Here is a 71786-nt window from a genome sequence, read left to right on the forward strand (position 1 = left end):
GAACGGCAGTGGCCACGATATACGGCTCACCCAATCAAACAAAACCACCAGCGAGCGCTCTCATCGGCACGAAGCAAACATACCTCTCAAGAAGAAAAATCGATGATCAACCCATCGCAAATTCACGACACATCCACACGGAACGAACCGAAGTAAGAACTTACATTGACGAGTAAGAACCGAAAATGCTACTACCAATGCCAAATCTAAAATTTGAACCCTGGTGGGTTGGTCCCACCACAAGAAACTTATATGTTTTGGTACCATTTCGTAATCTCTGGCACACTTTTTTTTGCCATGACCCCATTTTCCTGGATTGATGTGTGCATATGCGTGACTAAATATTTATAATTTATCATGAGATCCTTAAATTTATGACTATTTAGAATATAAACATGTGACATGGCCTCAATGATTGATGTCTAGAAATTTTGGCATTAAGTTATCTTTAAAGGGCAATTCCAAGCAAACCCATGTCTTCGTGTCATCCTACATTTTGGGGGTTTTGAGAGCAAAACCCACTCCAATCCTCACCTAAATGTTCTATAAACCTCCATTCTGACCTCATTTTGCTTTGATTCCAAATACAGAGGCAAATAGGGGATCCCCATCCCTCTCCATATACCCTGTTGATCACTCCCCGTCGCCGTTGACCATATGATTTTGGTAGCTTATCACCTTCTGTGGCCTTGAGCTTTTCTTCATGGTTGGAGTTGCTCGGTGTGGAAACTAAGTACTAGCACGCAAAGGTGAATGAAAAACACTAACGAGATTCAGAGATAGTCTTGAAAAAGAATGATGGTCCACATTTTTCTTAGATATATGTTCCACCATTTATGTACGTAAAATAAAAAGGTTCATGCTTTTCAAATAAAACGTTCTCACGGCTCCTGAAAAGTATTGGAAGATAAATTTGTTTTTGCTATCACATAAAATAATAATATTGTTTACAAATACTATAGGAAAGTTCTAGAAAACCATAAAAGACATTTAAGATTGACAAGTGGAGAGGGCTGTATTATATTAATAATAGGGAAACATAATAACATAAAAAATTAGGAAAATATAAAAAGGAAATAGAGAAAAAGGGGAAGTAGAAAAAAAACTTTGAAACAAGATAAAGAAAGAAAAAAGAGGATAGAATGGGCCCGTTCTATACAGTAGCCCACCAGAAAGGGCCCCAAACCCAACGCCCATTAACCTGTCTCTCATCCCCCGATCCCCATCTTTCTCCACGGACCACGGTCATGGCGGCGGCGGCGCAGCCACACCCAGCAGATTAGTCGTCTCCCTTAACTACTTGGCGCAGCAATCCAGAACAATGGAAATGCTTGGCTCCACGGACGCCTCCGCGGAGTTGAAGCGTCCACGCGATGCAGAAGACGGCGGGGACGGTGGCGCTGGCGCGGGCGATGACCGGCTGAGCGCGCTGCCGGACGACCTCCTCCGCGCCATCCTGTCGCGCCTCAAGGCCCAGCAGACGGGGCGGACGTGCGTGCTGTCCACGCGGTGGAGGGACCTCTGGCGCGCCGTGCCGTGCCTCGACATCGACCGTAGATATACCCGCCGCGGTTTTGACGACTTCACAGCCAACCTCCTACGCGGCCATAACTTCACGATCCTGGAAGAGCTCCGGCTGCACGGGGCCACCGTTGTCGTCGGCGACCGTTGGCTCCGCCGCGACATAGGTCAAGATGCATGGCCCCGCCGGCTCAGAAAGTTGCATCTTTCCCGCCTGCAGTTGGAACTGAATGACCTTGCCAGCCATATCAGCTCCGGCTGCCCTGCTCTCGAGGATCTGAAACTCAACATGTGCTGCCACTCGCTCACCAGCAATGCTAAGATCATCTCCTCCTCCCTCAAGAAATTGACCATCGTCGATGGCGAGCACACCGTGGAAGATCTCGAGGTTTTCAAGTTGATTATAGAGGCCCCTGCTCTTGTTTCTCTTCGCCTGACCGGCGAGCAGTTTGAGCACATTCTTGACACCACTCAGCCACATACCATGCCGTCTCTTCTCGATGCGTCCATTCATGTGCCCTGGATTTACCAGAGCGCCGAAGAACAACTCAACATTCTTCTCACGGTGTCTAATGTGACAACCTTGCGCTTGGCGCATTTTCCGGTCACGGTATATCTTCTTCTTGATTGATACCACTTCTATTTATTATTCAGTTTGCATTTTTCTATATCTCAAGAGCCATTAAAATGAATGCCTGTATGGTTGATTTTGTTCTCAGTTGCTGTTCTTTGGGAGTCATGAGGATCTTCCTGTATTCAAGTTTGAGAACCTGATCACAAGCTTTTCTCTAGACGGGTGCCATATCAACGCGACTTCCTTGGGCTGCGCCAATACCTGCACAACTCGCCTAACCTGCAGAAGCTCACTCTGCACCATTGCAAGGTCCGCTACTTCTTTCATCAACAACTAATTACCATAACCCGAAACTTTCCGTAATATATTGGTATTCCATTCCTCTGCGCTGCTCAACAGGTCTCGGATTTCCAATCTACAAAGGAGGTGGTGAAACGCCGTCAATCATATTCTAAGGACCTGGCGCATTTCAAGTGCAACAACCTCAGGCTTACTGAAATCATACACCGAGATGGTGATGCTTCTGTCGATCCGTTGGTCAAGTTTTTCAGGGGCATGCGAAGGAATCGGCCAAACAACAAGATCAAACTCATTTCGCTCAAGAGGAAGAAAAACATAACCAGACTCACTATGGCCGATTAGAAGAACCGCATGGCAATACACTATGATGTCTATCATTTGCTGATTTCAGTAAACCAGGTTGCACATGTGTCATCATTTTTACCTTTTCAATAAATTCATCATGAGTCCCTGGGCTTGATTATGTCAGATGGTTGAGATCGTTTGGATTTCAGCAACTAGTACCTTTTGTACTAGGGTAGTGGAAGTGTCATGATCCCCTCGTCTATATATATGGATTTCTTTTTCATTTGGGATGACATTTTCTCATCTTTTGCTGATCGTGTATGTCACCGATACCTCTGAGATTATCCCCCGGTGAGATTGTTCTCCATGTACACAGTTAGAACCTTTCATATCTTGACTCAATTATCCACTTGTCTCCAACTACTCCCTCCGTTCCGAATTACTTGTCTTAGATTTGTCTAGATACGGAGGTATCTAGCACTAAAATGAGTCTAGATACATCCGTATCTAGACAAATCCAAGACAAGTAATTCGGAACGGAGGGAGTATATTCATAAGCACCAATGGATTTAACAAGAGACAATCTGTTATTGCTCAATGACTACAATGCCAAGCTTCATCTCAGGCACATTCAACATCATCTACAATGCCACAAACCTACTGACATGGAAATGCCTGTTGGCACAGCCCCAGACGTGCCGAGCCCCATCGTCTACAACACTCAAAGAAAACACCTTCAAGAGGGGATCATTACTCAACCGTCAATGTCATCAGATCCAACCAGGAAGATCAAACTTGTGAGAGACAACAAGGCCACAAAGGAAGCAATACTCAGTGCCAAAAAGGAATGGACAAGAGAGTAAATGACCAAATCATGATTCATTTCTTCAGTTCTCAAATTAACCATGATACATACAGTATATATGTTACCCCAATTCTCTTCATGTTTCTCTTCTACTTTGGATGCGTCAGATATGCCTACCTAGGAAGCAATCACACATGTATACATGCATATGAACAGTCACACCCAAACACAAAAAGAGTCTTCTTACAGCATCAGCACACTCGGCCGCTCAGGGCTAACTCACTTTGGAGCTGCACTAGTGTGGATGCTGGGCCAGCAGGAGCACTTGCCAAGCCTCACATGTCTCCTCACATCTAGACGAAGTAAAACGTACAAGACGACCCGGTAGCCGATCGCCATCAGGAACAAAACAAGGAGATTCATCCACTTTGCACCTGTCGATGATGATATGCCATACGAGCCTCGGACAGCCTGCACACCGGGTATCGTCATTGTAGCCCCAACTGCAAATGATGTATCGACATACTCGTTCTCGACCAAGCCCTGCAGCAGCATTGCTCGTGAGCACGCCTGACCCAGTTGAAGCAAGATGGGCATAGAGTTTATGTAGGTTACATACGATGGCCATATATAACTTACCTGGACGGCGTATGTATGGAATGAAATGTAGGACAGCGGATAGTTCCACACGGCCACTGGTATTGCGTCTCGGATCCGAAAATACCCAGCCACCAGCATCATGACAACCTGAAGTAGCCATGGTTATTTAATGGTTGTACATTCGATATTTGTGCCCACTTGAAAGAAGACCAAGATGGAAACTCACATATAAGCAAATCAGGGTTAAGGTGCACTTGTAAGTTTCAAGCCAGATGTAGGCAACAATCATCATAAGTGCCTCGTTAGCCAACAGGCACGTAAAGATGGTGATTATAAAGTACATAAGGAAGCTGAACTCATTCCTGAGGCCTATCAGGAAGTAGAAAACCAACGACGACGAAATGGACACCAGAAATAGGAAGGGGATGCTGGATAGGAAGTGGCCCAGCAGGAAAACCAATGTCCCAGAATGCCGATTTGAATCCTCATGGGAATATATCTGCATAGACGGAATTAAATGTTAGTACCTAATATTGCTATGATTTTACAAAGTCTACGGTGAATAAGAAGACATCATTCAGCAATAAATCACAATTTTAGAAATAAAATTTATTAGGAAGGATGTGGCCATAATGTTGCGATTCTGCTTGGAAGATTAAAAACAAACTGACTTTGATCTCATCAATATGAGCAGGTACTCCACAAACACTCAAAAGGACGAGAAATGAAACAAACACAAATATCGCAGAAATCCTAACCTGTCAAAACAAAGTGAACATTGAGCCTCAAATCACAAAAACAGTAAATTTAATCAAGAAATAAAAATATCCAGTAAATCGGAACATAATGCTGCAGTGACACTAACCACTACAGATGACAATGAATGACCAATGTCGATAAATATGGTGCCAATTGAGAGGGCAAGCAGCATATACAAGACAAGCCTGCTCCAGAAGTACTTCCAGTCTCTTGACATAATTAGCAATGATCTCCAAGTGAGAATCCCAATTCTCGCTGCATCACTGGCTTTGCCTTTGCTTTTCAAGTAAGGACCTTCCTGCATCACACCATGTAGACAATAGTTTATTCACTATCATGGTTCATGGATATTGCAGTGTCCTATTTCTCAATCTAACATGGTTGATTGTAGAATTCCTACTCAGGAATATAAGTATCAATTATGTGTTTGTGGAAGGGGTGACATAGATGGCATTTTCATTATTCTAGGGTGTGGAGCATTAGTACCTTCTCAATCAATTTGCAATCATCAATTCAACAGAGGCAGCTTCAGCCGATGATTTGTATGTTGCTTCTAGTGTCCGGATTGCCACAGCAGTGTCCATGCTCACTCATGAGAAATCCCCTTGATCATCCTGTTAATAACTACAAAGCTTTTTATCTCTCACAACAAAGGAACATTTTGCCATCAAATTGAGTAAAATGACTAAAGATAATATCAGAAATTATGTCAGAGTAAAAATCAAAAGATACCTGCAGATTTTTGCACATGGCTATGATTCTGTCGAAGTCTGTATTGATTGCTCTCAGGAAGTGGTCAGATGGACTTTGCATGATTGAACATGGAAACTCAGCATTTGAGAAGTGCTGTAACAGAACAAGACCAAGTAAGAAAACTCCAGAAGGTAATGGCACTGGTGCCCCGGCTGTACTCCACCCGCCTCTTGGAGTAGGGCATGTGCGTCACCATCCAGCGGGCGCACTGTGCCATCCAGGAGCACCTTCCCTTCGATGGCGTTAATGACCTCGGCCATGAGCCTGCATCTCTTATATCAATCCCCAATTACATCTCTAAAATTTACCTCTTGTCGTTGTTGAGGCGATCGAGTAGGGCGAGAGAGATGAATGAGAGGAAGAAGATAGTGTGTTTTTGCGCCGGGCGGACTCCCCAGCTTTTCCGTAGTTCTATTGATCTGATTATTGTGTTTACAAGCAAACTATCTAACTAACCCGGCCAGCCCGCTGCGATCCGGAGTTGTCGCGCCATCCCACGACCTCCACAACGCTAGCGTGCCACGCTGACCGGGAAAACCAGAACAGAAAATGAAACGGGGCGATCGTGCAAGACTCGGCCCGCTCTCCCTACTCCTACGTGCATGCTGCATGTGGACATCACATCAACAGCTATGCATTGCTTATTCTAATCAAAGCAAACTAGAAGACACACACACTCTCACGTGTGATGGAGCTTAGGTCAACATTTCTCCCCCTTAATCTCCATTCGCCTTGCTGATCTCCCTGATGCCCAGCCTCTGCCGCATTTCAACATGTCTCACATGACCCAAAGCTTTTGTCAGTATGTCAGCAAGTTGATCATTAGTACCAACATGATCAAGCTCCAACTGTTTCTCTTCCACACACTCCCGTATGAAGTGATACTTCACATCTATGTGCTTGCTCCTGTCATGGTGAGTAGGATTCTTTGCCAAAGCAATTGCTGACCTATTATCAACCAGAAGTTTGAACTTCATTGGTACCTCACGCTTCATTTCAGTAAGCAATCTGCTCAACCAGAGGCCTTGACAAGTTGTGGCTCCAGCTGCCACATATTCCGCCTCACACGAGCTCATTGCTACCACCTTCTGTTTCTGCGAGGTCCATGAAACAGGGTTCCCACCGAAGAAGAACACCTGACCAGAAGTGCTTTTCCTGTCGCTAACATCACCGGCGTGGTCGCTATCACTGTATCCGACCAGCCCATCAGTTCCTCCTCGTGTATAGCAGCACCCGTAGCTGAGTGTACCTTGCACGTACTGTAGGATCTGTTTCACTGCCGTCCAGTGAGTCATCGTCGGTTTCTCCATGAATCTGCTCACCAAGCCCACTGAATAAGTGATGTCAGGTCTCGTGTGAGTCAAGTACCTCAAGCTTCCAATGACACTGCGGTAGAGAGAGGGATCAAACGGCTTGGCTTCATCTTCTTTTTTCAGCTTGAGTCTGCATTCCATTGGTGTGTGACAAGTGTTGCACTCTGCTATCCCAGCTAGTTCAAGGATCTTCTCTGCATAGCTACGCTGGCTCAATGTAATTGAGCCTTCTGTTTGAGCTACTTCTATCCCCAGGTAGTAACTAAGGAGACCAAGATCACTCATCTTAAAGAGCTGCTGCATTTGATTCTTGAACTGAATAATGTCATCTCTGCTGGTGCCAGTGATTATCAGATCATCGACATACACTCCCACAAGTAGGTATGAGTGTGCATCCCCTCTCCTATAAACAGCATGCTCTAGAGGGCCTCTAGTGAACCCAAGTGTATTCAGTGTCTCGTCGAGCTTTGCATACCATGCCCTCGGAGCTTGACGCAGACCATATAGTGCTTTATTCAGCTTCAACACTTGACTTTCCCTTCCAGCAATGACATAGCCTGGTGGCTGTCCCACATACACTTCCTCAGAGAGTTCACCATTCAGAAAGGCTGATTTCACATCCATATGGTGCACCTCCCAGCCTGAGTGCGCAGCGAGAGCAAGGAAGATGCGTACGGTCTCCATTCTTGCAACAGGAGCGAATACCTCCTCGAAGTCAATGCCTTCTCTCTGCGCGTAGCCCTTTGCCACTAAACGTGCCTTGTGCTTGATCACATTGCCGTCAGGATCACGCTTCACTTTATAGACCCACTTGAGCCCAATCGCCTTGCGCCCACGAGGAAGAGTGGTGAGCTCCCAAGTGCAGCTCTCGGTAATGGAATCCATTTCAGCATCCATGGCACCCTTCCAGACAGCATCAGACAGTGCTTCGTTGACGTTCGCCGGCTCCTCAGCGCTGAGCAGACAGAGCAGCATCGCCTCACGCACTGCCTCGCCCTCTGTCTCGTCAAGGACACAGGAGATGCGCCGGTACCGAATATTTCCGGTGTCTACATCACGGAGGTTCTCGTCATGACTTGGTGGCGTGGCCCAGTGAATCTCCCATCCTGCAAATGGCGTCTCCGTCTCGCTTTGAGGTGAGCTGAGCACGCTCGACTCGGGTGAGGAGCCGCTCACGCTCGCCTTTGATGCGGGCTGTGTGGGGGATGCCGATGACGATGCAGGTGCCGGGGTCTTGGGGCTGGCATGCGGCGAGTGCATCGGTGTTGCCATGCCGCTGTCCAGCTCATGCACACCATGTGCCGTGGTGTAAACCACACTGAAGGTTGCCGGTGCAGCCATGTCCGCGCCCGTGCTCTGGACGCTCCACGTCCACGGCCTGTTTTCCTCAAAGACCACGTCTCGCGTGATCTGCACCTTCTTCGTCGCAGGATTGTACACTCTGTAGGCCTTGGACCCCTCCTCGTATGCAACAAAGACCATCGGCGTCGAACGATCGCTCAACTTGTTGATGCCAGGCCCGACTCTCTTGACATGAACCGTGCACCCAAACGTACGCAAATGATGCACGCTGGGTTTACGGCCGTGCCACGCCTCGTATGGGGTGACACCATCCAGGCTGCATGTGAGGGCGCGGTTCAGAATGTAGACGGCTGTCTTGACTGCTTCTGCCCAGAAGAACGACGGCATGCTCATGCTCTTCAACATGCACCTAGCCATCTCCACCACGGTTTGATTTCGCCGTTCCACTACCCCATTTTGCTGAGGTGAGTAGGGGGCCGTGGTGTAGTGCTTGACTCCGACCTCTTCGCAGTACGCCTTGAATTCACCGGAGTTGAACTCCCCCCGCGATCCGAGCGGAAGGCGCGTAACTTGCATCGGCCGTCTGCTTCTGCCAAAGCCTTGACCCTTTTGAAGCATTGAAATGCCTTGTCCTTGGTCTTCAGGAGCTCTACCCACATGTAGCGACTGAAATCATCAACTACCCGCAAAGGTCCGTGTGCACAAGCTCTAGCGCGCGCTCTGCGCGGTATGCAGTTGCCTGGGGAAATGAGGCTCGGTGCTGCTTCCCAAGTGCACATCCATCACACTATTCCTCCACACGATTGATGACGGGCATGCCACGCGCCATCTGCTTCGTTGACATGGTGTGGAGTGCACGAAAGTGCAGGTGTCCCATGCGTGCGTGCCACCTCCAGGTTGCATCATCTCCTTGGGCCATCAGACAGGCGGGAGCGTCGATGATGAGACGCCCTGTGTAGAGTCGGCTGCCGGACCGCCTGACCGCCTGAGGCATAGGGGATGACACTCATCTCTTCTATATCTTCTGCCGTGGTCGGGCATTGAGCCGAGCTCAATTTCATACCTTGCAAAACAGGCAAGAACCCTTTCTTGGACTGATCCATTTTGAACTTCTTCAAAATTTTATCAAGGTACGTGCTTTGTGAAAGACCTATGAGGCGTCTCGATCTATCCCTATAGATCTTGATGCCTAATATATAAGCAGCTTCTCCAAGGTCCTTCATTGAAAAACTCTTATTCAAGTAGGCCTTGATGCTGTCCAAGAGTTCTATATCATTTCCCATCAAAAGTATGTCATCTACATATAGTATGAGGAATGCTACAGAGCTCCCACTCACTTTCTTGTAAACGCAGGCTTCTCCATAAGTCTGCGTAAACCCAAACGCTTTGATCATCTCATCAAAGCGAATGTTCCAACTCCGAGATGCTTGCACCAGCCCATAAATCGAGCGTTGGAGCTTGCACACCTTGTCAGCATTCTTAGGATCGACAAAACCTTCCGGCTGCATCATATACATTTCTTCCTTAAGGAAACCATTAAGGAATGCCGTTTTGACGTCCATTTGCCATATTTCATAATCATAGAATGCGGCAATTGCTAACATGATTCGGACGGACTTTAGCTTCGCTACCGGTGAGAAAGTCTCATCGTAGTCAACCCCTTGAACTTGTTGATAACCCTTAGCGACAAGCCGAGCTTTATAGATGGTCACATTACCATCCGCGTCTGTCTTCTTCTTAAAGATCCATTTATTTTCTATGGCTCGCCGTTCAACGGGCAAGTCAGTCAAAGTCCATACTTCGTTTTCATACATGGATCCTATCTCGGATTTCATGGCTTCTAGCCATTTGTCGGAATCCGGGCCCGCCATCGCTTCTTCATAGTTCGAAGGTTCACCGTTGTCTAACAACATGATTTCCAAGACAGGGTTGCCGTACCACTCTGGTGCGGAACGTGTCCTTGTGGACCTTCGAATCTCAGTAGGAGCTTGATCTGAAGTATCTTGATCATCATCAATAACTTCCTCTCTAGTCGGTGCAGGCACCTCAGGAACATTTTCTTGAGTTGCGCCATTTGCTGCTTCAAGAGGTAATACCTCATCAAGTTCTACTTTCCTCCCACTTACTTCTTTCGAGAGAAACTCTTTCTCCAGAAAGATTCCGTTCTTGGCAACAAAGATCTTGCCTTCGGATCTTAGGTAGAAGGTATACCCAATAGTTTCTTTAGGGTATCCTATGAAGACGCATTTTTCCGACTTGGGTTCGAGCTTCTCAGGTTGAAGTTTCTTGACATAAGCATCGCATCCCCAAACTTTTAAAAACGACAGCTTAGGTTTCTTCCCAAACCATAATTCATACGGTGTCGTCTCAACGGATTTCGACGGAGCCCTATTTAAAGTGAATGCGGCAGTCTCTAAAGCATAGCCCCAAAAAGATAGCGGTAAATCAGTAAGAGACATCATAGACCGCACCATATCCAATAGAGTGCGATTACGACGTTCGGACACACCGTTACGCTGAGGTGTTCCAGGCGGCGTGAGTTGTGAAACTATTCCACATTTTCTTAAGTGTGTGCCAAATTCATGACTCAAGTATTCTCCTCCACGATCTGATCGTAGAAATTTGATTTTCCCGTCACGTTGATTCTCAACCTCACTCTGAAATTCCTTGAACTTTTCAAAGGTTTCAGACTTGTGTTTCATTAAGTAGACATACCCATATCTACTCAAGTCATCAGTGAGGGTGAGAACATAACGATAGCCACCGCGAGCCTCAACACTCATTGGACCGCACACATCAGTATGTATGATTTCCAATAAGTTGGTTGCTCGCTCCATTGTTCCTGAGAACGGAGTCTTGGTCATCTTACCCATGAGGCATGGTTCGCACGTGTCAAATGATTCATAATCAAGAGACTCTAAAAGTCCATCTGCATGGAGCTTCTTCATGCGTTTGACACCTATGTGACCAAGGCGGCAGTGCCACAAGTATGTGGGACTATCATTATCAACCTTACATCTTTTGGTACTCACATTATGAACATGTGTAGTATTACGTTCGAGATTCATTAAGAATAAACCATTGACTATCGGAGCATGACCATAAAACATATCTCTCATATAAATAGAACAACCATTATTCTCGGATTTAAATGAGTAGCCATCTCGTATTAAACGAGATCCTGATACAATGTTCATGCTCAAACATGGCACTAAATAACAATTATTGAGGTTTATAACTAATCCCGTAGGTAAATGTAGAGGTAGCGTGCCGACGGCGATCACATCGACCTTGGAACCATTCTTGACGCGCATCGTCACCTCGTCCTTCGCCAGTCTCCGTTTATTCCGCAGCTCCTGCTGTGAGTTACAAATATGAGCAATGGCACCGGTATCAAATACCCAGGAGTTACTACGAGCACTGGTAAGGTACACATCAATTACATGTATATCAAATATACCTTTGGTGTTGCCGGCCTTCTTGTCCGCTAAGTATTTGGGGCAGTTCCGCTTCCAGTGACCCTTCCCTTTGCAATAAAAGCACTCTGTCTCAGGCTTGGGTCCATTCTTTGACTTCTTCCCGACAGCTTGCTTGCCGGGCGCAGCAACTTCCTTGCCGTCCTTCTTGAAGTTCTTTTTACCCTTGCCCTTCTTGAACTTAGTGGTTTTATTCATCATCAACACTTGATGTTCCTTCTTGACTTCTACCTCTGCTGATTTCAGCATAGCAAATACTTCAGGAATGGTCTTTACCATCCCCTGCATATTGAAGTTCATCACAAAGCTCTTGTAGCTTGGTGGAAGCGACTGGAGGATTCTGTCAATGACCGCGTCATCCGGGAGATTAACTCCCAGCTGAGTCAAGCGGTTATGTAACCCAGACATAGTGAGTATGTGCTCACTGGCAGAACTATTTTCCTCCATCTTACAGCTGAAGAACTTATCGGAGACTTCATATCTCTCGATCCGGGCATGAGCTTGAAAAACCATTTTCAGCTCTTCGAACATCTCATATGCTCCATGTCTCTCAAAACGCTTTTGGAGCCCCGGCTCTAAGCTGTAAAGCATGCCGCACTGAACGAGGGAGTAGTCATCAGTACGTGTCTGCCAAGCGTTCACAGCGTCTTGGTTCTGTGGGACGGGTGGATCACCTAGCGGTGCTTGTAGGACATAATCTTTCTTGGCAGCTATGAGGATGATCCTCAGGTTCCGGACCCAGTCCGTATAGTTGCTGCCATCGTCTTTCAGCTTGGTTTTCTCTAGGAACGCGTTGAAATTGAATACAACGTTGGCCATTTGATCTACAAGACATATTGTAAAGATTTTAGACTAAGTTCATGATAATTAAGTTCATCTAATCAAATTATTAATGAACTCCCACTCAGATTAGACATCCCTCTAGTCATCTGAGTATTACATGATCCGAGTTAACTAGACCGTGTCCGATCATCACGTGAGACGGACTAGTCAACGTCGGTGAACATCTTCATGTTGATCGTATCTTCTATACGACTCATGCTCGACCTTTCGGTCTTCTGTGTTCCGAGGCCATGTCTGTACATGCTAGGCTCGTCAAGTTAACCCTAAGTGTTTTGCATGTGTAAAACTGTCTTACACCCGTTGTATGTGAACGTAAGGATCTATCACACCCGATCATCACGGCGTGCTTCGAAACGACGAACTGTAGCAACGGTGCACAGTTAGGGGAGAACACTTCTTGAAATTGTTGTAAGGGATCATCTTATTTACTACCGTCGTTCTAAGTAAACAAGATGCAAAACATGATAAACATCACATGCAATCAAATAATAATAGTGACATGATATGGCCAATATCACATAGCTTCTTTGATCTCCATCTTGGGGCTCCATGATCATCCTGTCACCGTCATACTCATCGACATGTAAGTTGTGATTCCTTGTACAATAGCATGAACATCTCATACATCACATATAGATCATTCATCATTCATCACAACTTTGGCCATATCATATCACAAAGCACTTGATGCAAAAACAAGTTAGACGTCCTCTAATTGTTGTTGCAAGTTTTACGTGGCTGAAGTAGGGTTCTAACAAGAACGTTTTCTTACCTACGTGAAAGCCACAACGTGATTTGTCAACTTCTATTTACCCTTCATAAGGACCCTGTTCATCGAATCTGCTCCAACTAAAGTAGGAGAGACAGACACCCGCCAGCCACCTTATGCAACTTGTGCATGTTAGTCGGTGGAACCGGTCTCACGTATGCATACGTGTAAGGTTGGTCCGGGCCGCTTCATCCCACAATACCGTTGAAGCAAGATAAGACTAGTAGCGGCAAGAAAATTGACAACATCTACGCCCACAACAAATTGTGTTCTACTCGCGCAAGAGAACTACGCATAGACCTAGCTCATGATGCCACTTTTGGGGAACGTAGCAGAAAACAAAAATTTTCCTACTCGTTTCACCAAGATCCATCTAGGAGTTCATCTAGCAACGAGTGATTAGATGCATCTACATACCTTTGTAGATCGCGAGCGGAAGCGTTCGAAGAACGGGGTTCATGTAGTCGAACACGACATGATTCAAATCACCGGAGATCCTCGCACCGAACGGACGGTACCTCCGCGTTCAACACACGTACGGAACGGATGACGTCTCCTCCTTTCTTGATCCAGCAAGGGGGGAGGAGAGGTTGATGAAGATCCAGCAGCACGACGGCGTGTTGGTGGATGCAGGGCGTCACAGTAGCAGGGCTTCGCCGTGTACTACGAGGGAGAGATGTAACAGGGGAGAGGGAAGCACCAAAGGCTGAGGTATGAAGTCCTCCCTCTCCTCAACTATATATAGGAGGGCCAAGGGGGGGGGGGGATGTGCCAGCCTAGGAGATCCAATCTCCTAGGTGCGGCAGCCAAGGGGAGGTTTCCCTCCCCCCCAAGGCACCTAGAGGTGCCTTCCACCATTGGGACTCTTCCCTTAAGTGGAACCCTAGGCGCATGGGCTTTTGGGGCTGGTGCCCTTGGCCCATCTAGGCCAAGGCGCACCCCATACAGCCCATGTGGCCCCCCGGGACAGGTGGCCCCACCCGGTGGGCCCCCGGGACCCCTCCGGTGGTCCCGGTACAATACCGATAACCCCGAAACTTGTCCCGATGGCCGAAACAGCACTTCCTATATATAATTCTTTACCTCCGGACCATTCCGGAACTCCTCGTGACGTCCGGGATCTCATCCGGGACTCCGAACAACATTCGGGTTACTGCATATACATATCTTCACAACCCTAGCGTCACCGAACCTTAAGTGTGTAGACCCTACGGGTTCGGGAGACATGCAGACATGACCGGGATGACTCTCCGGTCAATAACTAACAGCGGGATCTGGATACCCATGTTGGCTCCCACATGCTCCACGATGATCTCATCGGATGAACCACGATGTCGAGGATTAAACAACCCCGTATACAATTCCCTTTGTCAATCGGTATGTTACTTGCCCGAGACTCGATCGTCGGTATCCCAATACCTTGTTCAGTCTCGTTACCGGCAAGTCACTTTACTCGTACCGTAATGCATGATCCCGTGATCAACCATTTGGTCACCTTAAGCTCATAATGATGATGCATTACCGAGTGGGCCCAGTGATACCTCTCCGTTATATGGAGTGACAAATCCCAGTCTCGATCCGTGTCAACCCAATAGACACTTTCGGAAATACCTGTAGTGCACCTTTATAGTCACCCAGTTACGTTGTGACGTTTGATACACCCAAAGTACTCTTACGGTATCCGGGAGTTACACGATCTCATGGTCAAAGGAAAAGATACTTGACATTGGAAAAGCTCTAGCAAACGAACTACACGATCTTGTGCTATGCTTAGGATTAGGTCTTGTCCATCACATCATTCTCCTAATGATGTGATCCCGTTATCAATGACATCCAATGTCCATAGCCAGGAAACCATGACTATCTGTTGATCAACGAGCTAGTCAACTAGAGGCTTACTAGGGACTTATTATGGTCTATGTATTCACACGTGTATTACGATTTCCGGATAATACAGTTATAGCATGAATAAAGACAATTATCATGAACAAAGAAATATAATAATAATACTTTTATTATTGCCTCTAGGGCATATTTCCAACATGTTAGTCATAATCAATTCAGATATGCAAGTTGCACAAATGCACAATAACGGTAATGTGCTGGTCCTGGACTAGAATGGACTAGAGACGTGATCCTATCCTAGAACACTCATGGGGCCACGGCACTACGCACCTAGCATCAACAGATTATATGCAGTAGCCTTGAACAAGAAGATATAAACCAAGATTGCAAAGTCAGTTAAGACAGTGCCTAGGAATAAACTCCAAATATAATGTAAAAAGTTGTGAAAAAATTAAGGACAATGCCTTGAACAACAAGATATAAATGAAGATCACAAAGTGAAATACACTAAAGTTTCTCTATGCAACTTCACTTAAAAATACATTTATTTATATTTTTTCTCAAGCTGTGTATTGACATAAGCTTTACAACGCATGAAGAATAACTCAAATGGGAGTTCATATGAATGGTCAAATAATTTCTACTATCATATGAAAAATTGCAATGAATCGTGTTCTGAAATTAGGGCAAAATTTCTAAGTTACAAGACAATGCTATGAAGGCCTTCCAGGGCTCTTGGCATACACAGGGAGAACTTTTTGGATGTGCACGATCATTGCGATCATTTTGAGTATTCGTGGAGCCGGAAAGTAGTCCATGTGACAAAGTTGTGCCTATTTTGGTGAACACTGCCCAAAGCCGATTCTGGTCCGAATGGTGAGACTAATTCTAATCTGGTGGGATCCGATTTTTTATGCCTTTATTTTGAATCAAAGCCAGAGGATCCAATTGGACCAAGCAAAGATGCAAGCAACCTCAAGTATGATTATGGTAGATGCAGTGCTGAGACGTTCTGGAATACGATAGATGGTGGTGGTCGGCAATGGATGGGATAATGATGCGGCGGCGACATGACTAAAGTGAATATAACTCGAAACTCTAAAGGACTAAGCCCTATGACTAGAAACTTGACATGGTGATGTAGAAGTAAACTCAAAGTTGAAATGCACTGAAAAGAGAGTTGTGATGGCTCTGGTTTGGATAGGATGATCTAACCTTATTTTTATTAATTTCGGCTTTTCATGGAATGTAGATATGAAAAATAGATGCAACATAGACTACTGAAAACCTAGAACTACTCTTTGAATAAACGGTCGGATTGGAGTGGTTCTCCGACACCGATCAAGGTTAAAATGCTAAACTAACGGGCTCATTACGAACTATCCCCTACTCTGAATTTCAGGTGGGTGGGGCCCGTCCCTCCCCCTTATATCAGTCACAGCATGCCAAGTCACAAGCACTCCGTAACATCCCTCCCCCCGTAATATCCCGTCGATGTAGCATTACTCCCGGTCAAGGAGTACCATGGTACTAAACTTCTATATTTTCTATAACTCGCTCTCGACATCTATCTCAAATAGTACTCCCACTTTCCCATAATGTAAGACGTTTTTTTGACACTTCTGGGGCAGAGGGAGTACAATTTTATATACCAAGTTTAAGAGCATAAGAATGCATCTAAATATTAAGGTTTAATATGTAATTCAATGTCAATTTGGATGACACACTTGCACTAAATTTAGAACATATATTCAATAAAAGTTACATTCGTAGTATTATTTTGAGACATGAACTCTCAATGTGTTATGTTTAAATTAAATGTATTCTTCTACATGAGGGAAAATAAAAGGAACAAAATTGCAAGCATGCAAAGATTCATTTGCTGAACTCCGATGCATTGCAATTGTTTCTATGTGCTTGTATCTATTTTCTTGATGTTTGGGGGGTCAATCTGGACAAAGCTTCATCTCGCATGGCATTTCTTTGTAGGGTTTCATTTATATGTTTTGTTATACATTCTTTTTTTTAGCACATTTACTTCTCCATGACCTTATTTTTCCGGATTGATGTGTGGGATTTTGTACGATCATCCATAGAATTATGGTTTTTGGATTATAAACATGGGACATGACTGCGGTGGTTGGTTTCTAGAAATTTTGTTATTAATCTATCCTTTAAGAGCAACCCAACACAGGTCCCGTCCTCGTTACATCCTTTTGTGAGTTTTGCGCGTAAAACACACTCCAATACTCACCTAGCCCACCTCCCTGTTCAACGGACCTCTATGCGACCCCACTTTTCTGTGATCCGCGTATGCAGGGGGGGGGGGGGGAATAGGGGCTCCCCATCCCTACCCAAACCCCAGTGATACTCCCCGCCACGGTCGACCATACGCTTTTGACCATCTATCACCATCTGTGGCCCCTTGAGTTTTTTTGTTGATGGGGAAAATAAGAAACTACCCCCTCACACAACACCCACAACTTGATATGGGGAAAATACGGTCGGAGTTGCTCCATGCAGAAAGTAACTACTAGTACAAAAGAAAAAACTACTAGTACACAAAATTTAATAGAAAACATCACATAGGTAATCTGAAATTGTGTTAAAAAATAATGGTGGTCCGCATTTTTTAGCTATAGTCTTTGAATACATCAAACAAAATGTTCATTCTTTCCAACTAAACTATGTTCATTCTTTCCAACTAAACTGTTCATACGACTCGTGAAAATGGTACAAATGTTTTGGTATCAAAGTTAGTGATAAAACCGTTGCCATATATTACTAGAACATTTTAGAAAATAACACAAATGGGTTATGAATTAGTGAAGCCTACATAAAACTACAAAAGACATTTACCGTGGACATGAACTAAGAAGGAAACAAAAGAAAAGAAGAGGTGGGAAAGAAAATAAAAATAAATAAAAAACTAATAAATAGAGAAAAAGGAGGAAAACCATTTGAGGGAAAAGATAGTAGTAATAAAGAAAGAAAAACAAGATAGAAAGGGCCCGTTCTATGCATATATAGAGTACAGTCCAAGGGCTTTCTCCCGGTCTTTCTCCTCACTTCCGAATCCCCCCGATCCCATCTTTCTCTGAAGCCATGGCGGCGGCGGCGCAGCTACACCCAGCAGCAGATTAGTTGTCTGCTGCGTACTGCGCGCGCCAATCTAGAACAACAGAAATGCTTGTCGCCACCGAGCAGAAGCGTCCATGCCACGCAGACGACGGCGGCGGCGGTGATGCGGGCGATGACCGCCTGAGCCGCTGAGCGCGCTGCCGGATGATCTCCTCCGCGCCATCCTCTCGCGCCCCAAGGCCCGGCAGGCGGTGTTGGGACAAACCCAGATAGCTCTTTTTCTCTCACTCACACAAAAGAAGGTGGAAGATGGAGCATACAATTTTTCCGGCGCACAAATGCCTCCGCCGCACGAACGGCGCCTCGGCCGCACGAACGACCTCACTTTACTGGGCACATACCCGGGCGTGGCAACACACCGCAGCCTATCCAGAGGAGCTCTTTCTCACAGCCGACCGGGCGCACACCACGGTCCCGGTAGAGACTACCTCATCTCTGGTCCTAGGCTCGGCTCATACCGGCGCACTTTGATCAGTACATGAGGAGGGTCTTTATACCCGCTGGCTCACACAGGCGCACACACACACGACTCAGCTACGGCCGCTCCACTCGACCAGCTTCTCCCGCACATGCAGGCCACGACTCGGCGGCCACGATCCGCACCGCACGGACGTGCCAAACGAACTGGCTAGCCCATGCACACGCACACATGCAAGGCATATCCACCAGGCTGGCGAGCAACTAACTCATGCATGCCGCTAACCACTAGTATAATCAAGATTACTACTAACAGGCGGTGCAGACGTGCGCGCTCGCCGCGCGGTGGCGGTACCTCTGGCGCGCCGTGCCGTGCCTCGACATCGACGAGCGGGAGTTTTATACCCGCTACAATCCTGAGTACTTCACGACCAACTTTCTGCGCGGCCATGAGTTCACGCTCTTGGAGGACTTCCGGCTGCACGGGTCCACCGTCACCATCGGGAATCATTGGCTCCGCCGCGACATAGGAGATACATGGCCTCGCGGGCTCAGAAGGTTGCGTCTTTCAAGCGTGGAATTGCAACTGACAGATCTCGCGAGCCACATCAGCAGCTCCCGCTGCCCTGCTCTGGAGGAGGTGCGACTGGAAAAATGCTGGTTCTTGCTCACCAGCAATATCAGGATCGCCTCCTCCTCGCTCAAGAAATTGGTCGTCCATGGCGAGTACATTATGAATGAATTTGAAGCTTTCAAGTTGGTTATAGACGCCCCTGCGCTTGTTTCTCTCCGCCTCGGTGAGGAGCTCCATCACATTGTTGACCCAACCGAACCACATATCGTTTCATCTGCGCTGGATCCAGGAGGACGTGAAGCACCAATTAGGCATTTTTGGCGCGCTGTCTAATGTCACAACCTTGCACTGGTCGAATTTTGCGGTCACGGTAATATCTTCTTCTTGAATCTTGATATATATATATACCCACTTTTATTTACTCAGTTTGCATCTCCTTAATTAATTTATCCGGGAGAATTCAAAGATAACAAAATGACTGTCTATCTATCTTATATCTATCTATCTGGGTTTCAGTTGTTGTTCAATGACAGTCATGAGAACCTTCCTCTGTTCAAGTTTAAGAACCTGAGAACCTTGTTCCTGGATGTGTGCCGTATCAGCGATGACTTCCTCGGCCTACAGCAATACCTGTGGAACTGACCTAACCTGCAGAAGCTCACCATGCGCCATTGCAGGGTGTGACTATGACTTATTTCACGAACTATATATTACCATAACTCAATACATTGTGTGATATTAATTCCACTCCTATGCACTGTAAAACAGGTCTTGGATTTCCAGCCTACAAAGGAGGTGATGGAACGCCACCAATCATATTCTAAGGACCTGGAGCATTTCAAGTGCAAGAAGCTTAGGCTTTGTGAAATCATATACCGAGACAGTGATGCTTCTGTCCATCTATTGGTCAAGTTTTTGGTGGGCATGTCGAGGAATCTGCCAAACAACAAGATCGAACTCACTTCGCTCAAAAAAAGGAAAAAGAAAAGCAAGGTCTAACTCACTGAAGTGTCGATTAGAAGAACTGTATGGCAAAACACTATGCTGTCTGTCATTCGCTGATTTCTGCCCAGGTTGCATGTCTAAGCGTATGTATCATCCGTCCGCTTTACCTTTTTATTAGTACCTCGGAATGTGCAAATATATATCGCACGAGCAATGTACTTTGGAATAAATATCTATTTTGAGTTGTGTCGAATCGAGGATTAATTAACTACTCCCTCCGTTCCTAAATACTTGTCTTTCTAGGCATTTCAACAAGTGACTATATACGGAGCAAAACGAGTGAATCTACACTCTAAAATATGTCTACATACATCCATATGTAGTAGTCATTTGAAATGTCTAGAAAGACAAATATTTAGGAACGGAGGGAGTATATGTTAAGTGAGGATTGACACATCAAAAATAAATTCAGGAATCCTTGGATTTGATTTATCGGATGGTTGGCTCGTTTGGAGTTCACCAACTCGTTTCTTCTATACTAGAGTGTAGATTGGTTACTTGGTTCAAGTGGAAGTGTCTTGTATACCATCGTCCATACGATTTTTTTTCATTTGGGATAACATTTTCTCATCTTTTCCTCGTAGTGTATGTCACTGATTTTCTGTCAATGAGACTATTGTCCACCTATACAGTTACAAGGTTAGAACCTTTCTTGACTCAAACATCCACTGTCTGTAGCTATATTCAGAAATTAGAACCGGGAATGGATTTAATGGCAAGCTCCATCTCTGGCCTGAATGACTACATTCAGCATCATCTACAATTCCACAGACCTACTGACATGGAAAATGCATGTTGGCACAGCCCCACACGCACCCGAGCCCCATCATCTACAGCACTCGGAAGGCAACACCTTTAAGAGGGGATTGCTACTCGACCGTCAATGTTGCCCGACCCAACCAGGAAGAGAAAACTTGTGAGAGACAACAAGGGGAAAGAAGCAATAATTTGTGCCGAAAAATGGACAGGGAAAGCACATAACCAAATCTTGATTTATTTCTCTAGTTCCCAAATTAACCATGATACATACAGTATATATGTTGCACATCTGTTTCTCCAATTCTCTTCTGCTTTCCATGCGTCAGAGATGCCTACCTATGAAGGAATCATACATGTATACACCAAAAAAAACGTCTTCCAATGGGTCAGGGACAACTCACTCTGGAGCTGCACTAGTGTGGATGCTGGGCCAGCAAGAATGCCTGCCAAGCCACACATGTCTCCTCACGTCTAGAGGAAGCAGAACGTACAAAACGACCTGGTAGCTGATCGCCATCAGGAGCAAAACAAGGAGGTTCATCCACTTGGCAGCTCTCGACGACCATATGTTGTACGAGCCCCTATGGCAATTGTTAGAACATATTTTAATGCTCATGGCAATCTACGAATTTCATCAGATGCACATGGAAACTTTGAATTTATTTTCTTACGGTCACATGGCAATTTCAAAACATTTCTTCTTATTCCAAACCATGAAAAATGACAACCATATTATTTTACAATTGTTTTCAACATTGCAAATTTACTTTAAGGGCCATGGAAAATTTAATTTACAGATGATGGCAAATCTACCTTACAGTTGCCATGTGACTTTGGCAAATTTAGTGTTACGGGCCGTGGCAATTTTATTTTACGGACCGCGTAATTTTTTTAAAGAAAAATTGCAACATGGCAAATTTACACTTATGTAACCTTGCAAATTTATTTTTTGAACCCTACAAAATCATTTTTGTATTTGCACCACAAAAATTTATTAAACAACCCATGGCAAATTATATATTTAGTCCATGGCAAGTTTATATATTGGTACCTAGAAAATTCATTTTTTTGCCCCATGGTTAATTATTTCTTGGAAAATTGCAGAATTGTTGAAACATGCCATTCTATTTTTTTTCTTGTGCACCATGAAAACATTGATTTTGAATATCCCTTGGATTGTTTTCATAAGAATTTTAATTTTTTTATTAGCCTATTTGCTTTCATGAGCATATTTGTGTTCATGGGAGTACTACAGGGAGAACTATATTTCGCCATGAATTTGCATTGTGACCAGGAGGAAAATTCTAAATTTTGCCATCTTTAGAAGATAAAATTTGTATTTAAAAAAAGACAATGTGTAAAATTTGCCATTAGACTATTAATGTTTCCCAAAAAAACATAAAAACAAGAAATTTGCCATCTAAAAACATGATATATTTTGAAAATGTTTAAAATTCCATGTGACATGTTTATAAATTCAATTTTTTTGACCAGTTGCATATATCATCTCGTCCATAACACTTGTTATACGTTTTGCCAACTGATAAGTTTTGGACAACGCTAACACCCACACGTGTGGTGGGAGCGAAACCCACACACACACCCTATAACACATGGATTGCGCCACATCACCATGCATGTATATGGGATTCTTTTTGGATTTTCAGTTTTTAAAATGTTTTATCTCTTAAATGAAAATTCCGATTGAAGATCCGTTTTCACCATTAAATCTCTCGCGACGAGATCTTCGAAACTAGATCTCATATCAATATATTTTGACGAATTTTTTTGGGTTAAAACTTACCATGTCTATTGCACATGAATTGCCATGGTGTTTACATTGAAGTTGCCATGATATGTTTCAGCTATTTTCTTCTACATTTTAAAGTAAATTTTGACATATTATAAAACGGGGAATTAAGAAACTATACTTGCCATGAACCATAAACTAAAATTGCCATGATACATGCACTTAAAATTGCCATGGTTCATACAAAAAATAATTTTCATAGGCAAAGTACTGGAATTGCCATCATCAAAATACTAAAATTGTCATGCTCTACAAACTAAAATTGCCACATAGCAACTTTAGTTTAACCACTATGACAACTACAGTGTAAACATCATGGCAACTTTCGGGCAAAAAAAAAATTCATCAAAACATATCAACATGGGGTCTAGTTTTGAAGATCTCGTCGAGACGGATTTAATGGTGAAACCGGATTTTTAATTAGATTTTTAATTAGGAGATAAAATATTTTTAAGCCGAAAACCAAAAAGATTTCTGCTGATGTCATCTGTTTTGATGTGGCAAAATGAGTGGTATTGGAGGCGTGTGGGTGATGTGCAAGATGCCACACGTGTGGGTGTTAGTTTTTTCAAAAAAAATTGTCCAGTTTCATACTACACTATGGAACGACAATTTTTATAGTAATTTACAGCATGACAAGTTATATATATTTTTGTTCAGCTAAAGCCGATTAGGGTATCTCTGGTCCGTCTTTCTCCTCACTCCCGAATCCCGATCGGCCGATCTAATCTTCCTCCGTTCATTGCGGCGGCGCAGCCACACGCAGCAGATTAGTCGTCTTCCCTACGTACTGTGCCCAGCAATCCAGAACATGCTTGGCTCCACGGACTCCTCCGCGGAGCCGAAGCGTCCGCACCATGCAGACGACGGCGGCGGCTGTGATGCGGGCGATGACCGGCTGAGCGCGCTGCCGGACGACCACCTCCGCGCCATCCTCTCCCGCCTCAAGGCCCAGCAGACGGTGCAGACGTGCGTGCTGTCCACGAGGTGGAGGCACCTCTGGCGCGCCGAGCCGTGCCTCGACATCGACCGTGGATTTAGGTATACACGCGACGGTGTTCATGACGACTTCCCGGTCAAGCTCCTGCGCGGCCATGAGTTTACGCTCCTGGAAGAGTTCCGGCTGCACGGAAACTCCCTTCCCGTCGGGAACCGCTGGCTCCGCCATTGTGGTCAAGATGCATGGCCCCGCCGGCTCAGAAAGTTGCATCTTTCTACCCTGGAGTTGGAACTGAACGATCTTGCGAGCCACATCAGTTCCCCTCGCTGCCCTGCTCTGGAGGAGGTGAAACTCAAAAACTGTACCTTCCTGCTCACCGGCATTGCTAAGATAATCTCCTCCTCCCTCAAGAAATTGGTCATTGTTGATAGCGATCACACGGTGTCTGAACTTGAAGTTTTCAAGTTGTTTATAGAGGCCCCTGCTCTTGTTTCTCTTCGCCTAGCCGACGACACGTCTGATCCCCTTGTTGATACGACCGAACCCCATACCATGCCGTCACTTGTCAATGCCTCGATCCTACTGCCATGGATGGACCGGATCGAACAGCTGAATGTTCTTCTCACGCTGTCTAATGTGACAACCTTGCACTTGTTGGATTTTGATGTCACGGTAATATCTTCTTCTTGATATCCTCACTTCGAATCTTCTATTTGTCCTATATCTATCTAGAGCCATTGAATTGAAAGATAAGAAATTGATTGTCTGCCTGTATGGTTTTCTCTTTCAGTTGCTCTTCTTTGTGAGTCTTGAGCATCTTCCCGTATTCAAGTTTGAGAACATGAGAAGCTTGTCCCTGGACCAGTGTCTTATCAGCGACGACTTCCTCGGGCTGCGCCAATACCTACACAACTCGCCTAACCTGCAGAAGCTCACTTTGCACCATTGCAAGGTGCTACTGCTACTTCTTTCATCAACTATTAATTATCATAGCTCAATACATTCTGTAGTATAATAGTAATGAATCCTTTGTGCTGTTCGACAGGTCTGCGATTTCCATCCTACAAAGGAGGTGATGGAACGCCACCAGTCATATTCCAAGGATCTGGTGCATTTCAGTTGCAACAACCTTAGGCTCAGTGAAATCATATACCAAGATGATGATGATTATGTGCACCTACTAGTCAAGTTTTTGGTGGGCATGTCGAGGAATCTGCCAAACAACAAGATCGAACTCACTCGCCTCCAGGAAAACACACAGGATCTAACTTATTTATTAGCAGAACCGTATGTCAATACATTGTGATATTTATTGTTTGATGATTTTTTCCCAGGTTGCATGTCTAAGCATATACTATATGTACCGTCAGCTTTATTCAACATTACTCGTTTACTAAGTCATTTAGGCCTTGGCAACTATGAGCTGTGCCATCTTTGTTGTTTGCCATTTATCATAATTACCATGCATTTGGCAATAAGTAGTAAGCAGGATCAGAAGAAGGGAAGGCAACCCCTGTCAGGTTTCAACGGAGTTTGGATATGCAGTTTCAGCTGGTGTTCTCCTCCTCTTTAGGTCAGATTTAAAAAAAATCTATTTATAAAAAATCCCTTAATATATGACCTAATTCGTAGTAAATTGCAATTATATGACACCGGTGTCCCTTAAGCCGGAGAGCTCTTTTCAGATTTATTTAGGCCGATGACGAGACGACCTGGCCGAAGAGCAATCTTCCGTGTGCTGCTGGCCGAAGAGTGTGCATGTGGCCCAGACGCTTGCCTCGCTGTAGCTGCACTTAAGCAAGCTGGCTGGCTTGCTGCCATATGGACGCGAGAGTTCGCTGCGTTGGAGTTGCTCTTATAACCGCGTACTAGTGCATAACATGCTGCATGCTGCAGGTCTTGGTGGGGAGTTGCTGAGTTAGGAGGCCTAGTGTATTTCAGGAGGTAGGGAGGAACGTACAGCCAACGCGCATGGGAATGATCGATCAATCATATGTGTCCGCGCAGGTAAAAATCAGTGCCTAATGCAGCAACCTATGCCTATTTTCACTCCGATTTGTGTCTGCTCGGACCCATTTCCAGCGTATATTTGAGACATATTTGGATTGGAGGCAGACACGAAACGGATGTTTTTTGTGACCTTTTCATCCGCCTTTGTTCGCTGCATGCCCCGTCTGGCCCACCTGACATTCACTCATTCACATTTTTATCTATTTATTTTCTCTCTCCCCATTGCACACGTCGCCGTCGTCGCCCCGTAGCAGCCGCACCATCGCCCAACCCCTCGACGAGATTCCTTAGGTGCAACCACCGCTCAAGCTTGTGGTCACGCTGGGTAGGTCGCAGGGGAACTGCCGCCCAAGGAGTTGGAGCTCCTGCCGTGCGTCGAATGGCTCCGAAGAGGCGAACGTGTCGGCCTCGGCCTCGCATCCCCCGCGCCCACGCCTGGCAGGCCACGTAATTTTTTTGCGGGAAACTTGGAGAGCTTTATTCAACTAAAGCGTTCCTGCTACAGTCCGCTAAAAGGGTGCTGGTCAGGAAGCTTTGAGTTTTGTCGATCCAACTCTCGGACACACTTAGCATGCATGCTAGCTTAGCACCAAGTGTGCGGGTACATTGGCAATATGTTGAATTACAAAGGAATTAAACTGAAGAGAGAGCTCTCTAATTTCATCTAAAAGCGGTGCCACCATAGAACGCGCTGACAACCGGGTATTCCATAGCTCGACTAGTTGAAGGCAGTCAGTCTCCATAATCATCTGCGTGAAGCCACACATATTAGCAAGTTTAACAGCACCTCGCAGTGCTAGCACCTCCATGACCAGCGGATCCGACACGTCGAGGTACGGCTTGCTCCACGCTCCTAGAAAGAAGGACGCCGACCTCGCCACACCACCAGCGCCCCCTACACCAAGCTCAGAGTTTATCGCTCCATCGGACGTGATTGTAATATGTCCAACTTCGGGGGGTTGCCATCCGTGTCCTGGAAGAACCTTGGCGTCTTTCTTTGGGATTTCCAACAAGGATAGCGCCTCTTTGATTCTTTGCATGGCGCTTCTCGCGGATTCATAGCTTCCTCCTCATGAGTCCACCTATTCCTCGAGTGCCATCGACCACATGACAGTTATAATCTTCACCCTCTCTGAGAACCGGTCATCACATAAAAATATCCCTGCTCCAAGTATCCGGGTGTAGCCGAGGAAGACGAAAATCAAACCACATCTGAGCCTCATCCCAGAATCTGCGCGCATGTGAACGATGCACCAGAGCATGCATGAGGTCTTCATCCGCGGCAAGGCATAGCTTGCACTTGCTTATTTCCGCAATGTGACGAGCTTCAAGGTTGCCAAATCAGGGAGGATTCCCCTTACTACCCGCCACCAAAAAATGCGCACCTTCGGCATCACATTGAGCTTTCAAAGCCTAGTCCACATTTCTCTGTCACTCGCCGAAGTTCCTGTTACCGTCCCTTCTCGTAGAGCATCATGCTCTTCTTGGTCACTAGAGATCGGTACGCCGATTTGACGGAATAAACGCCGGAGCGCTCATGGTCCCAAGCCAAGAAATCTTCCCCTCCTCCTACACACAACGGGATGTTGAGTATAGCATCAGCGTCCGGAGTGATGAAAGTGTCCCGAACAAGATCAGTCCTCCATGTCCAATTTTATGTATTAATAAGCTCGCTCACAAATTGGAGCTGTGTTCCATTTGGTTTAAACAGGGTCTTCTCGTAGAGGTTCCTGCAATCCAACTATCCGTCCAGATGGATATTGAAGATCCATCACCCACACGTTTTATTAACCCAGCATTAATAGCCTCACGTCCAGCAACAATGGCTCTCCAAGTTTTTGAAGCCGCCCTGGGAATAGTACCATTCATGAAATCAGTTTCTGGGTAGTACCTCGCCTTCAACACTCTTGCACATAGTGAATTAGGATTTGTCATTAGCCTCCAGCCATGTTTCCCTAACAGTGCAAGGTTCAACAAGTGTGGGTCCCGAAAACCCATTCATAGAACTAGCCGTGAGAAACTCAAATAAATAAATGAATTCAATTTTTCATAGTTTATTTAGAAGTTATGGTGACATATTAACTTTGCTAGCAAATATGGTGAAGTAGCCCACCACTGATGCCTTCCATACCTTGTGTCAGATTTCTAGCATAGGGCCTATTGATGTTAACATGCATGCATGGGACCAGCTGCATGATGATTTGATGTTTAGGATGGATGGGTGGATCAAATATAAGTTGCACGCGCAACGAGTTAGTAAAAATTCGCTTCCTAGGATGAGGGGCAAAATAGTAATCTGTCCGGGTAAATAGTAAAACATGCAGACTTGAGGGGCCCAAATACTTTTTTTTCTCAAGGATGGGGGGCAAAGCCCCCCCCACCCCTCCCCTAAGGGCTTGTTCGGATAATCCCCGCCACAAGGGGATGTTGGAGGGGTTTAAGGTGGATTTTAAACGAGATGGGGAGGGGAATTAGAAGCCACCCCCCGCTTCGCTTTACAGGAGAAAACTCAGAGAGTGGGACGTCGAACCCTGGCCAGAGACATCAACCATAGTGCTGTCTACCATTGAGCCAGGGCTTACATCCCTTAAGGTGGATTTTAACTTGCTAGGGAATTAATCCCCTTCAAACCCCTTGAAATATTATGGAACCGAACATGGCCTTAAGCACACATAGCTCTGCCACTGCTTCGCAAATGGGAGAAGAATGAGTAGCCTCTGGGAAGAACACCAGTCGTGGATGCCTAAATTAAGAAGGGTATGCCATTTTGGTGATAGCCCGATCAATCAGAGAATTGAATGATTCCTTAGATTATAGATCAAAAAATCAGAATTCCACCTCGCAAAGTAATAATAATCAGAATTCCGTCTGATTGGTTTTTTCTTAGCCACCAATAAATCCGGTAAATCCAGCAGGAATTGGTGCAAGCGGCAGCGACCGCGTACGATTTCGACCCATGCAATCGGCAGCTTCGCCTCCATCCGTGCGTACGAACGCATGGGCACCGACTCCATCCAATCTACACGATCGGACTATGCTCCAACGCTGCTTGCCTGCAACTATGTCGACTCCATGCATGTACATGCCCACGCCTCGACGCCGGCCAGCCGTACAAGCCGGCAAATTAAACAGGAGACAGAGCTCCCGGCGATCTACTCCGAACCGGTCGACTTCCAACTTTCCGAGCCGCCGCCGCCGCCTTGCATCGAGCAGGCACTCATCGCTGAACCAGCACCATCACCAGAGAACTGCAGGTGAGTCTCCCAGCCATGCAATCATCCACTAGGACACGAACCCCCATGCGCCAGCAGATGCATGCATGCATCATCACGCCGGGAACAAGAGCAGGAATCTACACCGAGCCTCTAGATCACCAGCCGAGCCACGTCGCGGAGAAAATTCAAGCATCACAGGTCGCGCACGACGCCATGACCCAGCGCGCCGACAAACTACACCGGACGACCGACTCCTGCACCAAGCTATCTTCGCCGAGCAATCTGCGCCAACCTCACGCATCTTTCCAGCCATCGTACTATACTATCGTTCGCGGCCACCGGCCACTGGATCTTCAGATTTAAGCATTTTCGGTCGTCGGATTGCATTCAAGCCCACGTTCCTGTCGCGCTGTGTTCGCTGCGTCCCAGCTAGTACATAGAGACAGATGCTCGCACGTTGGAGAAATCGCATCCCGCCGTCCGGCGGACCGATACAGGCCCGTGTGGCTTCCGTGGTCCAGACGGATGAAGGCGATTTGCGGGTCCGCCTTGAAGATGTCCTAACACATTCTGTAGGTTCTAGGTGGGGGCATTTTGTAGGTTCTAGCTCACTTACTTTTCCATGACCTCATTTTTTTTAATCTAGATTGATGTGTGTGATTCTGTAAGGAGATCCATATAATTAATTATGATTTTTGGATTATAAAACACAGGACATGGTCACAGTGGTTGTTCTCTAGAATTTTTGTCGTTAAGTCGTCCTTTAAGAGCAACTCCAACCTGTTGGAAATATGTCCTAGAGGCAATAATAAATTAGTTATTATTATATTTCCTTGTTCATGATAATCGTTTATTATCCATGCTGGAATTGTATTGATAGGAAACTCAGATACATGTGTGGATACATAGACAACACCATGTCCCTAGTAAGCCTCTAGTTGACTAGCTCGTTGATCAATAGATGGTTACGGTTTCCAGACCATGGACATTGCATGTCATTGATAACGGGATCACATCATTAGGAGAATGATGTGATGGACAAGACCCAATCCTAAGCCTAGCACAAAGATCGTGTACTTCGTATGCTAAATCTTTTCTAATGTCAAGTATCATTTCCTTAGACCATGAGATTGTGCAACTCCCGGATACCGTAGGAGTGCTTTGGGTGTGCCAAACGTCACAACGTAACTGGGTGCCTATAAAGGTACACTACAGGTATCTCCGAAAGTGTCTGTTGGGTTGGCACGAATCGAGACTGGGATTTGTCACTCCGTGTAAACGGAGAGGTATCTCTGGGCCCACTCGGTAGGACATCATCATAATGTGCACAATGTGATCAAGGAGTTTATCACGGGATGATGTGTTACGGAACGAGTAAAGAGACTTGCCGGTAACGAGATTGAACAAGGTATCGGGATACCGACGATCGAATCTCGGGCAAGTATCGTACCGCTAGACAAAGGGAATTGTATACGGGATTGATTAAGTCCTTGGCATCATGGTTCATCCGATGAGATCATCGTGGAACATGTGGGAGCCAACATGGGTATCCAGATCCCGCTGTTGGTTATTGACCGGAGAGTCATCTCGGTCATGTCTGCATGTCTCCCGAACCCGTAGGGTCTACACACTTAAGGTTCGGTGACGCTAGGGTTATAGAGATATTAGTATGCGGTAACCCGAAAGTTGTTCGGAGTCCCGGATGAGATCCCGGACGTCACGAGGAGTTCCGGAATGGTCCGGAGGTAAAGAATTATATATAGGAAGTGCTATTTCAGCTATCGGGACAAGTTTCGGGGTCACCGGTATTGTACCGGGACCACCGGAAGGGTCCCGGGGGTCCACCGGGTGGGGCCACCTGCCCCGGGGGGCCACATGGGCTGTAGGGGGTGCGCCTTGGCCTATATGGGCCAAGGGCACCAGCCCCAAGAGGCCCGTGCGCCAAGAGAAGAGGAAAAGGAAGAGTCCTAAAGGGGGAAGGCACCTCCGAGGTGCCTTGGGGAGGAGGGACTCCTCCCTGGCCGCACCCTTCCTTGGAGGAAGGGCCAAGGCTGCGCCCCCCTCTCCCTTGGCCCTATATATAGTGGAGGAAAGGGAGGGCAACCTAACCTAAGCCCTGGCGCCTCCCTCTCCCTCCCATGACACATCTCCCTCCTCCCACAGCGCTTGGCGAAGCCCTGTTGGAATCCCGCTACTTCCACCACCACGCCGTCGTGCTGTTGGATCTCCATCAACCTCTCCTCCCCCCTTGCTGGATCAAGAAGGAGGAGACGTTGCTGCTCCGTACGTGTGTTGAACGCGGAGGTGCCGTCCGTTCAGCGCTAGGATCATCGGTGATTTGGATCACGACGAGTACGACTCCATCAACCCCGTTCTCTTGAACGCTTCCGCGCGCGATCTACAAGGGTATGTAGATCCACTCCTCCCTCGTTGCTAGATGACTCCATAGATAGATCTTGGTGACACGTAGGAAAATTTTGAATTTCTGCTACGTTCCCCAACAGTGGCATCATGAGCTAGGTCTATGCGTAGTTTCTATGCACGAGTAGAACACAAAGTAGTTGTGGGCGTTGATTTTGTTCAATATGCTTACCGTTACTAGTCCAATCTTGATTTGGTGGCATTGTGGGATGAAGCGGCTCGGACCGACCTTACACGTACTCTTACGTGAGACTGGTTCCACCGACGAACATGCACTAGTTGCATAAGGTGGCTAGCGGGTGTCTGTCTCTCCCACTTTAGTCGGATCGGATTCGATGAAAAGGGTCCTTATGAAGGGTAAATAGCAATTGGCATATCACGTTGTGGTTTTTGCGTAGGTAAGAAACGTTCTTGCTAGAAACCCATAGCAGCCACGTAAAACATGCAAACAACAATTAGAGGACGTCTAACTTGTTTTTGCAGGGTATGCTATGTGATGTGATATGGCCAAAAGGATGTGATGAATGATATATGTGATGTATGAGATTGATCATGTTCTTGTAATAGGAATCACGACTTGCATGTCGATGAGTATGACAACCGGCAGGAGCCATAGGAGTTGTCTTAATTTATTTATGACCTGCGTGTCAACATAAACGTCATGTAATTACTTTACTTTATTGCTAACCGTTAGCTGTAGTAGTAGAAGTAATAGATGACGTGACAACTTCATGGAGACACGATGATGCAGATCATGGTGTCATGCCGGTGACGTTGATGATCATGGAGCCCCGAAGATGGAGATCAAAAGGAGCAATATGATATTGGCCATATCATGTCACTATTTGATTGCATGTGATGTTTATAATGTTTTTGCATCTTGTTTACTTAGAACGACGGTAGTAAATAAGATGATCCCTCATAATAATTTTAAGAAATTGTTCCCCCTAACTGTGCACCGTTGCGACAGTTCGTTGTTTCGAAGCACCACGTGATGATCGGGTGTGATAGATTCTAACGTTCACATACAACGGGTGTAAGACAGATTTACACACGCGAAACACTTAGGTTGACTTGACGAGCCTAGCATGTGTACAGACATGGCCTCGGAACACAAGAGACCGAAAGGTCGAGCATGAGTCGTATAGAAGATACGATCAACATGAAGATGTTCACCGATATTGACTAGTCCGTCTCACGTGATGATCGGACACGGCCTAGTTGACTCGGATCATGTAATCACTTAGATGACTAGAGGGATGTCTATCTAAGTGGGAGTTCATAAGATGAACTTAATTATCCTGAACATAGTCAAAAGGTCTTCGCAAATTATGTCGTAGCTCGCGCTTCAGTTCTACTGTTTAGATATGTTCCTAGAGAAAATTTAGTTGAAAGTTGATAGTAGCAATTATGCGGACTAGGTCCGTAAACTGAGGATTGTCCTCATTGCTTCATAGAAGGCTTATGTCCTTAATGCACCGCTCAGTGTGCTGAACCTCGAACGTTGTCTGTGGATGTTGCGAACATCTGACATACACATTTTGATAACTACGTGATAGTTCAGTTAAACGGTTTAGAGTTGAGGCACCGAAGACGTTTTGAAACGTTGCGAAACATATGAGATGTTTCGAGGGCTGAAATTGGGATTTCAGGCTCGTGCCCACGTCAAGAGGTATAAGACCTCCGCTGATTTTCTTAGCCTACAAACTAAGGAGAAAAGCTCAATTGTTGTGCTTGTGCTCAGATTGTCTGAGTACAACAATCGCTTGAATCGAGTGGGAGTTGATCTTCCAGATGAAATTGTGATGGTTCTCCGAAGTCATTACCACCAAGCTGCTAGAGCTTCGTGATGAACTATGATATATCAGGGACATATATGATGATCCTTGAGATATTCGCGATGTTTGACACCGCGAAAGTAGAAATCAAGAAGGAGCATCAATTGTTGATGGTTGGTGAAACCACTAGTTTCAAGAAGGGCAAGGGAACAAAGAGATACTTCATGAAACGACAATTCAGCTGCTGCTCTAGTGAAGAAACCCAAGGTTGAACCCAAACCCGAGACTGAGTGCTTCTGTAATAAGGGGAACAGCCACTGGAGCAGAATTACCCTAGATACTTGGTAGATGAGAAGGCTGGCAAGGTCGATAGAAGTATATTGGATATACATTGTGTTGATGTGTACTTTACTAGTACTCCTAGTAGCACCAGGGTATTAGATACCGGTTCGGTTGCTAAGTGTTAGTAACTCGAAACAAAAGGCTACGGAATAAACGGAGACTAGCTAAAGGTGAGCTGACGATATGTGTTGGAAGTGTTTCCAGGGTTGATATGATCAAGCATCGCACGCTCCCTCTACCATCGAGATTGGTATTAAAACCTAAATAATTGTTATTTGGTGTTTGCGTTGAGCATAGACATGATTGGCTTATGTCTATCGCAATACGGTTATTCATTTAAAGAGAATAATGGTTACTCTGTTTATTTGAATAATACCTTCAAATGGTCTTACACCTGAAATGAATGGTTTATTGAATCTCGATCGTAGTGATACACATGTTCATGCCAAAAGATAGTAATGATAGTACCACCTACTTGTGGCACTGCCACTTAAGTCATATCGGTATAAAACGCATGAAGAAGCTCCATGTTGATGGATCTTTGGGCTCACTCGTTTTTGAAAGGTTTGAGACATGCGAACGATGTCTATTGGTGTATATGCATGAAGAAACTCCATGCAGATGGATCGTTTGGACTCACTTGATTTTGAATCACTTGAGACATGCAAATCATACCACATGGGCAAGATGACTGAAAGCCTCGTTTTTCAGTAAAATGGAACTAGAAAGCAACTTGTTGGAAGTAATACATTTTGATGTGTGCAGTCCAATGAGTGCTGAGGCGTGTAGTGGACATCGTTATGTTCTTACTTCACAGATGGTTTGAGTAGATGTTGAGTACATTTACTTGATGAATCACGAGTCTGAATTATTGAAAGGTTCGAGTAATTTCAGGGTGAAGTTGAAAGATCGTCGTGACAAGAGGATAAAAGATCTATGATATGATCATAGAAATGAATATCTGAATTACGAGTTTGGCACAGAATTAAGACATTGTGGAAATTGTTTCACAACTAATACAGCCTGGAACACCATAGTGTGATGGTGTGTCCGAACATCATAACTGCACCCTATTGGATATGATGCATACCATGATGTCTCTTATCGAATTACCACGATAGTTTATGGGTTAGGCATTAGAGACAACCACATTCACTTTAAATAGGGCACCACGTAATTCCGATGAGATGATACCGTATGATCTATGGTTTAGAGAAACCTAAGCTGTCATTTCTTAAAAGTTTGGGGCTGCGACGCTTATGTGAAAAAGTTTCAGGCTGATAAGCTCGAACCCAAAGCGGATAAATGCATCTTCATAGGACACCCAAAATAGTTGGGTATACCTCCTGTCTCAGATCCGAAAGCAATAAGGGATTGTTTCTAGAATCGGGTCCTTTCTCGAGGAAAAGTTTCTCTCGAAAGAATTGAGTGGGAGGATGGTGGAGACTTGATGAGGTTAATAAACTGTCTCTTCAACTAGTGTGTGGCAGGGCACAGGAAGTTGTTCCTGTGGCACCTACACCAATTGAAGTGGAAGCTTATGATAGTGATCATGAAACTTCAGATCAAGTCACTACCAAACCTCGTGGGATGACAAGGATGCGTACTACTTCAGAGTGGTACGTAATCCTGTCTTGGAAATCATGTTGCTAGACAACAATGAACCTACGAGCTATGGACAAGCGATGGTGGGCCCGGATTCCGATAAATGGCTCGAGGCCATAAAATCCGAGAGAGGATCCATGTATGAAAAGAAAGTGTAGACTTTGGAAGAACTACTCGATGGTCGTAAGGCTATTGAGTACAGATGGATTTTAAAAGGAAGACGGACAATGATGGTAAGTATCACCATTAAGAAAGCTCGACTTGTCGTTAAGATTTTTTCCGACAAGTTCAAGGAGTTGACTATGATGAGACTTTCTCACTCGTAGCGATGCTAAGATTCTGTTGAAATTATATTAGCGATTACTGCATTATTTATGAAATCTTGCAGATAGGATGTCAAAAAAAACATTGTTTCCTCGACGATTTTCTTGAGGAAAGGTTGTATGTGATACAACCGGAAGGTTTTGTCAATCCTGAAAGATGCTAATAAGTATGCAAAGCTCCAGCAATCCTTCTAAGGACTGGAGTAAGCATCTCGGAGTTGGAATGTACGCTTTGATGAGATGATCAAAGATTTTGGGTTTATACAAAGTTTATGAGAAACTTGTATTTCCAAAGAAGTGAGTGGGAGCACTATAGAATTTCTGATGAATATATGTTGTTGACATATTGTTGATCAGAAATGACGTAGAATTTCTGGAAAGCATATAGGGTTATTTGGAAAGTATTTTTCGATGGAAAGCCTGGATTAAGCTACTTGAACATTGAGCATCAAGATCTATAAGGATAGATCAAAACGCTTAATGGTACTTTCAAATGAGCACATACCTTGACATGATCTTGAAGGTGTTCAAGATGGATCAGTCAAAGAAGGAGTTCTTGCCTGAGTTGTAAGGTATGAAGTTAAGACTTAAAGCTCGACCACGGCAGAATAGAGAGAAAGGACGAAGGTCGTCCCCTATGCTTAAGACATAGGCTCTACAGTATGCTATACTGTGTACCGCACCTGAAATGTGCCTTGCCATGAGTCAGTCAAGGGGTACAAGAGTGATCTAAGAATGGATCATAGGACAACGGCCAAAGTTATCCTTAGTAACTAGTGGACTAAGGAATTTTCTCGATTATGGAGGTGGTAAAAGAGTTCGTCGTAAAAGGTTACGCCGATGCAAACTTTGACACTAATCCAGATTATTCTGAGTAGTAAAATGGATTCCTATAGTAGAACAGTTATTTGGAATAGCTCCAAATGTAGCGTAGTAGCTGCATCTACAAGATGACATAGAGATTTGCGAAGTACATACGGATCTGGAAGATTCAGACCCGTTGACTATAACATCTCTCACAAGCATAACATGATCAAACCCAGAACTCATCGAGTGTTAATCACATGGTAATGTGAACTAGATTATTGACTCTAGTAAACTCTTTGGGTGTTAGTCACATGGGGATGTGACCTTGAGTGTTAATCACATATCGATGTGAACTGGATTATTGACTCTAGTGCAAGTGGGAGACTATTGGAAATATGCCCTAGAGGCAATAATAAATTAGTTATTATTATATTTCCTTGTTCATGATAATCGTTTATTATCCATGCTGGAATTGTATTGATAGGAAACTCAGATACATGTGTGGATACATAGACAACACCATGTCCCTAGTAAGCCTCTAGTTGACTAGCTCGTTGATCAATAGATGGTTACGGTTTCCAGACCATGGACATTGCATGTCATTGATAACGGGATCACATCATTAGGAGAATGATGTGATGGACAAGACCCAATCCTAAGCCTAGCACAAAGATCGTGTAGTTCGTATGCTAAATCTTTTCTAATGTCAAGTATCATTTCCTTAGACCATGAGATTGTGCAACTCCCGGATACCGTAGGAGTGCTTTGGGTGTGCCAAACGTCACAACGTAACTGGGTGGCTATAAAGGTACACTACAGGTATCTCCGAAAGTGTCTGTTGGGTTGGCACGAATCGAGACTGGGATTTGTCACTCCGTGTAAACGGAGAGGTATCTCTGGGCCCACTCGGTAGGACATCATCATAATGTGCACAATGTGATCAAGGAGTTTATCACGGGATGATGTGTTACGGAACGAGTAAAGAGACTTGCCGGTAACGAGATTGAACAAGGTATCGGGATACCGACGATCGAATCTCGGGAAAGTATCGTACCGCTAGACAAAGGGAATTGTATACGGGATTGATTAAGTCCTTGGCATCATGTTTCATCCGATGAGATCATCGTGGAACATGTGGGAGCCAACATGGGTATCCAGATCCCGCTGTTGGTTATTGACCGGAGAGTCATCTCGGTCATGTCTGCATGTCTCCCGAACCCGTAGGGTCTATACACTTAAGGTTCGGTGACGCTAGGGTTATAGAGATATTAGTATGCGGTAACCCGAAAGTTGTTCGGAGTCCCGGATGAGATCCCGGATGTCACGAGGAGTTCCGGAATGGTCCGGAGGTAAAGAATTATATATAAGAAGTGCTATTTCAGCTATCGGGACAAGTTTCGGGGTCACCGGTATTGTACCGGGACCACCGGAAGGGTCCCGGGGGTCCACCGGGTGGGGCCACCTGCCCCGGGGGGCCACATGGGCTGTAGGGGGTGCGCCTTGGCCTATATGGGCCAAGGGCACCAGCCCCAAGAGGCCCGTGCGCCAAGAGAAGAGGAAAAGGAAGAGTCCTAAAGGGGGAAGGCACCTCCGAGGTGCCTTGGGGAGGAGGGACTCCTCCCTGGCCGCACCCTTCCTTGGAGGAAGGGCCAAGGCTGCGCCCCCCTCTCCCTTGGCCCTATATATAGTGGAGGAAAGGGAGGGCAACCTAACCTAAGCCCTGGCGCCTCCCTCTCCCTCCCATGACACATCTCCCTCCTCCCACAGCGCTTGGCGAAGCCCTGTTGGAATCCCGCTACTTCCACCACCACGCCGTCGTGCTGTTGGATCTCCATCAACCTCTCCTCCCCCCTTGCTGGATCAAGAAGGAGGAGACGTTGCTGCTCCGTACGTGTGTTGAACGCGGAGGTGCCGTCCGTTCAGCGCTAGGATCATCGGTGATTTGGATCACGACGAGTACGACTCCATCAACCCCGTTCTCTTGAACGCTTCCGCGCGCGATCTACAAGGGTATGTAGATCCACTCCTCCCTCGTTGCTAGATGACTCCATAGATAGATCTTGGTGACACGTAGGAAAATTTTGAATTTCTGCTACGTTCCCCAACACAACCATGCCCCCATATTTTTGACATTCCTTTTGGGGTTCAGAGCAGAAAGACATCTCCAGTCGCCCCCTTCGTCCACCTCCCTATTGTAGGACCTCTATGCAACCACATTTCCCTTTGATCCCCAAATATAAGGGGAATAGGGGCGCCATGTCCATCCCCAAACCTTATCAATCAATCACTGTCATTGTTGACCATATGATTTCGACCACCTGTCACCATCAATAGGACTTGTGCGCCTTGTTTCATGGGCAAATGGAAGGAACTGAATGAAGAGGACTTGGGGCTATGATTGAAATATAAATCAAAAAAATAAGGGCTTGATTGAAACCCCTGGGCCATGCTTGGGCTGCTAGCCCGAGCACGCTGGCTGGGCTCGAAGTTACACTTGTTTTACCTTTCTATGCTAGTTAATTCTTTCTCCAACAAATTGTTTGTTTATAAGATTCCTACGCATAGGAAGGTGGGTTAGGCTTAAATGTGTTTGATATATGCTTCATAATGCTTTCTTTATGTGCGTATATTCATTTCTAAGCTCAGGCTCTACTGCGCTCGGTCAAGAAAAAATTCACACAAAAAAACAAAAATATCCAAACTTTTTTGCATGGTAGATAATTTGGCGCATGAGGTGCTCCCCAAATTTCAGATCATTTGGACATGCCAGTAGCTCTCAGCAAAAAAAGACAAATTGGGTTAGAATGGTAAACTTTTTTACAGACCCCAAATTTGTCTTTTTTGCCGAGATCTTCCCAGATGTCCAGATGATCTGAAATTTGGAGTGCACCTCACGCACCAAATTATCTACCATGTAAAAAATTGGAATTTTTTGAATTTTTCTAGTATTTGTTGGAATGTTTTCTTCATCACGGGTGCGGATGAGGTTGGGCACCGAATCGCTGCTCTCCTTTATGTATCAATTCTTTACTTTTATGTGAGTATCATTAAAATTATAATGCCTATCTTAAAGGCCTTAAATAAAAGCGCTTGTTGGGATGCAAACCAATATTTACCCTTATTGTTTTTGTGTTTTTACATGATTAATGTTACTGTAGTAATCATGTTTTGTATCTTTTCTTTCGATAATGTGAAGTTAAGTCTTTTTCTACTGCAATGTTATCAATTGCTGATTTTTTGTCTGCGTTGCCTTAATTTTTCAGTAGTTTTGGAGTTACAAAAATATAACAAGAAATTAGACCTTTATGTGTTGTTTTGTTTTTGACAGATTTGTCTAGTTTTCTTTGTTTGCTTGTTTTTGAGTTTACATATAGCTTATATTAAGTGATATAATCTGTGGTAATTATAGAATACCGTAGGCATTATGTGGGGAAAATTATGAAACGTGTCTTGACAGTACCAAAGTGAATGATTTATTTTTTATCATACTAAACTATCTCATGAGTTCCGTTAAGTTTTGTGTGATTGAAGTTTTCAAGTTCTAGGTGAGATGATGATAGAAGGAGAATAAGGCGTGGCAATACCCTAAGCTTGGGGGATGTCCAAGGCACCCCAAGGTAAACGTAAGCTTTGGGATGCCCCGGAAGGCATTCTCTCTTTATTTATCGGTAACTTCAATTGGAGTCATATTTTTATTCGTCACATAATATGTGTTTTTCTTGGAGCGTCTTTTTGTTTTGTTGTTGTTTGATATAATCCTTAAATCTGATTTTTTTTATCTGAAGAGTCTTTTCATACATACTTAATTTTCTTAAGTATTCTTTAATCTTCACTTATATCTTTTTGGAATAGTTTATTATACACTCTTGTACTTCACTTATATCCTTAGAGCAAAATTTATGAATGAATTGAATGCCATGTACTGCACTTATATCCTTAGAATCGTGGCATAGGTCCTCGATCATAATCGTCTCACGCAAACGTAGACATGACGGCCCAGCTTAAGGCAACAATCACAACCTTAGGGCCATTTTTGGACTCTACTTTTTTTACCGAAACTATACTAAATTAGTGGGGCCAGACCAATTTAAATGAAATCATTTATTACTTATTTATATTACTGTTTTGTACTTATTTAGAACTCATTACTTTGACGTACAATTGTAAGTAGCATAATTTTCTATTCAATTATGAAATTAACCACATAACAATGTTGTTCAATTTTATGATACATTATTTGTTTTATATGTAGTTTTAACATTAATCTGGGAAGATGTCGTTGCACTGCATTTAAAACTTATACGTTAAAGAAAGTAATGTTGATTGTTTTATATTTGAGACATTGCCTTTTATTATTTATTTTTTCAACCGCATTGTTTAGATCATGTTAACATGGAAAATAACAAAATCATTTGTCTTTACATAATTATTTATGGCTCATCGATGAACTATACATGTGTGTATTTTAAAATATCATGTCAGAGAGCACTAAACTTGATATGGGTTTCTAGTGCACTATTTTAGTGTAAGTAAAAGTATCGATAGAATATGCTGGAATAAGCAAAATATCTATAAGAGACACCAGTTCTATTGGGTTTTTTTGTCAAGTGTGTCTTCCATGTTTCTGGGTTAACCATTCAGCACACATCACACCAATTTGTTTCTTGAAATGGCAACATTCAACTTGAATCAAATGCACTTAGTATGATTCTAGGTTTAACATGCAGTTGGCACAATATGCTTGACCTGTACTCAGCATCCGCCCACCACAGGTCGTCCTACCATCCAAGCGATTACCGAACACACCGTCACCAAAAGTTTTGACCCCCAAAAAAACAAGTAGCCTACATGTCCAAACGTCTGTGACTGTCTTAGGTTAGTAGGCAAGCACTAACCATCATCTCCACACGAGACTGTCCGACCAAAAACAGGCCGTCTGCCTGAAACGACCTACCTGGTTCGGCTCTACCGGTTCGGCAAGCACGTCAGCGTATTCACTAGCTTCACAGGTGAGCCCGGCCTACTCCTCGCACGACCAACACTTACGAAGAGGTTCTGACCACTCTACCGAAAACAGGAACCACAAAAGAAACCCCAGCACGCGCACACCATCCAACAACCAAATATAAAGATTCGTAGCAAGAAAGCATGAATACAAACACGACGCATGGATCAACCGCCACAAAGAGAATATATAACTTACCTGGACGGCGTATGTAATCAAACATACATAACAAACAAAAAGCGCAAACCTGGACGCAACGAACGGCAGTGGCCACGATATACGGCTCACCCAATCAAACAAAACCACCAGCGAGCGCTCTCATCGGCACGAAGCAAACATACCTCTCAAGAAGAAAAATCGATGATCAACCCATCGCAAATTCACGACACATCCACACGGAACGAACCGAAGTAAGAACTTACATTGACGTGTAAGAACCGAAAATGCTACTACCAATGCCAAATCTAAAATTTGAACCCTGGTGGGTTGGTCCCACCACAAGAAACTTATATGTTTTGGTACCATTTCGTAATCTCTGGCACACTTTTTTTTGCCATGACCCCATTTTCCTGGATTGATGTGTGCATATGCGTGACTAAATATTATAATTTATCATGAGATCCTTAAATTTATGACTATTTAGAATATAAACATGTGACATGGCCTCAATGATTGATGTCTAGAAATTTTGGCATTAAGTTATCTTTAAAGGGCAATTCCAAGCAAACCCATGTCTTCGTGTCATCCTACATTTTGGGGGTTTTGAGAGCAAAACCCACTCCAATCCTCACCTAAATGTTCTATAAACCTCCATTCTGACCTCATTTTGCTTTGATTCCAAATACAGAGGCAAATAGGGGATCCCCATCCCTCTCCATATACCCTGTTGATCACTCCCCGTCGCCGTTGACCATATGATTTTGGTAGCTTATCACCTTCTGTGGCCTTGAGCTTTTCTTCATGGTTGGAGTTGCTCGGTGTGGAAACTAAGTACTAGCACGCAAAGGTGAATGAAAAACACTAACGAGATTCAGAGATAGTCTTGAAAAAGAATGATGGTCCACATTTTTCTTAGATATATGTTCCACCATTTATGTACGTAAAATAAAAAGGTTCATGCTTTTCAAATAAAACGTTCTCACGGCTCCTGAAAACTATTGGAAGATAAATTTGTTTTTGCTATCACATAAAATAATAATATTGTTTACAAATACTATAGGAAAGTTCTAGAAAACCATAAAAGACATTTAAGATTGACAAGTGGAGAGGGCTGTATTATATTAATAATAGGGAAACATAATAACATAAAAAATTAGGAAAATATAAAAAGGAAATAGAGAAAAAGGGGAAGTAGAAAAAAAACTTTGAAACAAGATAAAGAAAGAAAAAAGAGGATAGAATGGGCCCGTTCTATACAGTAGCCCACCAGAAAGGGCCCCAAACCCAACGCCCATTAACCTGTCTCTCATCCCCCGATCCCCATCTTTCTCCACGGACCACGGTCATGGCGGCGGCGGCGCAGCCACACCCAGCAGATTAGTCGTCTCCCTTAACTACTTGGCGCAGCAATCCAGAACAATGGAAATGCTTGGCTCCACGGACGCCTCCGCGGAGTTGAAGCGTCCACGCGATGCAGAAGACGGCGGGGACGGTGGCGCTGGCGCGGGCGATGACCGGCTGAGCGCGCTGCCGGACGACCTCCTCCGCGCCATCCTGTCGCGCCTCAAGGCCCAGCAGACGGGGCGGACGTGCGTGTTGTCCACGCGGTGGAGGGACCTCTGGCGCGCCGTGCCTTGCCTCGACATCGACCGTAGATATACCCGCCGCGGTTTTGACGACTTCACAGCCAACCTCCTGCGCGGCCATAACTTCACGATCCTGGAAGAGCTCCGGCTGCACGGGGCCACCGTTGTCGTCGGCGACCGTTGGCTCCGCCGCGACATAGGTCAAGATGCATGGCCCCGCCGGCTCAGAAAGTTGCATCTTTCCCGCCTGCAGTTGGAACTGAACGACCTTGCCAGCCATATCAGCTCCGGCTGCCCTGCTCTCGAGGACCTGAAACTCAACATGTGCTGCCACTCGCTCACCAGCAATGCTAAGATCATCTCCTCCTCCCTCAAGAAATTGACCATCGTCGATGGCGAGCACACCGTGGAAGATCTCGAGGTTTTCAAGTTGATTATAGAGGCCCCTGCTCTTGTTTCTCTTCGCCTGACCGGCGAGCAGTTTGAGCACATTCTTGACACCACTCAGCCACATACCATGCCGTCTCTTCTCGATGCGTCCATTCATGTGCCCTGGATTTACCAGAGCGCCGAAGAACAACTCAACATTCTTCTCACGGTGTCTAATGTGACAACCTTGCGCTTGGCGCATTTTCCGGTCACGGTATATCTTCTTCTTGATTGATACCACTTCTATTTATTATTCAGTTTGCATTTTTCTATATCTCAAGAGCCATTAAAATGAATGCCTGTATGGTTGATTTTGTTCTCAGTTGCTGTTCTTTGGGAGTCATGAGGATCTTCCTGTATTCAAGTTTGAGAACCTGATCACAAGCTTTTCTCTAGACGGGTGCCATATCAACGGCGACTTCCTTGGGCTGCGCCAATACCTGCACAACTCGCCTAACCTGCAGAAGCTCACTCTGCACCATTGCAAGGTCCGCTACTTCTTTCATCAACAACTAATTACCATAACCCGAAACTTTCCGTAATATATTGGTATTCCATTCCTCTGCGCTGCTCAACAGGTCTCGGATTTCCAATCTACAAAGGAGGTGGTGAAACGCCGTCAATCATATTCTAAGGACCTGGCGCATTTCAAGTGCAACAACCTCAGGCTTACTGAAATCATACACCGAGATGGTGATGCTTCTGTCGATCCGTTGGTCAAGTTTTTCAGGGGCATGCGAAGGAATCGGCCAAACAACAAGATCAAACTCATTTCGCTCAAGAGGAAGAAAAACATAACCAGACTCACTATGGCCGATTAGAAGAACCGCATGGCAATACACTATGATGTCTATCATTTGCTGATTTCAGTAAACCAGGTTGCACATGTGTCATCATTTTTACCTTTTCAATAAATTCATCATGAGTCCCTGGGCTTGATTATGTCAGATGGTTGAGATCGTTTGGATTTCAGCAACTAGTACCTTTTGTACTAGGGTAGTGGAAGTGTCATGATCCCCTCGTCTATATATATGGATTTCTTTTTCATTTGGGATGACATTTTCTCATCTTTTGCTGATCGTGTATGTCACCGATACCTCTGAGATTATCCCCCGGTGAGATTGTTCTCCATGTACACAGTTAGAACCTTTCATATCTTGACTCAATTATCCACTTGTCTCCAACTACTCCCTCCGTTCCGAATTACTTGTCTTAGATTTGTCTAGATACGGAGGTATCTAGCACTAAAATGAGTCTAGATACATCCGTATCTAGACAAATCCAAGACAAGTAATTCGGAACGGAGGGAGTATATTCATAAGCACCAATGGATTTAACAAGAGACAATCTGTTATTGCTCAATGACTACAATGCCAAGCTTCATCTCAGGCACATTCAACATCATCTACAATGCCACAAACCTACTGACATGGAAATGCCTGTTGGCACAGCCCCAGACGTGCCGAGCCCCATCGTCTACAACACTCAAAGAAAACACCTTCAAGAGGGGATCATTACTCAATCGTCAATGTCATCAGATCCAACCAGGAAGATCAAACTTGTGAGAGACAACAAGGCCACAAAGGAAGCAATACTCAGTGCCAAAAAGGAATGGACAAGAGAGTAAATGACCAAATCATGATTCATTTCTTCAGTTCTCAAATTAACCATGATACATACAGTATATATGTTACCCCAATTCTCTTCATGTTTCTCTTCTACTTTGGATGCGTCAGATATGCCTACCTAGGAAGCAATCACACATGTATACATGCATATGAACAGTCACACCCAAACACAAAAAGAGTCTTCTTACAGCATCAGCACACTCGGCCGCTCAGGGCTAACTCACTTTGGAGCTGCACTAGTGTGGATGCTGGGCCAGCAGGAGCACTTGCCAAGCCTCACATGTCTCCTCACATCTAGACGAAGTAAAACGTACAAGACGACCCGGTAGCCGATCGCCATCAGGAACAAAACAAGGAGATTCATCCACTTTGCACCTGTCGATGATGATATGCCATACGAGCCTCGGACAGCCTGCACACCGGGTATCGTCATTGTAGCCCCAACTGCAAATGATGTATCGACATACTCGTTCTCGACCAAGCCCTGCAGCAGCATTGCTCGTGAGCACGCCTGACCCAGTTGAAGCAAGATGGGCATAGAGTTTATGTAGGTTACATACGATGGCCATATATAACTTACCTGGACGGCGTATGTATGGAATGAAATGTAGGACAGCGGATAGTTCCACACGGCCACTGGTATTGCGTCTCGGATCCGAAAATACCCAGCCACCAGCATCATGACAACCTGAAGTAGCCATGGTTATTTAATGGTTGTACATTCGATATTTGTGCCCACTTGAAAGAAGACCAAGATGGAAACTCACATATAAGCAAATCAGGGTTAAGGTGCACTTGTAAGTTTCAAGCCAGATGTAGGCAACAATCATCATAAGTGCCTCGTTAGCCAACAGGCACGTAAAGATGGTGATTATAAAGTACATAAGGAAGCTGAACTCATTCCTGAGGCCTATCAGGAAGTAGAAAACCAACGACGACGAAATGGACACCAGAAATAGGAAGGGGATGCTGGATAGGAAGTGGCCCAGCAGGAAAACCAATGTCCCAGATTGCCGATTTGAATCCTCATGGGAATATATCTGCATAGACGGAATTAAATGTTAGTACCTAATATTGCTATGATTTTACAAAGTCTACGGTGAATAAGAAGACATCATTCAGCAATAAATCACAATTTTAGAAATAAAATTTATTAGGAAGGATGTGGCCATAATGTTGCGATTCTGCTTGGAAGATTAAAAACAAACTGACTTTGATCTCATCAATATGAGCAGGTACTCCACAAACACTCAAAAGGACGAGAAATGAAACAAACACAAATATCGCAGAAATCCTAACCTGTCAAAACAAAGTGAACATTGAGCCTCAAATCACAAAAACAGTAAATTTAATCAAGAAATAAAAATATCCAGTAAATCGGAACATAATGCTGCAGTGACACTAACCACTACAGATGACAATGAATGACCAATGTCGATAAATATGGTGCCAATTGAGAGGGCAAGCAGCATATACAAGACAAGCCTGCTCCAGAAGTACTTCCAGTCTCTTGACATAATTAGCAATGATCTCCAAGTGAGAATCCCAATTCTCGCTGCATCACTGGCTTTGCCTTTGCTTTTCAAGTAAGGACCTTCCTGCATCACACCATGTAGACAATAGTTTATTCACTATCATGGTTCATGGATATTGCAGTGTCCTATTTCTCAATCTAACATGGTTGATTGTAGAATTCCTACTCAGGAATATAAGTATCAATTATGTGTTTGTGGAAGGGGTGACATAGATGGCATTTTCATTATTCTAGGGTGTGGAGCATTAGTACCTTCTCAATCAATTTGCAATCATCAATTCAACAGAGGCAGCTTCAGCCGATGATTTGTATGTTGCTTCTAGTGTCCGGATTGCCACAGCAGTGTCCATGCTCACTCATGAGAAATCCCCTTGATCATCCTGTTAATAACTACAAAGCTTTTTATCTCTCACAACAAAGGAACATTTTGCCATCAAATTGAGTAAAATGACTAAAGATAATATCAGAAATTATGTCAGAGTAAAAATCAAAAGATACCTGCAGATTTTTGCACATGGCTATGATTCTGTCGAAGTCTGTATTGATTGCTCTCAGGAAGTGGTCAGATGGACTTTGCATGATTGAACATGGAAACTCAGCATTTGAGAAGTGCTGTAACAGAACAAGACCAAGTAAGAAAACTCCAGAAGGTAATGGCACTGGTGCCCCGGCTGTACTCCACCCGCCTCTTGGAGTAGGGCATGTGCGTCACCATCCAGCGGGCGCACTGTGCCATCCAGGAGCACCTTCCCTTCGATGGCGTTAATGACCTCGGCCATGAGCCTGCATCTCTTATATCAATCCCCAATTACATCTCTAAAATTTACCTCTTGTCGTTGTTGAGGTGATCGAGTAGGGCGAGAGAGATGAATGAGAGGAAGAAGATAGTGTGTTTTTGCGCCGGGCGGACTCCCCAGCTTTTCCGTAGTTCTATTGATCTGATTATTGTGTTTACAAGCAACCTATCTAACTAACCCGGCCAGCCCGCTGCGATCCGGAGTTGTCGCGCCATCCCACGACCTCCACAACGCTAGCGTGCCACGCTGACCGGGAAAACCAGAACAGAAAATGAAACGGGGCGATCGTGCAAGACTCGGCCCGCTCTCCCTACTCCTACGTGCATGCTGCATGTGGACATCACATCAACAGCTATGCATTGCTTATTCTAATCAAAGCAAACTAGAAGACACACGCACTCTCACGTGTGATGGAGCTTAGGTCAACATTTCTCCCCCTTAATCTCCATTCGCCTTGCTGATCTCCCTGATGCCCAGCCTCTGCCGCATTTCAACATGTCTCACATGACCCAAAGCTTTTGTCAGTATGTCAGCAAGTTGATCATTAGTACCAACATGATCAAGCTCCAACTGTTTCTCTTCCACACACTCCCGTATGAAGTGATACTTCACATCTATGTGCTTGCTCCTGTCATGGTGAGTAGGATTCTTTGCCAAAGCAATTGCTGACCTATTATCAACCAGAAGTTTGAACTTCATTGGTACCTCACGCTTCATTTCAGTAAGCAATCTGCTCAACCAGAGGCCTTGACAAGTTGTGGCTCCAGCTGCCACATATTCCGCCTCACACGAGCTCATTGCTACCACCTTCTGTTTCTGCGAGGTCCATGAAACAGGGTTCCCACCGAAGAAGAACACCTGACCAGAAGTGCTTTTCCTGTCGCCAACATCACCGGCGTGGTCGCTATCACTGTATCCGACCAGCCCATCAGTTCCTCCTCGTGTATAGCAGCACCCGTAGCTGAGTGTACCTTGCACGTACTGTAGGATCTGTTTCACTGCCGTCCAGTGAGTCATCGTCGGTTTCTCCATGAATCTGCTCACCAAGCCCACTGAATAAGTGATGTCAGGTCTCGTGTGAGTCAAGTACCTCAAGCTTCCAATGACACTGCGGTAGAGAGAGGGATCAAACGGCTTGGCTTCATCTTCTTTTTTCAGCTTGAGTCTGCATTCCATTGGTGTGTGACAAGTGTTGCACTCTGCTATCCCAGCTAGTTCAAGGATCTTCTCTGCATAGCTACGCTGGCTCAATGTAATTGAGCCTTCTGTTTGAGCTACTTCTATCCCCAGGTAGTAACTAAGGAGACCAAGATCACTCATCTTAAAGAGCTGCTGCATTTGATTCTTGAACTGAATAATGTCATCTCTGCTGGTGCCAGTGATTATCAGATCATCGACATACACTCCCACAAGTAGGTATGAGTGTGCATCCCCTCTCCTATAAACAGCATGCTCTAGAGGGCCTCTAGTGAACCCAAGTGTATTCAGTGTCTCGTCGAGCTTTGCATACCATGCCCTCGGAGCTTGACGCAGACCATATAGTGCTTTATTCAGCTTCAACACTTGACTTTCCCTTCCAGCAATGACATAGCCTGGTGGCTGTCCCACATACACTTCCTCAGAGAGTTCACCATTCAGAAAGGCTGATTTCACATCCATATGGTGCACCTCCCAGCCTGAGTGCGCAGCGAGAGCAAGGAAGATGCGTACGGTCTCCATTCTTGCAACAGGAGCGAATACCTCCTCGAAGTCAATGCCTTCTCTCTGCGCGTAGCCCTTTGCCACTAAACGTGCCTTGTGCTTGATCACATTGCCGTCAGGATCACGCTTCACTTTATAGACCCACTTGAGCCCAATCGCCTTGCGCCCACGAGGAAGAGTGGTGAGCTCCCAAGTGCAGCTCTCGGTAATGGAATCCATTTCAGCATCCATGGCACCCTTCCAGACAGCATCAGACAGTGCTTCGTTGACGTTCGCCGGCTCCTCAGCGCTGAGCAGACAGAGCAGCATCGCCTCACGCACTGCCTCGCCCTCTGTCTCGTCAAGGACACAGGAGATGCGCCGGTACCGAATATTTCCGGTGTCTACATCACGGAGGTTCTCGTCATGACTTGGTGGCGTGGCCCAGTGAATCTCCCATCCTGCAAATGGCGTCTCCGTCTCGCTTTGAGGTGAGCTGAGCACGCTCGACTCGGGTGAGGAGCCGCTCACGCTCGCCTTTGATGCGGGCTGTGTGGGGGATGCCGATGACGATGCAGGTGCCGGGGTCTTGGGGCTGGCATGCGGCGAGTGCATCGGTGTTGCCATGCCGCTGTCCAGCTCATGCACACCATGTGCCGTGGTGTAAACCACACTGAAGGTTGCCGGTGCAGCCATGTCCGCGCCCGTGCTCTGGACGCTCCACGTCCACGGCCTGTTTTCCTCAAAGACCACGTCTCGCGTGATCTGCACCTTCTTCGTCGCAGGATTGTACACTCTGTAGGCCTTGGACCCCTCCTCGTATGCAACAAAGACCATCGGCGTCGAACGATCGCTCAACTTGTTGATGCCAGGCCCGACTCTCTTGACATGAACCGTGCACCCAAACGTACGCAAATGATGCACGCTGGGTTTACGGCCGTGCCACGCCTCGTATGGGGTGACACCATCCAGGCTGCATGTGAGGGCGCGGTTCAGAATGTAGACGGCTGTCTTGACTGCTTCTGCCCAGAAGAACGACGGCATGCTCATGCTCTTCAACATGCACCTAGCCATCTCCACCACGGTTTGATTTCGCCGTTCCACTACCCCATTTTGCTGAGGTGAGTAGGGGGCCGTGGTGTAGTGCTTGACTCCGACCTCTTCGCAGTACGCCTTGAATTCACCGGAGTTGAACTCCCCCCGCGATCCGAGCGGAAGGCGCGTAACTTGCATCGGCCGTCTGCTTCTGCCAAAGCCTTGACCCTTTTGAAGCATTGAAATGCCTTGTCCTTGGTCTTCAGGAGCTCTACCCACATGTAGCGACTGAAATCATCAACTACCCGCAAAGGTCCGTGTGCACAAGCTCTAGCGCGCGCTCTGCGCGGTATGCAGTTGCCTGGGGAAATGAGGCTCGGTGCTGCTTCCCAAGTGCACATCCATCACACTATTCCTCCACACGATTGATGACGGGCATGCCACGCGCCATCTGCTTCGTTGACATGGTGCGGAGTGCACGAAAGTGCAGGTGTCCCATGCGTGCGTGCCACCTCCAGGTTGCATCATCTCCTTGGGCCATCAGACAGGCGGGAGCGTCGATGATGAGACGCCCTGTGTAGAGTCGGCTGCCGGACCGCCTGACCGCCTGAGGCATAGGGGATGACACTCATCTCTTCTATATCTTCTGCCGTGGTCGGGCATTGAGCCGAGCTCAATTTCATACCTTGCAAAACAGGCAAGAACCCTTTCTTGGACTGATCCATTTTGAACTTCTTCAAAATTTTATCAAGGTACGTGCTTTGTGAAAGACCTATGAGGCGTCTCGATCTATCCCTATAGATCTTGATGCCTAATATATAAGCAGCTTCTCCAAGGTCCTTCATTGAAAAACTCTTATTCAAGTAGGCCTTGATGCTGTCCAAGAGTTCTATATCATTTCCCATCAAAAGTATGTCATCTACATATAGTATGAGGAATGCTACAGAGCTCCCACTCACTTTCTTGTAAACGCAGGCTTCTCCATAAGTCTGCGTAAACCCAAACGCTTTGATCATCTCATCAAAGCGAATGTTCCAACTCCGAGATGCTTGCACCAGCCCATAAATCGAGCGTTGGAGCTTGCACACCTTGTCAGCATTCTTAGGATCGACAAAACCTTCCGGCTGCATCATATACATTTCTTCCTTAAGGAAACCATTAAGGAATGCCGTTTTGACGTCCATTTGCCATATTTCATAATCATAGAATGCGGCAATTGCTAACATGATTCGGACGGACTTTAGCTTCGCTACCGGTGAGAAAGTCTCATCGTAGTCAACCCCTTGAACTTGTTGATAACCCTTAGCGACAAGCCGAGCTTTATAGATGGTCACATTACCATCCGCGTCTGTCTTCTTCTTAAAGATCCATTTATTTTCTATGGCTCGCCGTTCAACGGGCAAGTCAGTCAAAGTCCATACTTCGTTTTCATACATGGATCCTATCTCGGATTTCATGGCTTCTAGCCATTTGTCGGAATCCGGGCCCGCCATCGCTTCTTCATAGTTCGAAGGTTCACCGTTGTCTAACAACATGATTTCCAAGACAGGGTTGCCGTACCACTCTGGTGCGGAACGTGTCCTTGTGGACCTTCGAATCTCAGTAGGAGCTTGATCTGAAGTATCTTGATCATCATCAATAACTTCCTCTCTAGTCGGTGCAGGCACCTCAGGAACATTTTCTTGAGTTGCGCCATTTGCTGCTTCAAGAGGTAATACCTCATCAAGTTCTACTTTCCTCCCACTTACTTCTTTCGAGAGAAACTCTTTCTCCAGAAAGATTCCGTTCTTGGCAACAAAGATCTTGCCTTCGGATCTTAGGTAAAAGGTATACCCAATAGTTTCTTTAGGGTATCCTATGAAGACGCATTTTTCCGACTTGGGTTCGAGCTTCTCAGGTTGAAGTTTCTTGACATAAGCATCGCATCCCCAAACTTTTAAAAACGACAGCTTAGGTTTCTTCCCAAACCATAATTCATACGGTGTCGTCTCAACGGATTTCGACGGAGCCCTATTTAAAGTGAATGCGGCAGTCTCTAAAGCATAGCCCCAAAAAGATAGCGGTAAATCAGTAAGAGACATCATAGACCGCACCATATCCAATAGAGTGCGATTACGACGTTCGGACACACCGTTACGCTGAGGTGTTCCAGGCGGCGTGAGTTGTGAAACTATTCCACATTTTCTTAAGTGTGTGCCAAATTCATGACTCAAGTATTCTCCTCCACGATCTGATCGTAGAAATTTGATTTTCCCGTCACGTTGATTCTCAACCTCACTCTGAAATTCCTTGAACTTTTCAAAGGTTTCAGACTTGTGTTTCATTAAGTAGACATACCCATATCTACTCAAGTCATCAGTGAGGGTGAGAACATAACGATAGCCACCGCGAGCCTCAACACTCATTGGACCGCACACATCAGTATGTATGATTTCCAATAAGTTGGTTGCTCGCTCCATTGTTCCTGAGAACGGAGTCTTGGTCATCTTACCCATGAGGCATGGTTCGCACGTGTCAAATGATTCATAATCAAGAGACTCTAAAAGTCCATCTGCATGGAGCTTCTTCATGCGTTTGACACCTATGTGACCAAGGCGGCAGTGCCACAAGTATGTGGGACTATCATTATCAACCTTACATCTTTTGGTACTCACATTATGAACATGTGTAGTATTACGTTCGAGATTCATTAAGAATAAACCATTGACTATCGGAGCATGACCATAAAACATATCTCTCATATAAATAGAACAACCATTATTCTCGGATTTAAATGAGTAGCCATCTCGTATTAAACGAGATCCTGATACAATGTTCATGCTCAAACATGGCACTAAATAACAATTATTGAGGTTTATAACTAATCCCGTAGGTAAATGTAGAGGTAGCGTGCCGACGGCGATCACATCGACCTTGGAACCATTCTTGACGCGCATCGTCACCTCGTCCTTTGCCAGTTTCCGTTTATTCCGCAGCTCCTGCTGTGAGTTACAAATATGAGCAATGGCACCGGTATCAAATACCCAGGAGTTACTACGAGCACTGGTAAGGTACACATCAATTACATGTATATCAAATATACCTTTGGTGTTGCCGGCCTTCTTGTCCGCTAAGTATTTGGGGCAGTTCCGCTTCCAGTGACCCTTCCCTTTGCAATAAAAGCACTCTGTCTCAGGCTTGGGTCCATTCTTTGACTTCTTCCCGACAGCTTGCTTGCCGGGCGCAGCAACTTCCTTGCCGTCCTTCTTGAAGTTCTTTTTACCCTTGCCCTTCTTGAACTTAGTGGTTTTATTCATCATCAACACTTGATGTTCCTTCTTGACTTCTACCTCTGCTGATTTCAGCATAGCAAATACTTCAGGAATGGTCTTTACCATCCCCTGCATATTGAAGTTCATCACAAAGCTCTTGTAGCTTGGTGGAAGCGACTGGAGGATTCTGTCAATGACCGCGTCATCCGGGAGATTAACTCCCAGCTGAGTCAAGCGGTTATGTAACCCAGACATAGTGAGTATGTGCTCACTGGCAGAACTATTTTCCTCCATCTTACAGCTGAAGAACTTATCGGAGACTTCATATCTCTCGATCCGGGCATGAGCTTGAAAAACCATTTTCAGCTCTTCGAACATCTCATATGCTCCATGTCTCTCAAAACGCTTTTGGAGCCCCGGCTCTAAGCTGTAAAGCATGCCGCACTGAACGAGGGAGTAGTCATCAGTACGTGTCTGCCAAGCGTTCACAGCGTCTTGGTTCTGTGGGACGGGTGGATCACCTAGCGGTGCTTGTAGGACATAATCTTTCTTGGCAGCTATGAGGATGATCCTCAGGTTCCGGACCCAGTCCGTATAGTTGCTGCCATCGTCTTTCAGCTTGGTTTTCTCTAGGAACGCGTTGAAATTGAATACAACGTTGGCCATTTGATCTACAAGACATATTGTAAAGATTTTAGACTAAGTTCATGATAATTAAGTTCATCTAATCAAATTATTAATGAACTCCCACTCAGATTAGACATCCCTCTAGTCATCTGAGTATTACATGATCCGAGTTAACTAGACCGTGTCCGATCATCACGTGAGACGGACTAGTCAACGTCGGTGAACATCTTCATGTTGATCGTATCTTCTATACGACTCATGCTCGACCTTTCGGTCTTCTGTGTTCCGAGGCCATGTCTGTACATGCTAGGCTCATCAAGTTAACCCTAAGTGTTTTGCATGTGTAAAACTGTCTTACACCCGTTGTATGTGAACGTAAGGATCTATCACACCCGATCATCACGGCGTGCTTCGAAACGACGAACTGTAGCAACGGTGCACAGTTAGGGGAGAACACTTCTTGAAATTGTTGTAAGGGATCATCTTATTTACTACCGTCGTTCTAAGTAAACAAGATGCAAAACATGATAAACATCACATGCAATCAAATAATAATAGTGACATGATATGGCCAATATCACATAGCTTCTTTGATCTCCATCTTGGGGCTCCATGATCATCCTGTCACCGTCATACTCATCGACATGTAAGTTGTGATTCCTTGTACAATAGCATGAACATCTCATACATCACATATAGATCATTCATCATTCATCACAACTTTGGCCATATCATATCACAAAGCACTTGATGCAAAAACAAGTTAGACGTCCTCTAATTGTTGTTGCAAGTTTTACGTGGCTGAAGTAGGGTTCTAACAAGAACGTTTTCTTACCTACGTGAAAGCCACAACGTGATTTGTCAACTTCTATTTACCCTTCATAAGGACCCTGTTCATCGAATCTGCTCCAACTAAAGTAGGAGAGACAGACACCCGCCAGCCACCTTATGCAACTTGTGCATGTTAGTCGGTGGAACCGGTCTCACGTATGCATACGTGTAAGGTTGGTCCGGGCCGCTTCATCCCACAATACCGTTGAAGCAAGATAAGACTAGTAGCGGCAAGAAAATTGACAACATCTACGCCCACAACAAATTGTGTTCTACTCGCGCAAGAGAACTACGCATAGACCTAGCTCATGATGCCACTTTTGGGGAACGTAGCAGAAAACAAAAATTTTCCTACTCGTTTCACCAAGATCCATCTAGGAGTTCATCTAGCAACGAGTGATTAGATGCATCTACATACCTTTGTAGATCGCGAGCGGAAGCGTTCGAAGAACGGGGTTCATGTAGTCGAACACGACATGATTCAAATCACCGGAGATCCTCGCACCGAACGGACGGTACCTCCGCGTTCAACACACGTACGGAACGGATGACGTCTCCTCCTTTCTTGATCCAGCAAGGGGGGAGGAGAGGTTGATGAAGATCCAGCAGCACGACGGCGTGTTGGTGGATGCAGGGCGTCACAGTAGCAGGGCTTCGCCGTGTACTACGAGGGAGAGATGTAACAGGGGAGAGGGAAGCACCAAAGGCTGAGGTATGAAGTCCTCCCTCTCCTCAACTATATATAGGAGGGCCAAGGGGGGGGGGATGTGCCAGCCTAGGAGATCCAATCTCCTAGGTGCGGCAGCCAAGGGGAGGTTTCCCTCCCCCCCAAGGCACCTAGAGGTGCCTTCCACCATTGGGACTCTTCCCTTAAGTGGAACCCTAGGCGCATGGGCTTTTGGGGCTGGTGCCCTTGGCCCATCTAGGCCAAGGCGCACCCCATACAGCCCATGTGGCCCCCCGGGACAGGTGGCCCCACCCGGTGGGCCCCCGGGACCCCTCCGGTGGTCCCGGTACAATACCGATAACCCCGAAACTTGTCCCGATGGCCGAAACAGCACTTCCTATATATAATTCTTTACCTCCGGACCATTCCGGAACTCCTCGTGACGTCCGGGATCTCATCCGGGACTCCGAACAACATTCGGGTTACTGCATATACATATCTTCACAACCCTAGCGTCACCGAACCTTAAGTGTGTAGACCCTACGGGTTCGGGAGACATGCAGACATGACCGGGATGACTCTCCGGTCAATAACTAACAGCGGGATCTGGATACCCATGTTGGCTCCCACATGCTCCACGATGATCTCATCGGATGAACCACGATGTCGAGGATTAAACAACCCCGTATACAATTCCCTTTGTCAATCGGTATGTTACTTGCCCGAGACTCGATCGTCGGTATCCCAATACCTTGTTCAGTCTCGTTACCGGCAAGTCACTTTACTCGTACCGTAATGCATGATCCCGTGATCAACCATTTGGTCACCTTGAGCTCATAATGATGATGCATTACCGAGTGGGCCCAGTGATACCTCTCCGTTATATGGAGTGACAAATCCCAGTCTCGATCCGTGTCAACCCAATAGACACTTTCGGAAATACCTGTAGTGCACCTTTATAGTCACCCAGTTACGTTGTGACGTTTGATACACCCAAAGTACTCTTACGGTATCCGGGAGTTACACGATCTCATGGTCAAAGGAAAAGATACTTGACATTGGAAAAGCTCTAGCAAACGAACTACACGATCTTGTGCTATGCTTAGGATTAGGTCTTGTCCATCACATCATTCTCCTAATGATGTGATCCCGTTATCAATGACATCCAATGTCCATAGCCAGGAAACCATGACTATCTGTTGATCAACGAGCTAGTCAACTAGAGGCTTACTAGGGACTTATTATGGTCTATGTATTCACACGTGTATTACGATTTCCGGATAATACAGTTATAGCATGAATAAAGACAATTATCATGAACAAAGAAATATAATAATAATACTTTTATTATTGCCTCTAGGGCATATTTCCAACATGTTAGTCATAATCAATTCAGATATGCAAGTTGCACAAATGCACAATAACGGTAATGTGCTGGTCCTGGACTAGAATGGACTAGAGACGTGATCCTATCCTAGAACACTCATGGGGCCACGGCACTACGCACCTAGCATCAACAGATTATATGCAGTAGCCTTGAACAAGAAGATATAAACCAAGATTGCAAAGTCAGTTAAGACAGTGCCTAGGAATAAACTCCAAATATAATGTAAAAAGTTGTGAAAAAATTAAGGACAATGCCTTGAACAACAAGATATAAATGAAGATCACAAAGTGAAATACACTAAAGTTTCTCTATGCAACTTCACTTAAAAATACATTTATTTATATTTTTTCTCAAGCTGTGTATTGACATAAGCTTTACAACGCATGAAGAATAACTCAAATGGGAGTTCATATGAATGGTCAAATAATTTCTACTATCATATGAAAAATTGCAATGAATCGTGTTCTGAAATTAGGGCAAAATTTCTAAGTTACAAGACAATGCTATGAAGGCCTTCCAGGGCTCTTGGCATACACAGGGAGAACTTTTTGGATGTGCACGATCATTGCGATCATTTTGAGTATTCGTGGAGCCGGAAAGTAGTCCATGTGACAAAGTTGTGCCTATTTTGGTGAACACTGCCCAAAGCCGATTCTGGTCCGAATGGTGAGACTAATTCTAATCTGGTGGGATCCGATTTTTTATGCCTTTATTTTGAATCAAAGCCAGAGGATCCAATTGGACCAAGCAAAGATGCAAGCAACCTCAAGTATGATTATGGTAGATGCAGTGCTGAGACGTTCTGGAATACGATAGATGGTGGTGGTCGGCAATGGATGGGATAATGATGCGGCGGCGACATGACTAAAGTGAATATAACTCGAAACTCTAAAGGACTAAGCCCTATGACTAGAAACTTGACATGGTGATGTAGAAGTAAACTCAAAGTTGAAATGCACTGAAAAGAGAGTTGTGATGGCTCTGGTTTGGATAGGATGATCTAACCTTATTTTTATTAATTTCGGCTTTTCATGGAATGTAGATATGAAAAATAGATGCAACATAGACTACTGAAAACCTAGAACTACTCTTTGAATAAACGGTCGGATTGGAGTGGTTCTCCGACACCGATCAAGGTTAAAATGCTAAACTAACGGGCTCATTACGAACTATCCCCTACTCTGAATTTCAGGTGGGTGGGGCCCGTCCCTCCCCCTTATATCAGTCACAGCATGCCAAGTCACAAGCACTCCGTAACATCCCTCCCCCCGTAATATCCCGTCGATGTAGCATTACTCCCGGTCAAGGAGTACCATGGTACTAAACTTCTATATTTTCTATAACTCGCTCTCGACATCTATCTCAAATAGTACTCCCACTTTCCCATAATGTAAGACGTTTTTTTGACACTTCTGGGGCAGAGGGAGTACAATTTTATATACCAAGTTTAAGAGCATAAGAATGCATCTAAATATTAAGGTTTAATATGTAATTCAATGTCAATTTGGATGACACACTTGCACTAAATTTAGAACATATATTCAATAAAAGTTACATTCGTAGTATTATTTTGAGACATGAACTCTCAATGTGTTATGTTTAAATTAAATGTATTCTTCTACATGAGGGAAAATAAAAGGAACAAAATTGCAAGCATGCAAAGATTCATTTGCTGAACTCCGATGCATTGCAATTGTTTCTATGTGCTTGTATCTATTTTCTTGATGTTTGGGGGGTCAATCTGGACAAAGCTTCATCTCGCATGGCATTTCTTTGTAGGGTTTCATTTATATGTTTTGTTATACATTCTTTTTTTTTAGCACATTTACTTCTCCATGACCTTATTTTTCCGGATTGATGTGTGGGATTTTGTACGATCATCCATAGAATTATGGTTTTTGGATTATAAACATGGGACATGACTGCGGTGGTTGGTTTCTAGAAATTTTGTCATTAATCTATCCTTTAAGAGCAACCCAACACAGGTCCCCGTCCTCGTTACATCCTTTTGTGAGTTTTGCGCGTAAAACACACTCCAATACTCACCTAGCCCACCTCCCTGTTCAACGGACCTCTATGCGACCCCACTTTTCTGTGATCCGCGTATGCAGGGGGGGGGGGGGGGAATAGGGGCTCCCCATCCCTACCCAAACCCCAGTGATACTCCCCGCCACGGTCGACCATACGCTTTTGACCATCTATCACCATCTGTGGCCCCTTGAGTTTTTTTGTTGATGGGGAAAATAAGAAACTACCCCCTCACACAACACCCACAACTTGATATGGGGAAAATACGGTCGGAGTTGCTCCATGCAGAAAGTAACTACTAGTACAAAAGAAAAAACTACTAGTACACAAAATTTAATAGAAAACATCACATAGGTAATCTGAAATTGTGTTAAAAAATAATGGTGGTCCGCATTTTTTAGCTAGTCTTTGAATACATCAAACAAAATGTTCATTCTTTCCAACTAAACTATGTTCATTCTTTCCAACTAAACTGTTTATACGACTCGTGAAAATGGTACAAATGTTTTGGTATCAAAGTTAGTGATAAAACCGTTGCCATATATTACTAGAACATTTTAGAAAATAACACAAATGGGTTATGAATTAGTGAAGCCTACATAAAACTACAAAAGACATTTACCGTGGACATGAACTAAGAAGGAAACAAAAGAAAAGAAGAGGTGGGAAAGAAAATAAAAATAAATAAAAAACTAATAAATAGAGAAAAAGGAGGAAAACCATTTGAGGGAAAAGATAGTAGTAATAAAGAAAGAAAAACAAGATAGAAAGGGCCCGTTCTATGCATATATAGAGTACAGTCCAAGGGCTTTCTCCCGGTCTTTCTCCTCACTTCCGAATCCCCCCGATCCCATCTTTCTCTGAAGCCATGGCGGCGGCGGCGCAGCTACACCCAGCAGCAGATTAGTTGTCTGCTGCGTACTGCGCGCGCCAATCTAGAACAACAGAAATGCTTGTCGCCACCGAGCAGAAGCGTCCATGCCACGCAGACGACGGCGGCGGCGGTGATGCAGGCGATGACCGCCTGAGCCGCTGAGCGCGCTGCCGGATGATCTCCTCCGCGCCATCCTCTCGCGCCCCAAGGCCCGGCAGGCGGTGTTGGGACAAACCCAGATAGCTCTTTTTCTCTCACTCACACAAAAGAAGGTGGAAGATGGAGCATACAATTTTTCCGGCGCACAAACGCCTCCGCCGCACGAACGGCGCCTCGGCCGCACGAACGACCTCACTTTACTGGGCACATACCCGAGCGTGGCAACACACCGCAGCCTATCCAGAGGAGCTCTTTCTCACAGCCGACCGGGCGCACACCACGGTCCCGGTAGAGACTACCTCATCTCTGGTCCTAGGCTCGGCTCATACCGGCGCACTTTGATCAGTACATGAGGAGGGTCTTTATACCCGCTGGCTCACACAGGCGCACACACACACGACTCAGCTACGGCCGCTCCACTCGACCAGCTTCTCCCGCACATGCAGGCCACGACTCGGCGGCCACGATCCGCACCGCACGGACGTGCCAAACGAACTGGCTAGCCCATGCACACGCACACATGCAAGGCATATCCACCAGGCTGGCGAGCAACTAACTCATGCATGCCGCTAACCACTAGTATAATCAAGATTACTACTAACAGGCGGTGCAGACGTGCGCGCTCGCCGCGCGGTGGCGGCACCTCTGGCGCGCCGTGCCGTGCCTCGACATCGACGAGCGGGAGTTTTATACCCGCTACAATCCTGAGTACTTCACGACCAACTTTCTGCGCGGCCATGAGTTCACGCTCTTGGAGGACTTTCGGCTGCACGGGTCCACCGTCACCATCGGGAATCATTGGCTCCGCCGCGACATAGGAGATACATGGCCTCGCGGGCTCAGAAGGTTGCGTCTTTCAAGCGTGGAATTGCAACTGACAGATCTCGCGAGCCACATCAGCAGCTCCCGCTGCCCTGCTCTGGAGGAGGTGCGACTGGAAAAATGCTGGTTCTTGCTCACCAGCAATATCAGGATCGCCTCCTCCTCGCTCAAGAAATTGGTCGTCCATGGCGAGTACATTATGAATGAATTTGAAGCTTTCAAGTTGGTTATAGACGCCCCTGCGCTTGTTTCTCTCCGCCTCGGTGAGGAGCTCCATCACATTGTTGACCCAACCGAACCACATATCGTTTCATCTGCGCTGGATCCAGGAGGACGTGAAGCACCAATTAGGCATTTTTGGCGCGCTGTCTAATGTCACAACCTTGCACTGGTCGAATTTTGCGGTCACGGTAATATCTTCTTCTTGAATCTTGATATATATATACCCACTTTTATTTACTCAGTTTGCATCTCCTTAATTAATTTATCCGGGAGAATTCAAAGATAACAAAATGACTGTCTATCTATCTTATATCTATCTATCTGGGTTTCAGTTGTTGTTCAATGACAGTCATGAGAACCTTCCTCTGTTCAAGTTTAAGAACCTGAGAACCTTGTTCCTGGATGTGTGCCGTATCAGCGATGACTTCCTCGGCCTACAGCAATACCTGTGGAACTGACCTAACCTGCAGAAGCTCACCATGCGCCATTGCAGGGTGTGACTATGACTTATTTCACGAACTATATATTACCATAACTCAATACATTGTGTGATATTAATTCCACTCCTATGCGCTGTAAAACAGGTCTTGGATTTCCAGCCTACAAAGGAGGTGATGGAACGCCACCAATCATATTCTAAGGACCTGGAGCATTTCAAGTGCAAGAAGCTTAGGCTTTGTGAAATCATATACCGAGACAGTGATGCTTCTGTCCATCTATTGGTCAAGTTTTTGGTGGGCATGTCGAGGAATCTGCCAAACAACAAGATCGAACTCACTTCGCTCAAAAAAAGGAAAAAGAAAAGCAAGGTCTAACTCACTGAAGTGTCGATTAGAAGAACTGTATGGCAAAACACTATGCTGTCTGTCATTCGCTGATTTCTGCCCAGGTTGCATGTCTAAGCGTATGTATCATCCGTCCGCTTTACCTTTTTATTAGTACCTCGGAATGTGCAAATATATATCGCACGAGCAATGTACTTTGGAATAAATATCTATTTTGAGTTGTGTCGAATCGAGGATTAATTAACTACTCCCTCCGTTCCTAAATACTTGTCTTTCTAGGCATTTTAACAAGTGACTATATACGGAGCAAAACGAGTGAATCTACACTCTAAAATATGTCTACATACATCCATATGTAGTAGTCATTTGAAATGTCTAGAAAGACAAATATTTAGGAACGGAGGGAGTATATGTTAAGTGAGGATTGACACATCAAAAATAAATTCAGGAATCCTTGGATTTGATTTATCGGATGGTTGGCTCGTTTGGAGTTCACCAACTCGTTTCTTCTATACTAGAGTGTAGATTGGTTACTTGGTTCAAGTGGAAGTGTCTTGTATACCATCGTCCATACGATTTTTTTTCATTTGGGATAACATTTTCTCATCTTTTCCTCGTAGTGTATGTCACTGATTTTCTGTCAATGAGACTATTGTCCACCTATACAGTTACAAGGTTAGAACCTTTCTTGACTCAAACATCCACTGTCTGTAGCTATATTCAGAAATTAGAACCGGGAATGGATTTAATGGCAAGCTCCATCTCTGGCCTGAATGACTACATTCAGCATCATCTACAATTCCACAGACCTACTGACATGGAAAATGCATGTTGGCACAGCCCCACACGCACCCGAGCCCCATCATCTACAGCACTCGGAAGGCAACACCTTTAAGAGGGGATTGCTACTCGACCGTCAATGTTGCCCGACCCAACCAGGAAGAGAAAACTTGTGAGAGACAACAAGGGGAAAGAAGCAATAATTTGTGCCGAAAAATGGACAGGGAAAGCACATAACCAAATCTTGATTTATTTCTCTAGTTCCCAAATTAACCATGATACATACAGTATATATGTTGCACATCTGTTTCTCCAATTCTCTTCTGCTTTCCATGCGTCAGAGATGCCTACCTATGAAGGAATCATACATGTATACACCAAAAAAAACGTCTTCCAATGGGTCAGGGACAACTCACTCTGGAGCTGCACTAGTGTGGATGCTGGGCCAGCAAGAATGCCTGCCAAGCCACACATGTCTCCTCACGTCTAGAGGAAGCAGAACGTACAAAACGACCTGGTAGGTGATCGCCATCAGGAGCAAAACAAGGAGGTTCATCCACTTGGCAGCTCTCGACGACCATATGTTGTACGAGCCCCTATGGCAATTGTTAGAACATATTTTAATGCTCATGGCAATCTACGAATTTCATCAGATGCACATGGAAACTTTGAATTTATTTTCTTACGGTCACATGGCAATTTCAAAACATTTCTTCTTATTCCAAACCATGAAAAATGACAACCATATTATTTTACAATTGTTTTCAACATTGCAAATTTACTTTAAGGGCCATGGAAAATTTAATTTACAGATGATGGCAAATCTACCTTACAGTTGCCATGTGACTTTGGCAAATTTAGTGTTACGGGCCGTGGCAATTTTATTTTACGGACCGCGTAATTTTTTTAAAGAAAAATTGCAACATGGCAAATTTACACTTATGTAACCTTGCAAATTTATTTTTTGAACCCTACAAAATCATTTTTGTATTTGCACCACAAAAATTTATTAAACAACCCATGGCAAATTATATATTTAGTCCATGGCAAGTTTATATATTGGTACCTAGAAAATTCATTTTTTTGCCCCATGGTTAATTATTTCTTGGAAAATTGCAGAATTGTTGAAACATGCCATTCTATTTTTTTTCTTGTGCACCATGAAAACATTGATTTTGAATATCCCTTGGATTGTTTTCATAAGAATTTTAATTTTTTTATTAGCCTATTTGCTTTCATGAGCATATTTGTGTTCATGGGAGTACTACAGGGAGAACTATATTTCGCCATGAATTTGCATTGTGACCAGGAGGAAAATTCTAAATTTTGCCATCTTTAGAAGATAAAATTTGTATTTAAAAAAAGACAATGTGTAAAATTTGCCATTAGACTATTAATGTTTCCCAAAAAAACATAAAAACAAGAAATTTGCCATCTAAAAACATGATATATTTTGAAAATGTTTAAAATTCCATGTGACATGTTTATAAATTCAATTTTTTTGACCAGTTGCATATATCATCTCGTCCATAACACTTGTTATACGTTTTGCCAACTGATAAGTTTTGGACAACGCTAACACCCACACGTGTGGTGGGAGCGAAACCCACACACACACCTATAACACATGGATTGCGCCACATCACCATGCATGTATATGGGATTCTTTTTGGATTTTCAGTTTTTAAAATGTTTTATCTCTTAAATGAAAATTCCGATTGAAGATCCGTTTTCACCATTAAATCTCTCGCGACAAGATCTTCGAAACTAGATCTCATATCAATATATTTTGACGAATTTTTTTGGGTTAAAACTTACCATGTCTATTGCACATGAATTGCCATGGTGTTTACATTGAAGTTGCCATGATATGTTTCAGCTATTTTCTTCTACATTTTAAAGTAAATTTTGACATATTATAAAACGGGGAATTAAGAAACTATACTTGCCATGAACCATAAACTAAAATTGCCATGATACATGCACTTAAAATTGCCATGGTTCATACAAAAAATAATTTTCATAGGCAAAGTACTGGAATTGCCATCATCAAAATACTAAAATTGTCATGCTCTACAAACTAAAATTGCCACATAGCAACTTTAGTTTAACCACTATGACAACTACAGTGTAAACATCATGGCAACTTTCGGGCAAAAAAAAATTCATCAAAACATATCAACATGGGGTCTAGTTTTGAAGATCTCGTCGAGACGGATTTAATGGTGAAACCGGATTTTTAATTAGATTTTTAATTAGGAGATAAAATATTTTTAAGCCGAAAACCAAAAAGATTTCTGCTGATGTCATCTGTTTTGATGTGGCAAAATGAGTGGTATTGGAGGCGTGTGGGTGATGTGCAAGATGCCACACGTGTGGGTGTTAGTTTTTTCAAAAAAAATTGTCCAGTTTCATACTACACTATGGAACGACAATTTTTATAGTAATTTACAGCATGACAAGTTATATATATTTTTGTTCAGCTAAAGCCGATTAGGGTATCTCTGGTCCGTCTTTCTCCTCACTCCCGAATCCCGATCGGCCGATCTAATCTTCCTCCGGTCATTGCGGCGGCGCAGCCACACGCAGCAGATTAGTCGTCTTCCCTACGTACTGTGCCCAGCAATCCAGAACATGCTTGGCTCCACGGACTCCTCCACGGAGCCGAAGCGTCCGCACCATGCAGACGACGGCGGCGGCTGTGATGCGGGCGATGACCGGCTGAGCGCGCTGCCGGACGACCACCTCCGCGCCATCCTCTCCCGCCTCAAGGCCCAGCAGACGGTGCAGACGTGCGTGCTGTCCACGAGGTGGAGGCACCTCTGGCGCGCCGAGCCGTGCCTCGACATCGACCGTGGATTTAGGTATACACGCGACGGTGTTCATGACGACTTCCCGGTCAAGCTCTTGCGCGGCCATGAGTTTACGCTCCTGGAAGAGTTCCGGCTGCACGGAAACTCCCTTCCCGTCGGGAACCGCTGGCTCCGCCATTGTGGTCAAGATGCATGGCCCCGCCGGCTCAGAAAGTTGCATCTTTCTACCCTGGAGTTGGAACTGAACGATCTTGCGAGCCACATCAGTTCCCCTCGCTGCCCTGCTCTGGAGGAGGTGAAACTCAAAAACTGTACCTTCCTGCTCACCGGCATTGCTAAGATAATCTCCTCCTCCCTCAAGAAATTGGTCATTGTTGATAGCGATCACACGGTGTCTGAACTTGAAGTTTTCAAGTTGTTTATAGAGGCCCCTGCTCTTGTTTCTCTTCGCCTAGCCGACGACACGTCTGATCCCCTTGTTGATACGACCGAACCCCATACCATGCCGTCACTTGTCAATGCCTCGATCCTACTGCCATGGATGGACCGGATCGAACAGCTGAATGTTCTTCTCACGCTGTCTAATGTGACAACCTTGCACTTGTTGGATTTTGATGTCACGGTAATATCTTCTTCTTGATATCCTCACTTCGAATCTTCTATTTGTCCTATATCTATCTAGAGCCATTGAATTGAAAGATAAGAAATTGATTGTCTGCCTGTATGGTTTTCTCTTTCAGTTGCTCTTCTTTGTGAGTCTTGAGCATCTTCCCGTATTCAAGTTTGAGAACATGAGAAGCTTGTCCCTGGACCAGTGTCTTATCAGCGACGACTTCCTCGGGCTGCGCCAATACCTACACAACTCGCCTAACCTGCAGAAGCTCACTTTGCACCATTGCAAGGTGCTACTGCTACTTCTTTCATCAACTATTAATTATCATAGCTCAATACATTCTGTAGTATAATAGTAATGAATCCTTTGTGCTGTTCGACAGGTCTGCGATTTCCATCCTACAAAGGAGGTGATGGAACGCCACCAGTCATATTCCAAGGATCTGGTGCATTTCAGTTGCAACAACCTTAGGCTCAGTGAAATCATATACCAAGATGATGATGATTATGTGCACCTACTAGTCAAGTTTTTGGTGGGCATGTCGAGGAATCTGCCAAACAACAAGATCGAACTCACTCGCCTCCAGGAAAACACACAGGATCTAACTTATTTATTAGCAGAACCGTATGTCAATACATTGTGATATTTATTGTTTGATGATTTTTTCCCAGGTTGCATGTCTAAGCATATACTATATGTACCGTCAGCTTTATTCAACATTACTCGTTTACTAAGTCATTTAGGCCTTGGCAACTATGAGCTGTGCCATCTTTGTTGTTTGCCATTTATCATAATTACCATGCATTTGGCAATAAGTAGTAAGCAGGATCAGAAGAAGGGAAGGCAACCCCTGTCAGGTTTCAACGGAGTTTGGATATGCAGTTTCAGCTGGTGTTCTCCTCCTCTTTAGGTCAGATTTAAAAAAAATCTATTTATAAAAAATCCCTTAATATATGACCTAATTCGTAGTAAATTGCAATTATATGACACCGGTGTCCCTTAAGCCGGAGAGCTCTTTTCAGATTTATTTAGGCCGATGACGAGACGACCTGGCCGAAGAGCAATCTTCCGTGTGCTGCTGGCCGAAGAGTGTGCATGTGGCCCAGACGCTTGCCTCGCTGTAGCTGCACTTAAGCAAGCTGGCTGGCTTGCTGCCATATGGACGCGAGAGTTCGCTGCGTTGGAGTTGCTCTTATAACCGCGTACTAGTGCATAACATGCTGCATGCTGCAGGTCTTGGTGGGGAGTTGCTGAGTTAGGAGGCCTAGTGTATTTCAGGAGGTAGGGAGGAACGTACAGCCAACGCGCATGGGAATGATCGATCAATCATATGTGTCCGCGCAGGTAAAAATCAGTGCCTAATGCAGCAACCTATGCCTATTTTCACTCCGATTTGTGTCTGCTCGGACCCATTTCCAGCGTATATTTGAGACATATTTGGATTGGAGGCAGACACGAAACGGATGTTTTTTGTGACCTTTTCATCCGCCTTTGTTCGCTGCATGCCCCGTCTGGCCCACCTGACATTCACTCATTCACATTTTTATCTATTTATTTTCTCTCTCCCCATTGCACACGTTGCCGTCGTCGCCCCGTAGCAGCCGCACCATCGCCCAACCCCTCGACGAGATTCCTTAGGTGCAACCACCGCTCAAGCTTGTGGTCACGCTGGGTAGGTCGCAGGGGAACTGCCGCCCAAGGAGTTGGAGCTCCTGCCGTGCGTCGAATGGCTCCGAAGAGGCGAACGTGTCGGCCTCGGCCTCGCATCCCCCGCGCCCACGCCTGGCAGGCCACGTAATTTTTTTGCGGGAAACTTGGAGAGCTTTATTCAACTAAAGCGTTCCTGCTACAGTCCGCTAAAAGGGTGCTGGTCAGGAAGCTTTGAGTTTTGTCGATCCAACTCTCGGACACACTTAGCATGCATGCTAGCTTAGCACCAAGTGTGCGGGTACATTGGCAATATGTTGAATTACAAAGGAATTAAACTGAAGAGAGAGCTCTCTAATTTCATCTAAAAGCGGTGCCACCATAGAACGCGCTGACAACCGGGTATTCCATAGCTCGACTAGTTGAAGGCAGTCAGTCTCCATAATCATCTGCGTGAAGCCACACATATTAGCAAGTTTAACAGCACCTCGCAGTGCTAGCACCTCCATGACCAGCGGATCCGACACGTCGAGGTACGGCTTGCTCCACGCTCCTAGAAAGAAGGACGCCGACCTCGCCACACCACCAGCGCCCCCTACACCAAGCTCAGAGTTTATCGCTCCATCGGACGTGATTGTAATATGTCCAACTTCGGGGGGTTGCCATCCGTGTCCTGGAAGAACCTTGGCGTCTTTCTTTGGGATTTCCAACAAGGATAGCGCCTCTTTGATTCTTTGCATGGCGCTTCTCGCGGATTCATAGCTTCCTCCTCATGAGTCCACCTATTCCTCGAGTGCCATCGACCACATGACAGTTATAATCTTCACCCTCTCTGAGAACCGGTCATCACATAAAAATATCCCTGCTCCAAGTATCCGGGTGTAGCCGAGGAAGACGAAAATCAAACCACATCTGAGCCTCATCCCAGAATCTGCGCGCATGTGAACGATGCACCAGAGCATGCATGAGGTCTTCATCCGCGGCAAGGCATAGCTTGCACTTGCTTATTTCCGCAATGTGACGAGCTTCAAGGTTGCCAAATCAGGGAGGATTCCCCTTACTACCCGCCACCAAAAAATGCGCACCTTCGGCATCACATTGAGCTTTCAAAGCCTAGTCCACATTTCTCTGTCACTCGCCGAAGTTCCTGTTACCGTCCCTTCTCGTAGAGCATCATGCTCTTCTTGGTCACTAGAGATCGGTACGCCGATTTGACGGAATAAACGCCGGAGCGCTCATGGTCCCAAGCCAAGAAATCTTCCCCTCCTCCTACACACAACGGGATGTTGAGTATAGCATCAGCGTCCGGAGTGATGAAAGTGTCCCGAACAAGATCAGTCCTCCATGTCCAATTTTATGTATTAATAAGCTCGCTCACAAATTGGAGCTGTGTTCCATTTGGTTTAAACAGGGTCTTCTCGTAGAGGTTCCTGCAATCCAACTATCCGTCCAGATGGATATTGAAGATCCATCACCCACACGTTTTATTAACCCAGCATTAATAGCCTCACGTCCAGCAACAATGGCTCTCCAAGTTTTTGAAGCCGCCCTGGGAATAGTACCATTCATGAAATCAGTTTCTGGGTAGTACCTCGCCTTCAACACTCTTGCACATAGTGAATTAGGATTTGTCATTAGCCTCCAGCCATGTTTCCCTAACAGTGCAAGGTTCAACAAGTGTGGGTCCCGAAAACCCATTCATAGAACTAGCCGTGAGAAACTCAAATAAATAAATGAATTCAATTTTTCATAGTTTATTTAGAAGTTATGGTGACATATTAACTTTGCTAGCAAATATGGTGAAGTAGCCCACCACTGATGCCTTCCGTACCTTGTGTCAGATTTCTAGTATAGGGCCTATTGATGTTAACATGCATGCATGGGACCAGCTGCATGATGATTTGATGTTTAGGATGGATGGGTGGATCAAATATAAGTTGCACGCGCAACGAGTTAGTAAAAATTCGCTTCCTAGGATGAGGGGCAAAATAGTAATCTGTCCGGGTAAATAGTAAAACATGCAGACTTGAGGGGCCCAAATACTTTTTTTTCTCAAGGATGGGGGGCAAAGCCCCCCCCACCCCTCCCCTAAGGGCTTGTTCGGATAATCCCCGCCACAAGGGGATGTTGGAGGGGTTTAAGGTGGATTTTAAACGAGATGGGGAGGGGAATTAGAAGCCACCCCCCGCTTCGCTTTACAGGAGAAAACTCAGAGAGTGGGACGTCGAACCCTGGCCAGAGACATCAACCATAGTGCTGTCTACCATTGAGCCAGGGCTTACATCCCTTAAGGTGGATTTTAACTTGCTAGGGAATTAATCCCCTTCAAACCCCTTGAAATATTATGGAACCGAACATGGCCTTAAGCACACATAGCTCTGCCACTGCTTCGCAAATGGGAGAAGAATGAGTAGCCTCTGGGAAGAACACCAGTCGTGGATGCCTAAATTAAGAAGGGTATGCCATTTTGGTGATAGCCCGATCAATCAGAGAATTGAATGATTCCTTAGATTATAGATCAAAAAATCAGAATTCCACCTCGCAAAGTAATAATAATCAGAATTCCGTCTGATTAGTTTTTTCTTAGCCACCAATAAATCCGGTAAATCCAGCAGGAATTGGTGCAAGCGGCAGCGACCGCGTACGATTTCGACCCATGCAATCGGCAGCTTCGCCTCCATCCGTGCGTACGAACGCATGGGCACCGACTCCATCCAATCTACACGATCGGACTATGCTCCAACGCTGCTTGCCTGCAACTATGTCGACTCCATGCATGTACATGCCCACGCCTCGACGCCGGCCAGCCGTACAAGCCGGCAAATTAAACAGGAGACAGAGCTCCCGGCGATCTACTCCGAACCGGTCGACTTCCAACTTTCCGAGCCGCCGCCGCCGCCTTGCATCGAGCAGGCACTCATCGCTGAACCAGCACCATCACCAGAGAACTGCAGGTGAGTCTCCCAGCCATGCAATCATCCACTAGGACACGAACCCCCATGCGCCAGCAGATGCATGCATGCATCATCACGCCGGGAACAAGAGCAGGAATCTACACCGAGCCTCTAGATCACCAGCCGAGCCACGTCGCGGAGAAAATTCAAGCATCACAGGTCGCGCACGACGCCATGACCCAGCGCGCCGACAAACTACACCGGACGACCGACTCCTGCACCAAGCTATCTTCGCCGAGCAATCTGCGCCAACCTCACGCATCTTTCCAGCCATCGTACTATACTATCGTTCGCGGCCACCGGCCACTGGATCTTCAGATTTAAGCATTTTCGGTCGTCGGATTGCATTCAAGCCCACGTTCCTGTCGCGCTGTGTTCGCTGCGTCCCAGCTAGTACATAGAGACAGATGCTCGCACGTTGGAGAAATCGCATCCCGCCGTCCGGCGGACCGATACAGGCCCGTGTGGCTTCCGTGGTCCAGACGGATGAAGGCGATTTGCGGGTCCGCCTTGAAGATGTCCTAACACATTCTGTAGGTTCTAGGTGGGGGCATTTTGTAGGTTCTAGCTCACTTACTTTTCCATGACCTCATTTTTTTTATCTAGATTGATGTGTGTGATTCTGTAAGGAGATCCATATAATTAATTATGATTTTTGGATTATAAAACACAGGACATGGTCACAGTGGTTGTTCTCTAGAATTTTTGTCGTTAAGTCGTCCTTTAAGAGCAACTCCAACCTGTTGGAAATATGCCCTAGAGGCAATAATAAATTAGTTATTATTATATTTCCTTGTTCATGATAATCGTTTATTATCCATGCTGGAATTGTATTGATAGGAAACTCAGATACATGTGTGGATACATAGACAACACCATGTCCCTAGTAAGCCTCTAGTTGACTAGCTCGTTGATCAATAGATGGTTACGGTTTCCAGACCATGGACATTGCATGTCATTGATAACGGGATCACATCATTAGGAGAATGATGTGATGGACAAGACCCAATCCTAAGCCTAGCACAAAGATCGTGTAGTTCGTATGCTAAATCTTTTCTAATGTCAAGTATCATTTCCTTAGACCATGAGATTGTGCAACTCCCGGATACCGTAGGAGTGCTTTGGGTGTGCCAAACGTCACAACGTAACTGGGTGGCTATAAAGGTACACTACAGGTATCT

General features: G+C 45.2%; 4 protein-coding genes, 2 long non-coding RNA genes and 4 pseudogenes across 6 annotated transcripts; 6 read left to right on the plus strand and 4 right to left on the minus strand.

Moving 5' to 3' along the window:
- Nucleotides 1–1321: 1321 nt before the first annotated feature.
- Nucleotides 1322–2432, plus strand: LOC147977413 (F-box/LRR-repeat protein At3g26922-like). Its single transcript, XM_087521162.1, has 2 exons — nucleotides 1322–2131; nucleotides 2241–2432. The coding sequence occupies exons 1-2, from the start codon at nucleotides 1322–1324 to the stop codon at nucleotides 2430–2432; spliced, it is 1002 nt and encodes a 333-aa protein (XP_087377288.1).
- Nucleotides 2433–3764: 1332 nt separating this feature from the next.
- LOC147977414 (ABC transporter G family member 3-like) lies at nucleotides 3765–5857 on the minus strand (annotated as a pseudogene).
- Nucleotides 5858–6313: 456 nt separating this feature from the next.
- LOC147977415 (secreted RxLR effector protein 161 pseudogene) lies at nucleotides 6314–7051 on the minus strand (annotated as a pseudogene).
- Nucleotides 7052–18882: 11831 nt separating this feature from the next.
- On the plus strand, nucleotides 18883–20514 carry LOC147977416 (uncharacterized). The gene is made up of 3 exons (XR_015602224.1): nucleotides 18883–19647; nucleotides 19794–19955; nucleotides 20046–20514. It is a non-coding gene; the product is annotated as an uncharacterized LOC147977416 (long non-coding RNA).
- A 3148-nt stretch (nucleotides 20515–23662) lies between these two features.
- LOC147977417 (MEIOTIC F-BOX protein MOF-like) lies at nucleotides 23663–25138 on the plus strand. The gene is made up of 4 exons (XM_087521163.1): nucleotides 23663–24463; nucleotides 24582–24743; nucleotides 24837–25078; nucleotides 25126–25138. Exons 1-4 carry the CDS (start codon nucleotides 23663–23665, stop codon nucleotides 25136–25138), a joined length of 1218 nt encoding a protein of 405 aa, XP_087377289.1.
- Nucleotides 25139–42875: 17737 nt separating this feature from the next.
- On the plus strand, nucleotides 42876–44292 carry LOC147977418 (MEIOTIC F-BOX protein MOF-like). The gene is made up of 3 exons (XM_087519979.1): nucleotides 42876–43685; nucleotides 43795–43959; nucleotides 44050–44292. Exons 1-3 carry the CDS (start codon nucleotides 42876–42878, stop codon nucleotides 44290–44292), a joined length of 1218 nt encoding a protein of 405 aa, XP_087376105.1.
- Nucleotides 44293–45319: 1027 nt separating this feature from the next.
- LOC147977419 (ABC transporter G family member 3-like) lies at nucleotides 45320–47412 on the minus strand (annotated as a pseudogene).
- A 456-nt stretch (nucleotides 47413–47868) lies between these two features.
- On the minus strand, nucleotides 47869–48606 carry LOC147977420 (secreted RxLR effector protein 161 pseudogene; annotated as a pseudogene).
- Nucleotides 48607–60194: 11588 nt separating this feature from the next.
- Nucleotides 60195–62066, plus strand: LOC147977421 (uncharacterized). The gene is made up of 3 exons (XR_015602225.1): nucleotides 60195–61201; nucleotides 61346–61507; nucleotides 61598–62066. It is a non-coding gene; the product is annotated as an uncharacterized LOC147977421 (long non-coding RNA).
- Nucleotides 62067–65212: 3146 nt separating this feature from the next.
- Nucleotides 65213–66688, plus strand: LOC147977422 (MEIOTIC F-BOX protein MOF-like). The gene is made up of 4 exons (XM_087521164.1): nucleotides 65213–66013; nucleotides 66132–66293; nucleotides 66387–66628; nucleotides 66676–66688. The coding sequence occupies exons 1-4, from the start codon at nucleotides 65213–65215 to the stop codon at nucleotides 66686–66688; spliced, it is 1218 nt and encodes a 405-aa protein (XP_087377290.1).
- Nucleotides 66689–71786: the final 5098 nt, after the last annotated feature.

The sequence above is a fragment of the Triticum urartu genome, chromosome 4A, assembly GCF_056163025.1.
Source record: "Triticum urartu cultivar PI428250 chromosome 4A, HENAU_Tu73, whole genome shotgun sequence".
Lineage (NCBI taxonomy): Eukaryota > Viridiplantae > Streptophyta > Magnoliopsida > Poales > Poaceae > Triticum > Triticum urartu.

What these genes read in the sequence shown, in the direction of transcription:
- LOC147977413 (XM_087521162.1), top strand. Translation starts at nt 1,322, where the DNA reads ATGGAAATGCTTGGCTCCACGGACGCCTCCGCGGAGTTGAAGCGTCCA. An exon ending in TGGCGCATTTTCCGGTCACG is followed by an intron (nt 2,132 to 2,240) that starts GTATATCTTCTT and finishes TTTTGTTCTCAG; the next exon opens with TTGCTGTTCTTTGGGAGTCA.
- LOC147977417 (XM_087521163.1), top strand. Translation starts at nt 23,663, where the DNA reads ATGCTTGGCTCCACGGACTCCTCCGCGGAGCCGAAGCGTCCGCACCAT. An exon ending in TGTTGGATTTTGATGTCACG is followed by an intron (nt 24,464 to 24,581) that starts GTAATATCTTCT and finishes TTTCTCTTTCAG; the next exon opens with TTGCTCTTCTTTGTGAGTCT. An exon ending in TCACTTTGCACCATTGCAAG is followed by an intron (nt 24,744 to 24,836) that starts GTGCTACTGCTA and finishes GCTGTTCGACAG; the next exon opens with GTCTGCGATTTCCATCCTAC.
- LOC147977418 (XM_087519979.1), top strand. Translation starts at nt 42,876, where the DNA reads ATGGAAATGCTTGGCTCCACGGACGCCTCCGCGGAGTTGAAGCGTCCA. An exon ending in TGGCGCATTTTCCGGTCACG is followed by an intron (nt 43,686 to 43,794) that starts GTATATCTTCTT and finishes TTTTGTTCTCAG; the next exon opens with TTGCTGTTCTTTGGGAGTCA. An exon ending in TCACTCTGCACCATTGCAAG is followed by an intron (nt 43,960 to 44,049) that starts GTCCGCTACTTC and finishes GCTGCTCAACAG; the next exon opens with GTCTCGGATTTCCAATCTAC.
- LOC147977422 (XM_087521164.1), top strand. Translation starts at nt 65,213, where the DNA reads ATGCTTGGCTCCACGGACTCCTCCACGGAGCCGAAGCGTCCGCACCAT. An exon ending in TGTTGGATTTTGATGTCACG is followed by an intron (nt 66,014 to 66,131) that starts GTAATATCTTCT and finishes TTTCTCTTTCAG; the next exon opens with TTGCTCTTCTTTGTGAGTCT. An exon ending in TCACTTTGCACCATTGCAAG is followed by an intron (nt 66,294 to 66,386) that starts GTGCTACTGCTA and finishes GCTGTTCGACAG; the next exon opens with GTCTGCGATTTCCATCCTAC.